General features: G+C 31.6%; 3 protein-coding genes across 3 annotated transcripts; 1 reads left to right on the top strand and 2 right to left on the bottom strand.

Annotated features, from left to right (window-relative positions):
• Positions 1-4,283: 4,283 nt before the first annotated feature.
• Positions 4,284-6,409, bottom strand: LOC118043843 (small ribosomal subunit protein uS7). The gene is made up of 5 exons (XM_035051935.2): positions 6,257-6,409; positions 6,049-6,160; positions 4,956-5,224; positions 4,597-4,800; positions 4,284-4,518 (listed from the first exon to the last, which is right to left on the bottom strand). The coding sequence occupies exons 2-5, from the start codon at positions 6,145-6,147 to the stop codon at positions 4,464-4,466; spliced, it is 627 nt and encodes a 208-aa protein (XP_034907826.1). The 5' UTR covers positions 6,148-6,160; positions 6,257-6,409; the 3' UTR covers positions 4,284-4,463.
• A 3,517-nt stretch (positions 6,410-9,926) lies between these two features.
• On the top strand, positions 9,927-16,548 carry LOC118043922 (homogentisate solanesyltransferase, chloroplastic). The gene is made up of 10 exons (XM_035052042.2): positions 9,927-10,219; positions 11,087-11,208; positions 11,316-11,462; positions 11,937-12,162; positions 12,695-12,768; positions 13,619-13,711; positions 14,016-14,133; positions 14,262-14,324; positions 15,379-15,411; positions 16,296-16,548. Exons 1-10 carry the CDS (start codon positions 9,995-9,997, stop codon positions 16,368-16,370), a joined length of 1,176 nt encoding a protein of 391 aa, XP_034907933.1. The 5' UTR covers positions 9,927-9,994; the 3' UTR covers positions 16,371-16,548.
• Positions 16,549-17,181: 633 nt separating this feature from the next.
• On the bottom strand, positions 17,182-21,653 carry LOC118043921 (IQ domain-containing protein IQM6). Its single transcript, XM_035052041.2, has 9 exons — positions 21,313-21,653; positions 19,974-20,505; positions 19,688-19,802; positions 19,535-19,600; positions 19,360-19,448; positions 19,173-19,260; positions 18,710-18,949; positions 18,500-18,601; positions 17,182-18,148 (listed from the first exon to the last, which is right to left on the bottom strand). Exons 2-9 carry the CDS (start codon positions 20,438-20,440, stop codon positions 17,381-17,383), a joined length of 1,935 nt encoding a protein of 644 aa, XP_034907932.1. The 5' UTR covers positions 20,441-20,505; positions 21,313-21,653; the 3' UTR covers positions 17,182-17,380.
• Positions 21,654-52,402: the final 30,749 nt, after the last annotated feature.

The following is a 52,402-nucleotide window of genomic DNA, read 5'->3' as shown; positions in this document are numbered from 1 at the left end:
CTCGTGTTTTGCACATTAGCCCATGTCTTTCAATTCTCCCCCAAAAAAAAAAATTCAATTGAGCTTTAATTTGATCTCAAAAGACTAAATTATGCTAAAAAAATCAACAACTAAATTAAAAATTTTCAAAAATAACAATATTGCAATTCACTTAGGGTGAATAGTAAATTGATGCATGATGAAAACGCCACACCATTTATCTTTATACTTAATTAATAATAATAAAAACTTTAAAACTAAATCATATATTCTAATTAACATGACAGTTTGTGGGATTATGTATAAATTAAGAGTATAAATATAATAAAGCCTCAAATGATTTTATTTATTTATTTTAGTGGCAACCATTATTTAAATCCAATATGCATAGGGATTGCAGCTAACCCACTCGGATTTGTTTTCATCCTTAGATACAAATTTAGAGAAACCATTTGTCAGGAGTCCCTTTTTAGGACAGAAACTAGAGACACTGTTCGAAATTAATTGACCAAACAACACGGAATGTCTTTTTCAAGTTCACAGGGAGAGAATGTTTCAAGGAGGGTGGTACTGTAAGGAGATTAAACCATGATATTGACTGGGATTACAGTCTCGCCCTCCATTTTACTTTTATGGGCATCTGATGCATTTCACTTGACATGTTGCAAACCCTTTTCACAGAATCTAGCCATCCATTTGCTTGTGAGTTACAAAGCTATTTGCAGCTTCGCTTGGCCTACACAGTAAATAGCCATCCATCTGCAGTTTTCACTTCAGAAAGTTCCCCGGGATTGTATCTGATGTGTTCCTCCCTGAAGCTCTACTTGGTCTGCCATGGCCGCAATAATCCTCTGGCTTTAGTTTCGCTTCAGTAGCACTGAAGAATCACAATTTGAATTTCAAACCACATTGTGCAAGTGTGTAATAACTCAATTGTCATGGCTGCAATAATCCTCTGGCTTTACTTTTCCATGTATTTGATACTTATCTAGTTCATAAGGATTTCAAACTTCTCTTAAAGACAAAAAGGAAAAAAATCATTTCGGCGGGGTGACGGAAGTTAAGGTGACTCGGCAGTTTCCTAGCAAATCTGCAAGGAGAAGTTGCTTGATCATGGACCAAAGCACTGCTAAACAGAGGAGTACCAGAAGAAACCCAACCCCCCCCCCCCCGATTCTTAAAGAAATACTATCATCATGCCTTGATAGCTCCATGAAATCCTTCCAAATCTTCCTCCTCTTTCAAGTACTCCAGACAGGTAGCTAAACTTTCATTGCTCGGCTTCCACCTTCGTCCAGAAACCACTTCTTCTTTCTTCATTGCTCCCTCAGCTTTCAGAGTTTGACCATTCCGAAGATAACCTGTTTCAAAATGGTACCAAGTTTTTGCGTTAGGATCCCCTCCTATTGATTATTACCCTATCAATTAACGTTTCCACCTTCTCCACGAGACCTTTCTTGAATAGGAATCAATAAGGAAGTTTGGAATAACGTTTCCATAACAATTGGAACAGTGGTTGACAGAATGGCACGAAGTACTTTCAATTGTCATGAGCATTGTTGAAGTGCTTCTGTGCTTGTTCTAGAACTTTTGAGATCAAGTCCAGTCGAATGGCGACGTCGTGTGATGCAAGTTCAAAGTACCCATTGTCAATTTGTCAGGTTAAAATATGGGGAAATTTAATCAGACACACTTATCAGAAATGACATTTCTGAAATAATGAAATTAATCTATTGAGAAATGAAAGAAGGAATCAGCTAACTCAAACTGTGCCATCTGTCTGCTTTTTGTAGTCACACCATCAGTGGCATAATTTATCATACAATATCAAGCCACATTGGTCAGGATTGCAAGAAGTTATGGGACGCTGACCGTTTCATAGACCCTAAGCTGCAACTCAGTAGCAAGAAGATACTCATAATTCATGCTATAAATCAAGCATGCTAAACCAGTCTAACAGGACAGCATCAGACCAAAAACGAGGCGTTCATAGCAAGCTCATACTGTCACATTCTAAACTCCATCTCCGCTTAGATAATAATATAAATTATATTTTGAAATTTCATTTAATAATTTAAATTTTTAAATTAAAATAGTTTTTTGACATGATATCAAAGCTTTAATAATCAAGCATTATAAGTTTAAATCTCATCATCCTTATTTATTTGATAAAAATTAAATACAATGTAATACAAATTTCAAGTTCAAAAGACTTTTACTTGATAGAGTGTGTTAAAGAACAATATAAATCATATTTTAATATCTCATCTAATAGCTTAAACTTTTAAATTAAAATGGTTCTTTTGCACGGTCTAAAATTATTATTCACCGCCAAAAATTATCGGAAAGCAGTTATTGCTCGAACCCGTCCCGCTAGTATGATGAACATAATTTAAGTTGATTGGACGCAGATATTACTTACAGATACTCAAAATCAACATAAGACGAGCCTAACTGATTCAAAAATGAGATTACAAGACTTGTGATGCAATTTCAATGTTAGCAGGCAACATAAACACCATTTATTAGACAAGTGCCATTGATTCTAGTTTAACCAAGTTAAAAAAACACTCAATAATGCAAGTTACCTTTTCCAAAGTTACCCGTTGAGTCAACACACAAAGATTATAGGTTGAAGTTTATCTTTTTTTTTTCCTTAAAAGTTAATTAACCATCATTGTCCTTATCTAATTTATTTTATTTAATTTGTTGTTTATCATTTCAAAAAACTATTATTTATGAGAATATATATATCCTTACGGAACCAAAAGTCCATCAAATACCTGTCAGAAACAACGGAAGTTCGATAACTTGTTTTTCAATAAATCAATTATTAGACATTTGGGCCAAATAAAAACTTTCAAGACAACAACACGAAATAGCATGTTTGATTTTGTCATACTTGTTCTAAGACTTTAAACTAGCTAGAACCAACCAGGCAACAGAAAATATTATTTTCCTCTTCTCGGTATCCCAACTACAAAACAGAAAACCATATCAAAATGTCATTTTAATAACAGCACACACTCAATAAGCAAACAAATTGTTTGTTCTCAGAAACCCATTTCAGTGCGCGCGCACAGAGATATATACATACAACTCGACCATGAGCATATCGTTTGTGAGAACGAAGCCCCACAATGAGTCACGGAACTGAATTTTGCTGATGGGTTGACCTTCACGGACCCATTGATTGAGAAACAGAGTGGTGATCCTTTAATCTGCAACTGACAATATTCTGCTATATAGCTTGTTCATTGCGTCTGCAAATGGCTATTTTATTCTTCCAGTTGGGGTTGTTGTCGAGGACGAAGGAAAGTGATATGAATGGTTGTCTTCGATTACAGTATTATTCATGATTCTGCATAGTGGTTGATAGAACAAATTTCTTCGTCTTTAAGATTAATATTGCTTTCATGAGTTAATTATTATTATTATTATTAAAGTGGTAATGTAATGTTACGCTTCGGTCGAAAAAGTGAAAGGGGCGTGACATTCATATTATAAATTAGTTCTTTTAATTTGCAAAAAAAAAAAAAGAATAGTTTCTTCTTAGTTTTAAAAACTAGTTAATTACTCCTAAAATCAATTTTATATTGGTTTGTAATTTAAAAAAAAATGGCAAAGGAAGAAAAAGTAAATAATATAGAAAGATTGACCAGAGAAATAAATTTTAAAAAATAATATTAAATTGAGCACAACCCAATAAACTAATTCGTTAGTTTTTAAAATTACAGATATTATTCATTTATTTAGCAAAATTAGTGGAATCGCTATGTTAATATTTTTAAAATTACAGAAAGTGAACATTTATTTTGCAAAATTGAAGGAATTGTTAATATTTTTAAAATTACAGAAAGTGAACATTTATTTTGCAAAATTGGAGGAATCTCAATGTTAATGTAAAAACAATAATGTTTGCGCAAGGTAAAAAGGAAGGAATACAGAATACTAATGTTTCAAATTAAAAAAGCTTATCAATTTTTTAATTTTAATGGCATCTTATACAGATTTTCGTGTGTTGAGATGCTCATAATATTCCTATTTCATGAGATATTATTCTGGGTATAATGTTTTTTGGGATTCTAGCTGGTTTAACAATTCTAGGTATAATGGGGTAGAGGCCTCCTAAGAGGAAAACAAAATTCCTACCATGACCTCCCAGAGGGAACGACAGATATCAATATTGTAAGCTAACCAGACTCCTACTCTAAGCCAAACTATAACTAAAACAAGATAAAATACGAGATGCTCGGCTAAACAAGCCGCCCAACCATCAAGAAAAACCAAAAACACAGCAAGAATTAAAGTTGGCTACTACATTCTTAACATTATAATGGAACTCCAAAAAAAAACAAGAAAGTCTCTGCCACGGACCAAACAAAACATAATTATCATGTCCAAATAATGAAGACCCTCAACAGTTAAAAAAAAAAATTGTCTAAGGAATAACAAAACTCCACCCACCATTCTAAATAGATTCTTCAACGGTTGGCCTTGGCAACTCTTTCAATCTCATCCTTCTTCTTGATGGCATAGCTGAAGAAAATGAAAACAATCACCAATAGCACAGAAAAACAATTATGAAAGGAACAGCCAAGGAGGAAAGAAAAAAACCTGTTTGAGGAACCCTTGGCTGCATTGATAAGTTCATCGGCCAAGCATTCAGCTATGGTCTTGATGTTCCTAAAAGCAGCCTCACGAGCACCAGTGGTGAGGAGATACAAGGCTTGGTTTACACGTCTAAGAGGTGAAATATCAACAGCCTGACGCCTGACAACACCAGCTGAGCCAATACGAGTAGCATCTTCACGAGGCCCACTGTTATAGATAAAAAAATTGTCAAGCAGGTAGCCAACAGTAACAGTAAAAGATCATGAAAAAAAACAGCACAGACCATATTCAAATAATCTGCTGATAATCCCAGCAGTGAGCAATCTACGAGAAGAAAAAAAAGGATGTAATTAATGACAAACCTGTTGACAACAGCATCAACAATAACTTGGACTGGGTTCTGGTCAGTCAAAAGGTGAATGATCTCCATAGCATGTTTGATAATGGTCACAGCCTTCAGTTTCTTTCCGTTGTTTCTGCCGTGCATCTGCAGTGAGTTTGTAAGCCTTTCAACAATTGGGCATTGGGCCTTCCTGAAACGCTTGACAGAGTATCTCCCAGCTGTGTGCGGGACATATGTAGCATGCTTAGCTTGGACTCCAATATAGTCAGCAAGAGAAATGTCATTTACCTGATCCACAACAAACAAATTAATTCCCAGGTTCAATAACATTATACAGCTCAGCAATTTTTTAGGCAATTGTTAAGATGTGTGCTTAATCAGTTTCAGAAATCCCTAAACCACCCATTAGTGTCCCAGGTATCATGTACGAATTAGATCAACTCAAACTAAAAACAAAACACAGCTACTAGTAAAAATGACCAGAACCAAATCCATGAAATAACCTGCTAAGCTTTCAACACTATGCAATTCAGTAAAATTCAAATCCAATTACCTACAAAAACAAATAACAAACAGTAACCATAATCACTCATAAGAAGTCAAACCACCTATTACTACTTCCCAGTTGACACATTGTTAAAACACAAATAATACACGATTTTCCAACCACGAAGTTTTTTAGTACAATTCTCGACCTCATCTGCTTATCTAAAATATCAAAAACTACGTCTATGTATAAGAGAAAATCCCACATGAATAATAAAAGAATCAAAACCACCGGTCATCCAATAAATCTATTAAATCTATCCATGCACCAAAACACGAAACAAATTAATTGCAGACCCATTTAAAAGCAAATCATGTAAACTAAAACCCTAACTAATGATTCTATAAATTATTCAATACCAAAAACAGCAAAAGCAAACAATAACAAATCTCTTAGAAATTAAATACTTATCGTATCACATTCCCGATAAAGTAAAAGAAACACAACAAAAAATACAAATCCTAGAAAAGGCAGATCACTTATAATTACATAATTAGCCAAACACGATTCAATAATACAGATCGATTAATGCAGAACCACTGAGAGATAGGAAAAAAAAACCTACGGTAATATCCTCGAAAGTCCAGCGATTGAAGAGCTTGACATCGTGGTGTGGCTCATTAACTTCCGGGTTTGGTGGAGCCACCACAGCTGCTGCTGCCATCTTTACCGCTTACCTACACACACCACAAGCAAATACGTTCAGAGAGGAAAGGCAGTTAATTGTATTTTGAGAGAGACATCGCGACGGATATAGAATGTGAATTGCAGACCTGGAAATCGGAAAGGTAGAGAGCTAGAGAGGCAGGCGGAACTGAGTTCTCGTTGCTAGGGATTGCAGCAGTGTTAGAATGTCCCAAGCTTTTAGCAATATATAGCGGCTGCAAAATGATATTAGGGTTTCAGGGTTTTAGTCAGACGTGAAAACGGGAGTGGGTTAAGGTAGTTGGGCTTTGGCTTGTTGGGCCTACTCTTCTCTTATTTAGTTATTTAAGATTTAGTAATGTGTGCCCTTCTTCTTAGGTAACGTCTCGTTAGTTTTTTTAAGGATAAAACTTAAATATATATATATAAATTTAAGATTTATATAGTTGAGCCTAGTTTGTGTGTTTGCATTACATTATGCGGGGACCAAAATTTCTTTAAATATATATATATATATATATATATATATAAAATTTGGTCTCAAGAAATTGTTTTGGCACTGTTATATTGTCATTTTTTATTCTATTAAAATAATTTTTTATTATTGTATCTGCTGTTTATTTTAGTGAATATAATTTGTTTTTTAACTAGAATTATTGTTTTTCTTGAAACAAAAACATTTTATGGCTGTTAAAGTAAGTTAACAAAAAAAATATTAAAATAGTATGCTCATATTTTATGAGTGGTTGAAAGTTAAAAAAAATCATAAATGTAATAAAATTATGTTCAAAATCTATTTAAAAATTATAAGAATAAAAAAAAATTTTATGAATATAATTTTTATGAACAATTTATGATTAATATTATTATTTCATATTATATACATAATAATAGAAAAAATATATTAAAATTCAAATAAAAACTTATACTGGTACTTAAAAATCATTTCAAAACTGGAAAATAAGTGAATCTGATAAAAAAAATTAAAAATGCTAGAAAAAAAAAAAGACAAAAAAATAAAGCCTAACGAGCGGTCCATTAGCATGCTAGATAACCTTTCTTTTCTATTATGTTATCGACCTTTTATTTTAAAAAAAAATACACAAATGATAGGTAATCTATTTAAAAATAATGTTGTTAGTGTCACTAAAAACATGTGACCTTGTTGCTCTAACTTGCATGCTAACTAACTAAGCTATGAAATATAATTGTTATAAAATAATTAAAAAACTATATTAAGGTGTTTTTATTATTCATATAAATATAAACAGTAACACATTATAAAAAATTCTAGTTTTTTAAAGTATTTGGATAATTAATCTTGTTTTAAAGTTCTATTTTATTTGAATTTAATATATTGTTGTTGATTTTATTATCATAAATTAAGAAGTAATTCTTTTTAAAATGAAAATCTATCTAAGATATATTTGCATTGTTGTAAGTATAATTATGAAATTAGCTTGATCCGGCGGATTAACTCGAGACCTGATATTTTAGTGACTCGGGGCCTCAACTTGGTTTTACATAATAAAAATCTAGGTTTGGTTGAAGCATTGGAGATAGGCATTGAGTCATCAAATACGAATATGAGGATCATGTTGTTAGTGCTAAAGTTGATATTATTGTAGAACTAAAATAATAAACCTGACATATCTCTAATGGAGGTTCGGATTAAGTTTATAGATAATCCAAAAGATATACATTTGTTTTGGGTATTTGAGGAAGAACAAAAAACATTGTTTGTTATAAGACCGATTCAATAGCTAATGGTTTCCTTGCTTGTTTCTAATTTATCCAATTTGCTTTGTATTGAGTTACAGGTTTTTAATGTTCCAGTATATGAACTATATAGGTGATGCATTGTTAGTTTTATTTCCCAATGTTAATTCCCAAACCATATTAAATAGTTTATTTCAAACCTAAATGAAGATGTACATGGAATAATTTATGAGACATTTGTCTATCTATGTTGTTGTTACCAAAATTGTAGATGTGCGTGGAATAATTTATGAGACATTTGATTATATGTCATTACAGACATAAATGAGTAATGACTTGATATTGAAAAGAAAATTGAATCAAAGAACTAAAATTTTTAACATTAATTTGTTTTTAAAAAACCAAACCTAAGTTAATTTGAAGCAATTATAGGTGTTTGAAAGCTAGTTAATTACCAAGATAATATGCTAATTAACCTAAAAAATGTGGATTTTGTTCAAAATAAAATAGTATTTAAATAAAGAGTAATAATGATTTTCTAAAAAAAAATATCCATTATATTAAAAACAAAGTAAATTAGATTTTTGGGTTAAAATATATGCTATAATCTTTACTTCAAATATTAGATAAGATATTAATTTTTCACTTGAAAATATATCAAAATAATATTTTTATTATTTTTTAAAATTTATTTTTACATCAACATATCAAAATAATTCAAAAATATAAATAAATAATAATTTAAAGCAAATTATTTTTAAATTTTTTTAATGAAAAATAGGTTATATCGTAACCCTAAATGGGCCGAGGAGTCCATTCTTTTATCAACCTTTCTAAGGGTATTTCATATATACTTTTCTTTGACATGGTGGGTATTTTTTAAAATTTTTGTTGGTTACCTTATGAGCTCTATATTTCTTATTAGATTAGGCATGAACTCTTTTAGATCATTTAATCATATTATGTTGTGGGTCATATTAATTTTTTGCAAATATAAAAAATATTATTCAAGCATTACTAATATTTTTTTTAATAATAAGAATTAAGAGGGGGTTGATTTAATATGACCTGATCAATTTGACAGGTTTAAAGATAACCTAAACGATTTGTAAACATATAGTTTAACTAAAAAAATTTAAGATAAGTTTTTTTTAAAAACTGAGACAATAGTATATTGGATCGTTTTATGTTTAACTTGTCAAATTTGCAATCCTGATTTTGAGACTATAATAACCCCTACATAAAATAAATTAAAACAAGGTGTAAAACATAATTCTCAATCAACCCAATATTAAAGAATAAAAAAAATAAAGGAAGAAAATTACATGAGTCAACCCAGATTAAGCTATTAAACTCACAATATGGGATATAAGACCAAGATAACCCCATAAAAAACAAATCAAAATAAATTGTAAAACTCAATTCCTAATCAACTTAATAATGAATGATAAAATTGAGAAAAAAATCAAATAAAAAGGATAAAAAACTACCAAAGTCAACTCGGGTTAACCACCAAACCTATGACCCGAATTGTGTGATTAAAATAATTTCATATAAAATAAACTGAAATAATTATGAAATATGATTCTCAATTAATCTAATATTGAATGATGAAATTTTAGAATAATCAATTTTAAAAAAAAAACTAAGAAAATTATTTGGGTTAACCTGCCAAACCCATGAATTGATTCATAAGATCGAAATAACCTTATAAAAAGAAAAATAAAATAAATCATGATTTCCAATCAATAAAAATATTGAATAATGAAATTAAAAAAAAACATGAGTCGATCAGTCTATCTCGTCAAATTCATGATCGAAATCATAAAAATTAAAATAATTTCACAAAAAATTAAAAAAAATCATGAAAATATAAATATTAAAAAATAAAATAATTTTTTTTTAAAAACCACAACTAAAATATTAATAGTGCTTCTTGTTTTGTTAAATAATTAATTAGTTCAAAAAAAAAAACACCCTGCATTATATGATGATAAGATTGTGTACGTGTTTGCAAAGAAGAGAAATATAGGGGCAAAAGGGCAACACTCTCGAGATATAAAAACAAAAAAATCGAAAATCAAATCACTCCCTACTGCTGTTGTCTGTTATTTACCACCCACCACTCTCCCTCTCTCTGCTCCTCAATGGAGCTGTCATTTTCTCCTCCATCTTCTCTTGGAATTTCTGCTTTAAACACTCACCGCAACACCTCTTCTCATCAACCAAAGATACCCATTAAGCCCACAAGCAAATCATTTGATTTATTCTTCAAAAGCTCTAAACCTTTTCCTTCAAGCACTGAAATTTACAGTCTCAAAAGAAGCTCAAAACTAGCACCGAACAGACATTACAGGCGGAATCCCATCAGGGTATGCTTTATTTCTCCATAGTTTTCACTTAAGCAAAGAATGAAAATGTTTCTATGATTGATGTTTATAGGATTAGCGGTGTGAATAAATTGGAAAAAAAGTCAGTATCTTTACTGATTTTACTTGCTTGCTGTTATTAGTTATAGTTATGTGTCTTGTGTCGAGTCGAGTCCTCTCATATTTGACAAACACAAGTGACACGGTTACTTGTTCCGACCTTTTTTGGTCACAGAACAACCAGGCAGCTGGAGTTATGGCACCCTGAAATAGTGGATGTCTAAATTTCTTCGATGAAAAAGATAGACAGAAATAAAAACTATACGAAATTCTTTTTATTAGCCACTAGGTTTTTAGTCCTTTTAAATTTGCTTCATAAGGTAAGCAACTGTTAGTTATGTGGTTATGGCTGCGGTGGATTGGTTTCCATATATTGTAGTTGTAGTTGAAATTTTGATCTGGACATCTATATTGGAAAGGCTTACTTAACCGCCAGTTAGTCTTGGAATGGCTCATGTACACATATATACAAATGAATGTGCAAATTGAACTCATTCAGTTTAATTGAAAAGGCCGAAATGAATCCGAAACTTTTAGAAGAAATGAAAGGGTTTAGGCTGAGTAAAGTTTGAGCCAAGACATCAATTTGCTTATCAAATTGCTTTATGGAGGATAGTGGTCTTATTGTTTTCCATGGGTGTCGTTGATTACTTTCTTCAAGTCACTGGCTGGAGTTCACTACTTTCTCATCAAATGTCCTGGGAGTTAATTTGGTTATATCAACATGGTCGTATACAAGTTTTGTTAACTTCATCCAAGAGACACGTGATTCTACCTATAAAGCATTAATGTGAATCCGGCTTCTACCAGGCCTGCAGTCAAGCTGGAGCAGCTGGATCTGATCCAATATTAAACAAAATCTCAGATTTCAAAGATGCATGTTGGAGATTTTTAAGGCCTCACACCATACGCGGAACAGCTCTAGGTTCGACGTAAGTTTATTTTGTGTATATGCTTTTCCACCTTAATAAATTTATACTTGTCCACACTCATGTCAGTACCGTAACTGATCCATTGTCATCATTTTATTTGTTGATAGCGCTTTGGTGGCAAGAGCATTGATCGAGAACACAAATCTGATTAAGTGGTCTCTGGTGTTAAAGGCATTCTCTGGTCTTTTTGCTCTAATATGTGGGAATGGTTATATAGTCGGCATCAATCAAATCTATGATATTGGAATAGACAAGTATGCATCACTTTTGACTACTTATTTCTTTTAGAGCTATTATATCTTGGTTGTGGAAATAGTCTGAAACCTTAATGTTGATCACCAGCTCTAGAATAGATTTCAATACACATTTTTGTGGCTTGAGACCTGGAACAAGTAGGGCCCTGTTAGAGCTTGCCAAGCAAAGAAATATTAGTTTCAGCCATGTAATTTAATGATTATTGAATATCTTGAAAGGCATTTCATTGCCCTAGAAAACAAAGAGAATAGTGCTAGATGGACTTGACTAAAACATTTGTCCATGTTTTTTTTTCTAGGCCATTTCAACAGTCTTATATGGTATATGCAAGGATTTTTCCTTCAATTTTAAACAATTTTCTTATAAAATTCTCCGTACTTGGATCCAAAATTCTTTGTATGAAATCTGTAACAACTTCTAGAAATGTATGAATGTGATTTTTTTTAATTGACGCGTCTCTCTTTATTTTGCAGGGTTAATAAACCTTATTTACCTATAGCTGCAGGAGATCTTTCAGTTAATTCTGCATGGTTGTTGGTGATATTTTTTGCAGTAGCTGGGGTCCTGATTGTAGGACTAAACTTTGGTCCATTCATCACTTCTCTTTACTGTCTTGGCCTTTTCTTAGGCACCATCTATTCAGTTCCTCCACTTCGATTCAAGAGATTTCCAGTCATAGCATTTCTTATAATTGCAACGGTATGACTTCCTATTTTTCCTCCTTTTCTTTTTCAACAATTAAACTTGTGCTGTGTTTGTCAGCTTCTCCAGGGTATTTCGAATTTGGTGAGAACAGAAGATTGAATGACGTTTGGAAAAACAAAAAACCATCTAAATCTGATCATAACTTATGCCACAAAATTGATAACAAAGGAAAAGATGGTGATTTTTGCTCTATGCTCTTATATGAACATGAATGTGGGTTAAGCCCTGAGAAAATGAAATAATTCCTCCAGTTGATAAAAAAGAAGTAACTCATTAAATAAGTCAGGGTAGCAAATGATCATTGTATTGGTTAACTTATAGTTGACATTAGCATGGTGTCAGAAACGTTTATAAGATAGAAAGGATGTGTTCAGATGCTACTCCAACACCACCCTCTTAAATACTGTGCAATTATTAGCATATCGATGCATATTATTTATTTGTAAATTAGATAAACATAATGACATGAGTGCCTCTCAAAAATTGTAGCAGTTGGATGAAACCTTGATAGAATACAATATCACAGGTACGAGGTTTTCTTCTCAATTTTGGTGTGTATCATGCAACCAGAGCTGCCCTCGGACTTCCTTTTGAATGGAGGTAGTTTACCTTAATCATAGATTGCTTCATATTTTGGTTGAGATAAAATGCTAAAAAATTATGCATTCCTACCAAATATGAATTCTTCAATAGTATCTGTATGTCTTGTTAGACTCCAACAATCAAACAATTGGAGCAATGATGGTATCGGTATGTCCTGTTAGACTCCAACACTCAAACAATTGGAGTAATGATGGTATCGGTATGTCTTGTTAGACTCCAACACTCAAACAATTGGAGTTACAGTGATGATTCAGGCTTCCTGAGGACATGCAGTCAATACACAGTTGGGTAGATCGTTGACAGAATAAATAAAATAGGTTATTCTGTTGGTTTTAGTGTTTTCAATACATGTTTGTGTGAGTTATTTCTTTAATGCATTGATCAACTGACATGGGCACCATTGCTCAGTGCAGTGGTAAATGTCTTTGGCTTGCAACCACAAGGGTGCGGATTCAAGCCCTTAGACCAGCCCTTCATGCAAACATGTTGAAGGGTGAAACCATTTCAAATTTCTCCATTACTAGTTAATGGATTAATAATTGATCAATTGGCATACCTGAAGTTAGCAAGGCAGTTCTTCTGTCATAAACCCTTAAGCTGCAACTTCTCCCTGGCTTGAGGTGCACTAAAGCATCTGAGTCTGTAGAAGTTGCAACTTTTAACCTCTCCTGAAAGTCAGGTATTGGCTGCACTGTTAAAAAAGAGCAATTATATTCAGACTGAGTGTGTAAACATAACCATTTGCTTTAACACTTCAGAAAATCTATCAAATTTGGTAATTCGCGTGTGCCCATTCTCTAATATTTGATGAGTTTTCTCATGTTCTCACTTCTATTTGTACCTGCAGCTCACCCGTGGCATTCATTACAACCTTTGTCACATTGTTTGCACTGGTGATTGCCATAACAAAAGATCTTCCAGATGTGGAGGGGGATCGCAAGTAAGTTCTAGAAATTTACTCACTCAAGGCAATTAATAGTGCATTTTCCTCGTGTTTGTGGTATGCCTACTTCCTGTGTAGTAAAACATTTATGACCTTGATAAGCAACATTCCAGTTAATAGTTATCTCAAAGTTCCTCCTAAACCTTATTTTATTTTGTGTTCCTCCCTCAATGGTTTTTTTCCTTCATTTTCGCTCACACCCAAAATAACCCTGCTATTTTTGTTAGAGGCCAAACACCTGCGTGTTTTAATTTAAACATGTACATGTGATCTCATATCTCATTGAATATTGTTACTGCAGATATAACATATCAACTTTAGCAACTAAACTTGGAGTCAGAAACATTGCATTTCTTGGATCTGGGCTATTACTGGTGAATTATGTTGGAGCTGTACTAGCAGCTATTTACATGCCTCAGGTATAAGTTTCCCTTGAAGCTGCTCCTGTGCTTATACGGAACTCATAGTATTAGTTGAAGGTCCACCTAGCTCCTTGAGTTTTCTTCCATGAAGGCAAACTTAACCCCTCCACTTGCATCTTTTACAGGATTTCAGTCGTAGCCTAATGATACCCGCACATACAATCCTTGCACTGAGCTTGGTTTTCCAGGTGTGTTTCATGGTATTAGTAACCATGTTGATTAGCACTGTGACTAGGATGTGATTTTTAGTATGTGTTCTTAGCTGGTATGGTTCATTTGATTTATTCTGCTAGTTTATTTATTTATTTATTCAGCAAGATAAATATCAATTCCTTCTTGCAGCTCTCATTAATTTGCTTATTCTTATGAGGACATTGATTTGTGCTTCTGCTCTTTCCATGGGATCTCATTGTTAAATTTTGGTATTTTTAATGGGTTCTTTAAAAAAAATTGACTTTGGCATCAACATGTGCTTTTCCATTGAGAGGTTACTGGTTCCATCTAGGAAGGCCTTCTCATCCAGCTTTCTATGCTCTTGAAGTAGTGATTAGATGGGCCTGTGAGATGGATGTGGAATTGGAATAAGCCAAACTTGCCTTCAAAACTTTTTCACTATTAGCTTGCTGATCTTGGAGCATGAGCAAGTTCCTCATAGTTAATGGTAGTCTTTGATGGTATTACTGACCTTCAGACTTTTGCCACTGACCATAATCCCTACTGGGTTTCCATGTGCACAATAGATCAGGGAATCAAACACAGAAATCAGCATATAAGTGTCCTTGGTTTTGCTAAAGTTTCACTATTTGCAAAACTGGCGTATTGATTTTTTCCTCAATATGGGGTAGAGATCGGCTTGATCCTTATCTTGGACCAGGTTGATCTGGATGGAAACCCCTTACTAAAACTAAAACAACAACAAACATATGATTTCTTAAACATCAAGAACAATGTTTAAATATGATAAGCAATGAGGAATTCTGATTGTTGATCCAAACATTTTCTGTACAAGTGATGAATTTCAATCATAATTGTGAATGTTACCTGTATATATTTTGAATCAATATTGTCAATATACCATCATACAGACCTGAAGAGTTGCATGGATATCACAGTTCATTTAATTTCAAGTGCTTTGTTCTTTACAATAGATCCTTTCTGCTGGTTGCTGGTTTTTTTGGGATCGTGTAAAATGTTTACTCATGTTTTTTCCTCTTGCATGCATCCTCTTTGTACCTGTCTCAGACGTGGGTGTTGGAACAAGCAAATTACACAAAGGTAATGCCTAGTTTCATGTTGTATATAACAAGGTCTTGAAACTTCTGCTATAGTCTCAATTTGGATGGAGGATTTCATATATATAGGAGATTATTCAACAATTATTTTGACTCAAAATCAAAGAGGGGTGAGGTTTTGCCTTTAGGCAATGAATTTAATTCAACTTAGAACTACAATTTCACTGATATAAATATGTGCCTTTTCTATTTTCTCAATTCGAGGGGCACTGAAATATGTACATTGAAAATATCCTTCTAGATTCACGAATCATATTTCCAGAAAAGTAAAGGAGTTCTCTTGTTGCTCTGAGGGCACTTCATATGATTCATTTTTATAACAGAAAGTCTTCTTCTGTTTTTTAATCTAATATGCCAGTTTTAAACTTTCACGTTTAATGGGAAATGTATCAAAGGGAAGCACGCTTCCTGTTGGACAAAACAAAAAGGAACATAGATTCTTACAATCATCACAGACGCTGATATTAAAATTTTTACTTCTATTCACTGTTCTGTTTGCCTCTGTTGTCTTGCTTTAATTACTTGTTACTTACAGAACATGGTGAATTGATCATGTCTGCATACAATGTCCAGAGACTGCTGCATTGGCAGACATTTTGAGAAAATAAGTCGAGCTTGATTGAGGAAATTTTTGCAATTTTAGCCGTTTGCCGCTTGTTTTTAATTATGATAAGCCAGCCCAATCATGCTTATACAGTGAATTCAGTGCAGCTTCTAGAAAATTTGCAACTGGTTCGAAATTCGACGTGATTCTCAATTAGGCTATAACAGCGAAACACACTCCATCAGTTGGATATGATTTCACCAAATACAAATACTGAGAACTTTTTTCAGATGTCCTGATTATATTCTTGTTTCCATTTGCAGGAGGCAATCTCAGGGTTCTATCGGTTTATATGGAATCTCTTTTATGCTGAATATATCATATTTCCTTTTATCTAGCCGAATTTTGATTTTTTTCCCCGGAGTTCAGAGAGAGATTGTACATCACATATCTGTTATTTTGCAACGTAACGTAATAGTTATTGTTGCAATCTATAACAGGCAATTAGCATCACTTTGTATCATATCATTGTATCAGTCTCTTCCTCGAAAGCAAAAAGTAGTGAGATTTTATTCATCTTCTGAATCGTGTGAAAATTCTTTGCTCTCACGGACTTTGACTTGGATCTTCTGCGCATGAGAAAACCAACTTAAAAATGTAAAGTGAGATAGAATAAAAAATAAAAATAAAAAGTAAATGAGACTTGCACCAAGAAACGCAGGGAATGCTGTAAGTGATGCACTCTACTTGAACTACTAGGTGCGAGCGGGTTTTCATGGTAGCGATACACCTATATAGCGGAACCTGGTGACAGAAGAAATTCTTTGCAGTGCTTTTGCTTGAAATGTCTGTTCTCAGGACTCCCAGGTTCAGGCTTTAGGTTGGCAGCCGCGAGGTACTTGTTTGTGTTCTGAAAGAAGCTATTTTGCCTAATAAAGGTGGAAGGCTAGGACTGACTTCACATTTTCTCTCGTAAGATCTCACCTGTCCTCACTTCAAATATTTCACCATAACTAGTTAAAGGTATTTTAGATGCTGCAGATGATGCCAAGAAACGTGGTGAAGTGTAGTTCAACTGGTTTTGGAGGACTATATTATGGACCAGAAATCATGCAGGTTGCCAAAAACATTCTGCCATCCAAATTCCTGGCATGTTCAAAGTTCTCAAAGCACACAAACTGATTGCAAGAAATCGAAGGAACTTAAGAATGAAAGAAACCCTTTGTCATGAATATAAGGACAGCAAAGAACCTTGCACGGCCCTTTTCTTTTTCATTCCATTTTTGAATCTCCACAAAAGAGAGGTATAGAGAACTTTGCGTGTAAAAAAAATACAAAGAATGCCCTGTATCATTTCTATCCCACTATTAATAAATCAGCAAAAGAAAAATTATTGATCTAACTGAGTCTAAGGGTTTGCTGTTTGTGAAAACAACACTTGGTCTGGGGCAAGGGGACTTCTGGATGATGTTTCTTTACACAATGAGGCTTGCGACAAAACCATTGGTGATGAAACCTTCGGGCTAAACCGAGATGAGGTCCGTGGTGATGGATTATCACTTCTTGTTCTTGGTGACAGGTTTGCTTGCTCTAAAACCCGGAATTGAAGCTCCGATGGATAATCCCTCATGCATCCTATCCGTGGCCCTGCACCAGTGGTCCATTTAGATGACAAGTGCTCCGCCAATTGATACGATTTCATTCCTTTATGAGAATCTATCCTCTTCAGGATTTTTTCTTTGAGGACAGGCTCCTCGTCTTCTTCTTCTTCATCATCTTCGTCAAACAAATTAAGTTTAGTAATCATGAAGTCTTCCTCTGTCAAAGATGAATCTTCTGCCGTTTCATAACCATCTTCTCGAGGAGAATCAGGATCTTCTGCCTGGCAGCTTGGTCCAAGTTCTTCTGTTTTGAAAGTGTCAATCACATCTCCTCTTGTTGGTATTTCAAGTTTAGTGATTTTTAATTGTAATCCACGTAACAATTTTGATGCGTGCAGATTAGCATTTTCTGCCACATTAGAATCTCGTTTCCTTGAATCTGTGTCCTCTGGAGCCAAGATCTCAACATTTGTTGCTCCGGTGACTTGGAGTAAATCTGCATCTGGTTGGTCTCGGAGACTACCATGAATGTCCTTTTTGATAATGGATTCGTCTTCTTCATCAGTTGGGCTTTCCTGAATATATAAGAGAATAAGAAAAGTGCATCAATGATTCACGTCTATATCTCTGAAAATGCATAAATGACACCTCGAAAACAAATAACTGATCTGTGCTATGAACCCTGGTGCACAAAGTCCCCATATAAAAGAACGGCATGGGCCTTTTGGCTCCCTACAAAGATGAATTTGTTACCAACATCAATTGATGGAGACCTCCATGTTCATAACGACCCTAATTCATGGAAAATGTTACTAATTTGGATGCTGCCAGCTGATAGTATGCTGTTGAGGAACCTTTTTCTCTTGGGTTTCTAGCAGATGCTAACTTCATTGAAGTTACTGAAAGCAAACTTAATAGTTTCGTACCTTTACATCAGTTAGATCCACGTTGTGTTCCCTGAGGAAAGACATGAATGCCTGGAAGTTTTCTTCGGTTGGGAGATAGTGGCCACTGTGAGGCCAAACTGCCTGTCAAAATGAAAGAACCTTGTAAATATATAAACAAAGTAACATTGACAGAGAAAAAAAAGGGAGTTTGTGAAGCTATCTTAAAAACACCAGACAGTTCCTATCTACCTTTAGAACACCATCTTCCACAACCAATCTTCCAGCAGATAGAGTGGCTCCACCGGCCAAGAAACTTGAATGTTGAAATGTGCCCTTGATCTTGAGAGCAACATAGAAGGTCTTCGATGTGCTGAGAACAAAAATCCATTTGGCATCCTTGGGTCCTTCAGTTGTACAGAGAAGTTTCCCACTTTGTTTATATAAAAATTTCCCGTTCTCCACAGTTACCTCAAAAGCCTCTCTTTCATTCTGAAAGATGGATGGACAATACTTGTAAGTAGATTTTAACAGCTGGGTAAGCGAAAGAAGAAGGAAAAAAGATGATAGACTTTAGCAGAATTTATAAAACATGGACGTTCCATTTCAAGTTCCAGGCTTTGGACTGTATTCAAATTGAAGCAGAAAACTGCAGTAACTATACTAAACACCAGATTTTGCAAGTCTTCTCATGACTATAAAAGTTAATACTTACAGGACCAAGATATTTTATGCATTGTTGTTGAAGCTTTGATCTAGGACATCTATCAAGGTTCACTTCTTTCCCATCTCCAATATCGAGCCTGCAGGTTTAAGAGGATTGGTATCAACTGTGAATAATGTTCATCCTGAAGCAAAGATGACTTTGTCACATGCAAGTCTTCAATTTCAAAAAAACTTACCAATAGAAGAAAGGCTGTTTACTCTGACAGTGAAGCCAATTGACATAATAAAATTGAAGATTATGTCCATAACGATGCCGTGGATCAATCTATTAGAAAGAAAGAATAAGATCAATACGAGGCAAAGTAAACTAGTAACTTCGTTTCAAGTTTCTATTTCAAGACTTGATCTTACTGCCTCAAGCCAATGCTGTAAAGCAAGTTTGCGAGCCTTTGCATCCTTTGACAATCCTTTTCCTACCTGCAAAGGATAAAAAATCCTGGCACTCAGAAATGCAGTAGAACAAAATGTTGTCTGTATATATACATCAATTTCTTTAGAACTTACCTTGGCAGCTCTCATTCTTGCTCTTGACCAACGTGAAATCGCACTCTCAGGTTTCTCAATATCAAAAAAAGATATGGAGCTTCTCTTGAGCTCTGCAAAATCCAACAACTTCCACCTACAAAACACATTGCAAGAACATTAAGTTCGGCGAAAAAGGAGAGATACCACAACAAAAAAATACAAAGAGAAACCTTTTGAGAGAAAAAATGTAAACAGAGGAAAGTGAGACAGATTTCACTCCATGAAATATATAGAGAAGAAATTGCAAACGTAGACTGATACCAACCATCTCTGCTCGACAACAACAGCACAATCAGCCAACTGCCTCCTGGTTCTGAAGCTTTTATAGACTTTCTGCAACGTCACTGCAGCCTGGTGTCTTTGTTTCCCCGGCCCAGGCAATGATAAGTGGAGTTCTTTGTCAAGCAAGCTATCTGATCTTGTCAACTGATTACCCCTTTCTCCAACTCTAGGACTTATGATTGATCTAGCCGGCACGTCCATGTCTGAGGTAGTACTTTTGAAGGACAATGTTGTACTCAGCTCCCTCTCCTTAAAGCCACGGCATTCTTCAAATATCACCTTTCCTGAACCATATGATCTCATCGAATCAGGGTCTGAGTCACAGCCATTAAAACCAACAGATTGTAATGCATTCCCCGCGTCTTCACTCCCAAAACTAACTGATCTCACAAGAACAGTGTCAAAAGGACCATCCAATTCAGCAAGGGGACATGAAAAGCTTATTCCCATTTTAGGAAAGGAACAGAGATATCTTTCTTAGACTCCAAATAAACAAGAGCTATAGGTCTCAATAACTGTTAAAAATAAGTAGAACAAAGAGAATTAATTCAAACTAAAAGTGCAAGTAGATTTATATCTGTATGAAAGGCATAATATGGCAGATACATCAAGGCCAATTTTTTGTGCTGTCGAATGTTCATAAACACCTTTTATAATTATAATAGTAATAGTAATAAGGTCAAGCACCATTATTTTTTTTTCCATCTTATCTGCGAGAAAACCATTGATTGGAGGCAACAATGAGCAAAATATAACACATTCAAAGGGATTCAAAGGTTGGAGGAAAAAAAATTGAGGCTTTCAGATTAAACAGACAAGGAACATAGCTTTATCCAAAACATCAAAATGAGTATCCAAACATTTGAATATAATCACATCAGGAATTGGTCAAGTATACCAAATAATAAATGTTAATGTTATGAGGCCCCTGTATATAATAATGAATTCAAAACCCTTCAAGCCCATGTAACCAAAATAAATTTTCAAACCAAGAAAATAAGTTCAATAAAAACAAAAACAAAAAAAAAAAAAAACAAACATTGAGGTACCTTCAATGGCTACCCATTATTATAAAAACATCATAAACATGAGAAAATCAAAAAAAGAAAATCAGGGGAATTTTCATTTGACCTCTCTATTTTTCTATCACAATCTTTTCATAACACAAACAACACAATGGCATCATTGTCCAGAATGCGCCGTTATCCTGTTTCTAATGCCTAACCTTAAAAAACAAAAACAACAATCTTAAAGAAAACAAAGAATGAAAGTATAAGAACCAACAACATGGGAATGAAATGAAGGGAATATAGCAGGCTTACCTCAATCTGATACAGGAGAAACACAGAATCGTCGGAATACAAAATGCGAGACGGAGAACCAAAGAAACAATGCGAGAGAGGAAGGTGGGATGATATAAGAAAGAGAGAGAAATGGCCAAATGCTTAGGATTGGATTTGGTAAGAAATGCGAGAGGGAGCGAGCAATGTGGGGTTGGTTGATGATTTTGCAGGTTCCAAGGATTGTTTACAGATTGGCTTCGATCGTTTTAATGCTCTGTTTCTCTTCCCCCCTCTCTCTCTCCCCCCCTCAAATGAATGTACTGTGTTGCTTTTAATGTTAACAAAATAGTTTGGCTTCCTTTGCTATTCTTGCAAATTTGTGAGATTAATATAGAGAGGGAAAAGGAAAGAAGCAGCAAGCGAAGATGGAAAAGGATGGGTGTAACAGGTAGACAGGTTCCAACCACGACCACGTGTGCTGACTTCTCAAACAACTTTTTTTTCACGTTCTTTTTTCAGCAAATTAAATTAAAAAGAATTTGTGTTCATACAAGATAATACTAGTATAATATGCTACTTCTTTTTTCAAATATAAATATATTTTATTATGTTTAATCCATTCCTTCACTTAATATTATATTTGTTTTTCCTTTCAAAAAATAATTCTGAAAATTTTTCAATTCTATTTATTTTAAATAATTTTTTTATAATTTTAAATTATTTTGAGATATTGATGTCAAAAATAACTTTTTAAAAAATATTATTTTAATATACTTTTAAATAAAAATTATTTTAAAAAATAAAATAGCCTCTATCACATTTCGGCATCTTATCTCTAATTTTGCATCAATGGAATTCTTTTAAAATTTTAGGTTTGGTATTTTTATCTTAATTATAGGAGGGGATAAAATCGGTCTAAAGACGATTTCACTGGATAATTTAATTTACAATCCAAATTCAATTACCTACTTTTATTAAGCAGCAATATAATTACACTCCAAAGTCTAAGCCAGGTCATTGCTTGTAGTAAATTGCAAACACCAAGTCGTAGAGCTAAGTAGGAGACGTCAAAGGTTGTCGTGCCTCATGTGGGTCTAAGCGGGCCCGCACAGACCTGATCATCAGTCCCTTCTGTGTCTTTTCCTGAGAATCACACAGTAGTTCAGGGTTTTTGTTGCCGATGTGATAGTTATTTTTTTAATTTTTTTTATTTATATATATTAAAATAATATTTATAAATATATTAAAATAGTATTTTTTATTTTTTAAAAAAATATTTTTAAAATCAATATATCAAAATTATTTAAAAACACTAAAAAAATATTAATTTATAATAAAAAAATAAAAAAATTTAATTTTTTTTTTAAAAAGTTAATTTAATTTACAGATAATAATAATAATAATAATATAATCAATAAAAACTAGTCAAATATCATGGATGCCACTCTAACTGTTTATCATTAAATTAGAATGTTTTACGAATATTCAATGGTTTAATGGGATATTTTGTATAAATAAAAGGACTGAATAGGGCTTTTCAAAGGCCGGATATACTTTTTTTTTTTGTTTTTATCTAAAACATTGAGAATAAAGAAGAAGAACTAATCATATCAGTTCAATATAGCTGTAACTCATAAGACACTTGATATATATATATATATATATATATTAACTTATTATTAGTATTGACGACTTAAAAAGATAAGTAAGTTAGTAAAATCATAAATTATTTTATATTTAATTTAAAATGACATCGTCTTACATGATTGGCTCTGTAAAATCATAATTGACTTTTAATGGTTAACTCAAGTTTTATCTTTTTATAGCTAGAACTTGCATGGTATGATCTAGTATTTTTACATAGCTGATTTATCATTTAATTTTTAATGATTATTTTATTTATATAACAAGAATTAGATATGATTTTAATTGGTGAATGTTTGTATTTAAATGCTAAAATGTTGAATATAAATTTTAATTGAAAAGAAAATGTATTATTGGTGAAGGAAAATATTATGCTGTTATAACGTCTATGTAATTATTGTATCATATTATAATTATTGTGATATGTTATGGGTAAAAATATTATGCCGGAATTCCAGCTGCGCATCCTAAATTGTTAAAAAAAAAATAAAAAAATCTGGGTATTATCAATACGATTGTTAATGAGTTTATCCAAGCACGGGTGTAAAGAAAATTGAAATCAGAAGTTCAAATTATTTCATAAGTGCAGCAGGAAAAAATAAATAAGGGAAGGAGATGCTTGTGAGGTAAAGAAAGCAAATTATTATAAATGATTTACACACAAAAAAAAATACTAATAAAAAAAAAAAGCAAAAAAAAAAAAGAAAGGTGTCGGAAAGTTTAGCGGGCAGCCTCCACCGTCATAGCTCGCTGACTAATGTACCCTGAAGTACATTTTCTGTTAGGTAATTAAAACCTAGATTGGACGAGAGGCGCTAGCTATTGCCCTGTCGCATTGAGCTTGGGTAATTGCCACGCTCTACGAAATTGCAAGTGAATCACTGCGAGAGTGGATACACTCGCCAAAGGGTGACGTGGGAATCGTTTTCTTGAAAGTCAACAGCATAGAGATGACTGTCACAGCCAGCCAACTGTTCCTTCTTGGGACCCATGCATATACAGCTGTGATCCATTGTAATGTACGGACATGCTCCCATTGGAAATACGACGCAGCGTGATTTTTTAGTGGATTTTCAGTTTTTTCTTGTCTTTTGGACATGAAATTAGAAACTTCCTAGTGACGAGGAGGAAATTAAAAAATAAAAATCATGCAAAATCCAATTAATTGTAGTGCTAAATGGATAATTTAAAATTTCAGATCCGAAGTTTAAGATGATCCCTCAACATTTATGAGGTAAGATATATGAATTAAGTTTGTGTTTATAGTATGTTATATGTTTGTTTTTTTTTAAGTATTTTTTAATTTAAAATAATATATATTTTAAAGTTTTTATTTCATTTTTATATCAACACATCAAAATTATAAAAAAAAAATTAAAAAAACATTAATTAAATACTTTTTTAAGATAAAAATAATTTAAAAAATACCCAAAAGCTACTACAATATTAAACAAATATTTAATGTTAATGCATGTGCATGGACACTTAGAATATCACATAGGTATCAAAATAAAACCAAATTACAAATATGGTTTGTTAAATTTACTAATACACTTTTTTTTACAAAAAAAAAAAAGAAGAAGATATTTTTATGTCAATATATGTATTAATCAAAATTAAATATTTTAAAAATATATATTTTAAAATCATGTTTTCATATAATTTGACGAGTTTAGAGCAATTTAATGATTTCTCATTGTTGTTGACCCCAAAACTTAAACCAAAATACTTTTTTTTTTTTTTAAAGTAACTTAATTTCTTAACTTAAACAACACGGTAATAAAAGAAAAAAAGAGAAATCCACTTCCACATTATCTCAAGAAATATGATTATTTTGTGAACCTTAAACTTCCAAATAAATGCACAATCCCAAAGAAAAATGATGTCCATAGTACGGGGACCTGGCGAAAAATCGACATGGCCCCAAATTATATCCATTCCTTCATCGGCTAGTTAATGATGGAAGGTTGATTATTGTTCCCTGAATATATAAATTATTTTTATGTTTTAAAAATATTTTTAAAATTAGTATTTTTAAAATATTTTTAAATAATTTTGATGCGCTAATATAAAAAATAATATATCTATTTGAAAATATAGTTGCAATTACTTTTTAAAGTGTTTTTTTATGTCATAATAAATTAAAATATTAGTTTTTAGATCATTGTGCAAAAACGATCCAAAACATATAAAAATTTTAATTTTTAATAAAAAAATTATTTTTTTAAAAATATAACCTCACGAGCACAATTATTGAGGGCACTTGAAGGTTTATTCTTGCTCCCTGTATGCACAAAGTCTCATTAAAAACGAAACTTTTAGAAAGTTTTTTTTTTTCATATAATGTAATATATAGACAACAATTAATTTTCCTTTTCTTTTGGCATGGTTAATGCTATTAGTGTGCATAAATGAAGGTTTAAATTAATTGATTTGAAATTGTCGAAGTTAGAGTGTGTTTGGTATTATGATAGCTGTTATGGTTGTGATTTGAAAAAAATTATTTTATAAAAAGTACTCATAGTTAAGGTTGGTTTGAAAAAATAGATATTTACTTAAAACTGTGATTAAAATTGAGATTGAAGAAAAAGTAGTTTAATGTGTTTGTTGATAATGTTTTTAAAATTAAGGTTATAGAATAATTTTAAAAAATATATATTAATATTGATGGTTTTTAATTTAAATATTGTGGATTTAATTATTGCTATTATATTATGAAATAAATCATACTTTATATATAAAAAATTACTTTAACCAAAAACTATCTATAATTTCATTACGTACAAAATTCATCCGACAAGAACTATAAAATTAGGTAAAATATTATTAGGAATAAAATTAAGATTACAGTAAGAGTAAATTTAATTTACTTGAAATTAATTTTTTTTAAAAAATTGTTATTCACATTCATGTGAACAGTGTGAGTGGAATTAATTAACTGCACTGGTTTTTTTTAAAAAATACCTGTTTAGTAAACAGTGGAAATATGCATCCACCGTGCTCCATTGTTCGATGTCCACTGTTCACTAAATAATAGAGCACGGTGCAACATTTTGCCGTGCAGGAAACAACTCCTAGTTACTTTTTTTTTTTCTTGTGTTTTAAATATAGTAGATTATGAGATCTATAAACAATAACAAGTGTTTATTAATTAACATAACAGCTTGCAAAATAAAATTATAGAAAACATGGACGCAGCCACGTAGCAAAATAGGTTCTTATTCAAACAAGGCATTAGAGCTACAAAACCTATATTCTCATGGCATGAAAATTAGGGATGCGCCGCTTTATTGGCTTTAACTTGTAAAATTCCAAGGAAGGTGAAACTTCAAGGGTTTATTTTTTTTTATCAGAAATTAATAAAATTATTTTTATTTTTAATATTATATATTAAAACAATTTTAAAAATATAAAAAATATTAATTTTAAATAAAAATAAATAAATTTTAACCACTCTATACATAAACCGCAATCCGGGGTAAACTGAAACATCAATCTCAGTGACGTATTTGCTCAGGTCAGTAGATCCTAATGACCCGAAGGAGGAGACCGGAGAACTGTTTACTGGCAAGAAAGAAAGAGGCAGAAGCAGTCCTGTCAGGCGTGTTTTTCAATCTTGAAAGTACAGCTGGAAAGCATGATGTTAGAAAGAGACAAGGACGCAGAAAGATGATCAAACGACATGATCAGGGTTGGGATTCTGTCTTTAGATTTTAGATAATATATAGACACTTAGCAGGCAGTTCGAGGCAATTAACATGCTTTAAGAAGTCCAACGCGCTTCCCTGAAAGAAAGCACCGTCATCACTGTCAGGCTTTCATTGGCGTAAAGGACAAGTGGTAGGTGGGGTAAAGGACTGATTTCCATTCAATTTTTATTGAACAAGTAAAATACATCTTTCAAGTCTCATGAGCCAAGTCTTCGAATCCTATCACCAATTTGTCGGGTAATTCATTTTGGTGGTTTTTAATTACTTTTAATTTACTGTTTGTTTTTACTTTTAAAGATATATTTTTTTTTAAATCAAAATTTTTTTACCTTGAATTAATATTTTTTAAATTTTTTTATATACTAATATTAAAAAATAATTTTTAAAAATTAAAAAAATATTATTTTAATACATTTTCGAGTTAAAAAACACTTCAACAAATATCCTTAACCATTTTTTTAAACAAAATCGGTTGTGAATATGAAATCAAAAATGAAGTGAGGGCAAGTGGTGGGTAGCCGGGATAATTTTTTAGAGATGATAAAATTATGATAATTTTTTAAGAGGTGAATTTTTTTTTTTTTGCAAGGGTAACAAATAAAATGTGTATACAGTGCCAAAAAAGGCCAACTAGCCTCCCCTTGTCTTCACCCCCCCCCCCCGAGTGAGGGACAAAAGTTATAGGGACCGAGGCAAATTCAATTAATTTTCTTTTTCACAAATACCCCTTTATTTTTTTTTATATATAATTTTATCTTTTTTTTTTATTAATTTTAAAATGTACTTTAACATGGACACGCGTATATACACATGTGCAAGCACACTCTTGTCAATAGTTTATTTTTTTTAGTATTTTTTTTTTATAATGTACTTGTAGCCTAGTTTTTTCATAACATCAAGTTAATAAAGAAAAATAAATATTAAATTACTTTATACAATGTAATAACTTATAACAACTGAAAAATGAATGAATTAGAGTAAATAAATGTTTTTTTTTTATATAAATTGAACAAAGTTAATTAAAAAAAAAGTATTTCTTTATTAAAAAAATATAACAAGAAATATTTTTAATGAACAAGTGAGTTTTTTAAAATTATGAAAGAATTAATATTATTATTGAAAACTAATATGATAATAAAAACGTGCATGACATAGAGAAATGAGAATTAATCATGTTTTCATAAAAAAAATTAATTTGATTTAATTTAACAATGAAGATGTGAGGATTCAGTGATAACCAATAACATGTATTTGTAATGAAATTATTATCTTATATTTTCAACCATGTTGGGTTTTATCTTTATATTGATGCAAATGTTTTATTGACATGTAATTAGTTTAATTATTAAATATATTTAGATAAATGATTTAATAACTAATTTAATTATATTATCTTCTTAGAAATGAATTATATTTTTACAATAATTACAATTTTCTTGACATGATTTCAGTAGACGAAGAAATTGTCATTTTAAGTTAGTTAAAAAAAATCAGTATCATTACAAATTAAAAAAAAATAATCTCTATTTATTATTTCAAATAATACAAGTTTGATATATACAATAAATAAAACAAATTCTTTTTACAATTTGTTTTGTCTTGTACTTTCTTGTCCCTCGTCAACTAGACAAGATATATAGACATTTAATCATTTTTTTTTGTTTTGTTTATTATCACTGAACGCAAGATCATTTTTTTTGTCTAGTTTTTTCTATCACAACTATATATATATATATGATACCGTTTGGGAATGTGTTTTTTAAAATTTTTTTTTTTTTATTAAATATCAATTTACAAGTCTCAACAAGAAAACAAATAATTTAAATACATACAATTTTGAATCACTTATAAAGATTAAAAAAGCATTTGGAAACATAGTTATATTTGTATTTTCAAAAACTTTAAAGACTTATAAAGATTATAGTTTGTTTGAGAGTGTAATTGTGGTTGTTTTTTAAAGTGTTTTTCAATTAGAAATGTATCAAAATAATATTTTTTTATTTTTTAAAAATTATTTTTAAAATTAGTATATTAAAATGATAAAAAAACACCAAAAAATATTAATTTGAAGCAAAGAAAAAAAATAATTTTTTTAAAATTTTTTTCAAAAATACTTTTAAAATATAAAAATAAACAGAGTTAATGATGCTATAAATGAATACTAATTTTTTAAAAAAATTTTACTTTATGAAAAAACCAACTAGAGAGTAATTAGTATATTTTTAAATTTTTTAATATTTAACCTCTCTGAAAAATAATAACAAACATTCTTAAAATCATTTTCTTATTTGCTCTTGTTTGCTCTCCCATCATTTTTTTTTTTTTTACGTGGATGGATTATGGAATGAACGTACACGTAAAATCGCCAAACGCTAACCAGGCGGCAAGGAGATATGATCGAGGCCTCAATTTCCCTCTATCACAACAGTCAAAGTTGATTCGAGAGTAACTGCGTACGAAATCGAAAACCCACAAGTCATAATCACTCGTGACTTGGAAATGTCTATGTCATTCATAGTTCCTAGTTCTTACTCAGACAGGGATCAACGAGCTTCGGTCCTCAGTTTCTTTTCCGTGCACTTTCTCTCGTTGACGAAGAGGTTTAATAATATTTATGGTTATTTTTTAAATAATATTTTATGTTAAAATATATATTAATAAAGTTTTTTTAAAATTATTTTTGGTATTAACACATTAAAATAATTTAAAAATATTAAAAACATATTAATTTAAAATTAATAAAATTAAATTTTTTTAAAAATACTTTTAAAATACAAATATAAACATATTCCAGACTCTGCCAGCTACTAGGCGGACTCAAATTCACAGTCAAAGACGCTCATTGCCCCACTCGAACTTCTGGGCTTGGAAGGGTTTTCATTTGAAGTTTCTCAGCTGTGCCGAGGCAGGTAGCCCGGTTACTTTTCTAATTTCTAGTCGAGTCGATGAAGATCTAATTTTCCACAAGGACTTGGTCCCAAGAGTCTGGCTAGATACTTTTCCTTCGAGCAGACGAAGTTTATTTCCACGAAGACACTCTGTCGGCCCTTGAATCTTCAATTCAATGTACTCGGTTGGATAATCAAGCTTGATGTTAAAAACGTAAGAAGTAAAATAATGAAGGACTTAATCTGTTCAAGGGATGAGCTTGACTTTTGGTTTTTTCCTAGGCTGTCTAAAAGATTTTTTTCTTTACTTAAATAGTTAAATTATAAATAAAATATTTTAATTAATTATATATTAAAAGTAAAATAAAAAATAATCCAAATAACTTAATTTTTTTCACATTAATTTTTTTATTATTTGAATAAATTAACTCGCGTACTTAACCATTTACAAGAACCAAGTTCCTTTAAATTTTAATAAATTATTTAACATTAATTACTTCAAAAGTTAAGCATATTAATTTACAACTTTTATTTTATATATTTACTGGCTAAAACAAAGAAATATGTGAATTAATATATTAATAGTTTATATAATGAATAGTATAAATGAATAGATATTTTTATTTTACAGAAATGAAATCCATTGATAACTTATATCTTAAAAAAATATAATAATTATAGTCAAAATCAAGCTTCTAATTATCATATTACACAAGTTTTACCATATATAAATTTGAAATTGTAAAAATACCAAGATATAGATTATCAGCACAATTTTATACTTTTTTTAAACTCGTAAAATCAGTTTGAGTTTACTGGGTTTTACTGAATTTAATCGAGTTTAACTGATTTTATTGGTTTTTAAATTTTTAATTTGATTTTACATAAAAAAAATATATATTACCTTATAAGATTATAATTTTATAAATCAATTCGTGATTTCCATACTATTAATTTTGTCAAAATCTGTCTTGACGTTTAAAACGTAAGAAGTAAAAAACACGGGCCCTGTTTCTAGATTTTTTTTCTCTTTACATAGCTTGAAGTAATCCTTACTTCGATTATATTTATTTTGTTTTTTATAATATAATTACGTAAACAAAACATTTACTTAGGAATAACTGTAGCGGTCCCACTAGACTGGACATTACAGCGTGTTCAGATTTCTGGGGGCAAATCCCCATCTATATTTTATTACTGCGGCCATTTAACTTTATCCAGCAGCCGTCAAGGCCAAGGAAACGTTATGAGACTAGGCTTTCTGCCTTTCCATCAATGCCCTTTAGGCCCATTTGAACAGCATGCCTACATAAACCAGGATCTATCAATGTAAAACTAGCTATTTGACCATGTTCTTGTTCCGTTATGGGTTTTTTTTTTTCAATAATTTTTTTTGAATACATAAACATTGATAACATGTTTTATATATATAAAAAATATAAGTGTTAATTAAAAAAATTATACACATATTTAATTAAATAAATTAAGAATTATTTATGTCAATAAATAAAAAATCATTAACGATAACTATATATATGAAAAAGTCAAGAGCATGATGTGGGTAAAAATATTTGATTTTGCAACGCAGTTCATTCATCCGATTGTGTTCAATAACTCTATTTATTAAAATTATTATTTTTATTTAATCAAATGATAGTAGAAATAAATATACTCACAAAATTAATTGAATACAATAAAAAAAGAAGAAGAAATATCTCATAAGATTGTATTTATTATAAATACTATCCAAAAATAAATATTTTTCATCTTTAAAAATAAAATTCAATTATATAAAAAATATAAAAAATTATAATGAATTAGAATAATTTCTTCAAAAATTAAAAAGATAAAAAAATAATTAAAAAAAACTACTAAATAAAAAAAAACAGAGAAAGGGCATTAATTTCAATATAAATTAAAAATTATTTAAAAAACACATTTTAAAAATGCATGATTTAAAAAAAAAAGTTTATAAAGAAAGAGGTCAGGTTATGCCGCAGCCTAACCGTTTTAGGAAGAGCCTGTATACATGCTTAAAAAAAATCAATTTGGGGTGGATGAACCATTATTTTTTGAAAAATAAATTTAGTCGACATGTCCCCTAATATTTCTAGATTTCGACCATTGTGGTGATTAGAAAAATAAGTTTTATGTTTTTTTGACCAAAACAACTCATTTTCAACCCAATTTTGACCCTAAATATCTAAAAACTAGCTTAAACACTCTGAAAAATTCACAAATGACTTAAAAAAACAATATAAATATCCCTAATCAACTAGAAAAAACACTCTTCACGAGCCTAGATATAGTTTTTAAAGAAATTTCAAGTTGAAAAAGAAACCTAAGTTGAACTCCCATAATCAGAATCTAATTTCTTCATTTTGTTTTTTATAGGTTTCTTTTAAGGTACAAAAACATTCACACCCTCTCATCCTTTTTTTCTTTCTTTTTGTTTGGTTTCCCATAAAATAATAAGAATGAAGCGTAGAAAGGAGAAAATCATGATGGGAATATTAATATTTAGGAAACGTGATAGCTTTTATTAAGAGGATAAATAACGAGATTTTAAAAGCTTGACATTTATGCACTGTTAGGTGGTGGCTCACAATTGAGTCATTTAGTGTCGGTTGTCATCCCTCATTAGATGTCAACGACCACCTCATGAGTACAAGCCATAAATAATGAGATTTGACCATTAAATGCTTTGAACAAATGTATATATTTATATACTTGGTCCCTTAAAGTTTGTTTATTTACAAAGCCAAGTCCCTGAAGCTCTATTATAAATAGAGTGTTCATTTCTTGTTATAGGCATCTAGTTTTCATAGAAAAATAGAGAGAAAACATCAGCAAGAATGATTGACTATGCTCTTGGTATACAAGAGTTAGTGTATATTCTTGCTTGGATAAAGATAAAGATATTGAGTCATGAAATATTTTTGTTAGTGGATGTAAGTTAAGCTAAACAATATAAATATTTATGATGTTCTTTGTGCTTGTTTCTTTTCTTTCCATTATCCATTTATTTTTAGTTTGTTGCTTGATTTCTTGCTTATACTCTAGAAAATGGTATCAAAGCTCTTTGATTGAAATTATTTTGTTCATGCATAGTATTGTTCATCACGTGATACTATTCACATATATGGTAAGACATTATGGTGACTAAATATAATTTAAGAAGTTTTGTTTATAAAGACTGGATTTTTAACGAGACCAGTTATGACATTTGGTAGAGACACTCTTATCATGAAAGGTGTCGGGCAACCCTAAACTCGAGATAGTTGAACAAAAAGGTTATGTCGAAGAGTAGTGTACTCGGCTTAATTAAAGGATTGGTTATAAAAGGACTAATAAAAAAAGAAATGATCAAATATTAAAGGTAGTGCTAGATTAAAACCAAGTTCTGAAAAACTTAAATGTTTCCAATATCACAAGAAAGATGGCACTAATGACTTTGTTTTTAGGCTAGGTTAATCACAAAAAGACATGGATGTCTTTCTGAATTATATTCCGGTGAAAGGGTGAGGAAATTGCTTGCACAATGAGTTTTTTAAAATAAATATCATGGGATAACTCCAAAACAAGTGCTTTTCTTTTCTTTTGTATACTTTCTTTGTTATTCCAAGTTTCTTAGCCATGACACTTTAGTCTTTACTGAAGCGTAATGCATTTTGGGTTTGAAAAATAAAAGGTATTTTTCACTTCTTTATTATCAAAGTCATTTAAGAGGTTCAAATTCATTGGATATAGGCTAAATAGTTTGTTTGCAAAAGATGCTGCTTATTATTCAGTAGATAGGGTTCCAAATCTCTTTCCAAGCAAGGCTTATAATATCATGAGGTGAAGTTGATGTCAAACACTATACAAACTTGTCTTGAATTCATCTTAGGATGGCTGGTTAACTCATCTGCTATACTCATCACATACTCTCTGACTCTGTTTTGAATGCATTGGGTAGAATACAAAATTTTGCTTTTCTTTCAATTACACATGAGGTTATGTTTTCTTATCCAGGGGTGTTGTATAGTTCATGCTTAGTATAATATACCTGCAATATGTGCATGAAATGATCCACAAATGCCAAATATATGCTCTAGTTATCTGTATTTCATATGTCTTTAATTACTGTATAAAATGTTAAATGCCATGGATTGCATAAAGCATATTAATATGGTTATAGATCTCCATTTGTTCTTCATGTGATTAAATTAGATGAAATTTAAGATGGTGATGCCTTTATTTATATGTTTTTTTTAATCAAAGATTGTTTTTTTATATATATATATATATATATATAAAAATCCTATAATGCACCTTTATATGACATGGTTACATCTTTGCGTAAGAGTGAATGAGTTAACAGAAATGCAAAGGAGACGCTAGATCTTATATCATATACACATAAACCTTAAGCTATCGGTTGTTGCCCATCTAGTCTATGATAGGTGCTAAAGGTCCCTAATATGGAAACCAACATTCATGATGCCGTTTGAAAAGTCATTATCTAGATATTTTAACGATTGCTTGAAACAAGTGAGAGACAATTTCACTTGTCCTCTTGAAAACATTAAAGAACATGTAATGCCTGCCACCAAGGCCTTTAGCAAAGAAGACCACTAGAAGGCTTTTGATGTCAACAAGGAAGAACATGTAATGGCTAGATTTTTTATAGTATTTTTAGATTGTTTCGATGCGTTGAACTGAAAATAAAAATTATTTTAATACATATTTAAATAAAAATATTTTAAAAAACAACCACAACCGTTACCATACTAAACGTGAGTCTAACCTTCTTAAACTAATTTTATTTTTTATTGTTTAAAAATTTATTTGGTTCAAGTATATGAAGTTTTGGATGTTTGGTGGTAAGATACACTCGCATGTAATAATAAAAGGAACTTGGTTCGACAAAGATAATTGAGAGAAAAAAAGCATGGTTTTGACATTCTTTTCATAAGATTCTACAATAGAAAAAAACTATAAAAAATAAATTTAATGAAAAACAAGGGTATATGAAAAATAGATAAATAAATTAACTCTAGCTCTAAAGCCCAAAATTGTTGCCTAGGAAACAGAGTTGGGACATTTGAAAAGAACAAAGCTTGCAGATGTAGTATCCTTGGTAAAGTTTTTTCCTTTCTCACTCGTTGAATTTTTTAGCATGACAAAAGTTTATTAGGTGCGAACTTGCATCCCAACTTCCTTTGATGCATAAGCTTTTAAGCTTGAATACTAAAAAAATTCTTCACCAACCATGTTTATGGTCTTAGTGGATTTTTCACTGCCAATTTTATCTTCCACGATTGTTTTCCAAGTGGATTTCTCACCACCAATTTTTGCCACCTTAGTCGATTCTTCACCACCCTTGTTTCCAGCCTTAATGGATTCTTCACCACCATTCTCTCTAGCCTTGTTAGATTTTTAACTAACCTTTTCAGCAGCTTTAACTTCCAATGACCTAAGCTTTGCTTCAAGATCCTTGACTTTAAAGATTAGAGTGTCGAGTAATAAAAAGAGTTTATACTATACTTATTTCTAATACTATTAGTAGACCCTCTAACCTTGACAATTACTTTTATCTTTGCTTAATACTCACATCAATATCACATCTCAAAAGTTCTCTTCAACTCCTTTTCATTTGTTATTTATAATTTTATATAGTTCACCTTCCAATGGTTCGACCCTGGTTTTGTCGGGTTATTTATTAATTCGACACTCCTGCACTTAAAATAAGACATCAATCTTTTGATCATGTCAACTACCCTCTACAATGCCCTCTTTCAAAGCAAGATCACATAAATCATTAGATAAAAATTGATTGTGTTTTCAAATTTGTTAGATTATATTTAACTAGGCTGGTATTATCAGTGCCTGATTGTTTTCCTATTAAGATGCCTAATAAATTTAGGAGAAAGATTAACTTAGTGTTTGTATGCCAGGTCAAAGTTTGGCTACCGATTATATTTTAAGTTTACATTATTTCTAAGCCAATAATGAGTATTTTTAATCATGTTAGTGATATATGATTTTTAATCATATTGAAATATATGTCATTTATCCTTGCTGCTTTTTCTTCATTTCTTTGTCTAAAAGGAGAAAAGAGGCATAAAAACTTCTCAATGAGGCTCTTGAAACCTTAGATGGATAGTAGAGCAATGATTGTAGGGTTGGTGTGCTGTTAGTTGTTAATGCTTATGTTGGCATGTGCTTGTGCTTTTTTTCAAAACTTGTAGATTGCCTCAAGAGGGCCTTTTTATATGTTGTCAGTTTAATTTTTAAAATCTAAAAATGAACAAGTTTAATTACTTCCTTTTCTTTTTTTCATTTTCCATTTCGTAAACAAATTAGTATTTTTGTGCAAAGTATTCTGGTTAATATTTCTATGCTTACTAAATAACAATAAAAAGATTGCCTGACTAACTCAAGAACCTTTTTTTTTTCTGCAATAAGTTTTAAACATTAACATCAAGAATCATATATTTCATCAAAGCTTAGATGCTCTTAATCCTTTTATAAAGAGTTAATAGTTATTAGCTAATGATGCCTATCAAACCCCTTTTAGTTGGTCTCAAATTGGATTCAATTGAAGCATGAAAAGTTATAATGCTAGAAGTTTATAAGTAAATGATTAAACATAGTTTAAAGCTAACTATCAGGTTATTTCCATGATAAACCACCAACTTTCTTTGTTAACTAGCGGAATATAAAGACTTTTTATTACTTCCTACCTTCAAATCTCCTGATTTATTATTATTATTATTATTATTATTATTATTATTATTATTATTATTATTATTATTATTATTTAATCTTTAGGTTAGGTTTTCATATTGACTTTTATAAAACTAGCACATGTTGATAATGTTTTTTTAAAAATAGCATCGAAGAGAAAAGTATTTGAGAAGTAACATACTTTCAACTCAAATGTTATTGAAAAACACGATTTTATTAACAACTGTTAATGATAATAACAGTTGTAAACACTCGCTATTGTCATTAATTGTTGTATTTGTGTTAAGTAACATAATCAACTCTAAGATTTTACATAAAACAAAGTCTAAATCACAACATCCATAGGCCAAACAAAACCACAAAGTCTAAACCACCACAACCAAAGACCAAACAAAATCATAAATTAACAATTCTCAAACCCATAATTGAAACATAAGTTATTTTAACATCATTTTTATTTGTTAATTATAATCCCAAATTAATATGTGTGTTTTTTAAACACTATTTTTATTTATATGTATTTTTTATGTTGTTAATGGATGATTTGAAATTTTAAACAACATGTTCACATGTTCATTTGTTAATTAACGATATTAAATAATGCTTATATATAAACCAAATATACAAATGTATAATATGTAAGACAACTTTAAAATCAACATAACAATTAGCAAAAACATATTCCAAAAGTAATGATAATAAAATAACTCTTAACTATAAAAATAACACTATATAATTATACATAACATAATAATACATTTGAGCTTATGTATGTCTTCTATGATGACGAGTGGCTTGACTAGCTTCATTAATAACACGACTTCTACCTGTTTGTGTGGTCTCGTCCTTCAAGACAACATCATATAAGCTCAATGTCTCTCATAACATGTCAAGTGTAGCACGACATGTCTCGAACCTAAAAGATACATAATAACAAACAAATCCATCATCATTGTTAGGATCACAAAGATCAGTTGCAACATGTCAACCATCATATAACAACTGTCCAACCTAATATGAAGCAAATAGAAATGATTAATCCATAAATAAAATACGTTGTATTTTTTTTTATCAAAGCCTATAAAAGTAACAAATACTTGCAACATTTTGAATCCGACGTGTGACATGATCAAAAGATTGATGTCTTCTCCCAAGTGCAGGAGTGTCGAAGTAATAAATAACCCGGCAAGACCGGGGTCGAACCACAAAGAGGTTAATTGTATAAATTATATATAACAATACAATAACAACAACAACAACAATAACAATAACAATAACAATAACAATAACATTAATACTCAGTACGTGACGTTGTTATACTTGAGAATGATCTAAAAGATCAGGTCACAAGTTTCCAGCCTATATACTGATTTTATGAAAAGATCAAAAAGATATATTATATAATATAAATATAATCATATTAATTATCTTATCTACATAACACCAAACTTTTAAATATTGTCAGGAATTCATGATGTTAACTGATATTAACAACAAATCAAGTTCCTTTCATAGCCCATGTGTAGGTAATACCATACGGTTAAGCTATGAGAGTGCCAAGCATTTGTTGTACCAAGTGTTATACAACACAAATCTAGATTAACCATTTAACAAGCAAGGTATTAAGAATTAGTAAGATAAAAAGATAAGACATGTTAGAGGGTGTTTGGGAGTGTGGTAGCTGTTGCTTTTCAAATAGCTTTTCGTGCCGAAAAGCATGCCAATAATGTTTTTTTATTTTTTAAAAATTATTTTTGATATCAGCACATCAAAACGATCCAGAAAGTACAAACCGAACTCAATTTTAGCAAAAAAAAAAAAAAAAGTTTGAATTTTTTCGAAAAGCAGGTCACACCTCAATCCCAAACGGCCTCTTAATATTAAACATTAAGGTCCATGTTGAGTTTACACCATACTTATTCTTACACCATTAGTGTAACCTTTTCACCTTGACATAATAAACTTAGCTAAACATAATGAAGAAGAGAAACATAAATAAACAAAACAAGAACATAAATAAAATACAAGTTAACTAAGTAAAGGAAAGGAAATGAAAAGCATAAACAAGATATTAATGAAAGCAAAACTTAAAAATTACAAAAAAAAAAAATATAAAGAGAGAAAATAAAGAGCATGAACTTGATCTGAACAACCAAGCCTCCAAATACATGGCAAATGCCTCATTTTATAGGCCAAAATTTGGAATTATTGATTTGATGATTAATTATTGAGTGGGTGGCCACCTTTTGACTCGGTGAAAATCCTTATCTTCTTGTTTGAATAAAACAAAAATGCTACCATCCGAAATGGGTCCACTGGAAAACATGAAAGTTGTAGGAAATTAACTCATCTTTCCAGGAAAAACAATGGTGGTCATTTGGACTTCTAGAACTCTAGATATGGGCCAAACACTGAACAGTGTTCGGGTTGCAGGACAGATTCAGACTTCTCCGTTGTTGCTATAATTTGGACTTGAAAACGGCCTTCTTAGATCTTGATGAAAACATGAAAGTTGTAAGCCTATGTCTTACTGAATCTGTGTAAAACGTTGAGGTCATTTGGACATCTAGAACTCGAGATATGACTCAATTACCAAATAGTGTTTCAGTTTGGATTGCACCAACATCTCTTTTTTAAGTTTCACCATCTCTTTATCCTCACAAATTTCAGTAGTTGAATTCATCAATCAATCCTTTGATTTATGTGATAGGCCTGCATTTAAGATAAACATTTACAATATATTAGGGTATTTTATAGTATTAGACTTGTTATTATAAAACATGCTTTAGTTAAGGAGTTATTGATATTTTTAGTGCAAAATGATGATATAAAACCTTGATAAATATGCACTTTTAAGTACTAATCACCCCCCAACCAACTTATTACTAATCCCTAGTAATCAAAGCGTTAAAATAGAAAAACAATTTACAAGTTCCACAAAGCAAGGCATTCATCATTCAACTTACTTTAATCTATCCAGGTAAACAAACTCTCATTAAATTCATATATCTGCTCAATACCTCTTAAACAAGATATTACTAAACCTTTCTTTTGTGCTCAAAATATCAACATATAGTTATGGGGCTTTACTCAGAAGAAAAACAAATTTTTGCTCTAATGTTTAAGGTTAGCTTTCTTGGGTTGGGATTATTATTTTTTTTCTTTTTCTTTTTATTTATTTATTTATATACACATACAACTTGAAACACAATGTATCTTTAACCCATGTAACGAGTTTTAGGCTAATGACTCACAGACCAGTTGGTCTTAGGGCATTAGGTGTTGAGACACCCCTACGAGCTTAGCAACTCGGGTTGCAGATACTGATACGTAGATAGTGCAATGTTTGATTCCCTTAAGCTTTTCTCCTCAACCCATGTAACAAGCGTTAGGTCAATAGCTCCCAAGTCAGTTGACTTTAAGGTATTAAGTGTTAAAACATCCATTCAGGCTTAATTGCTTAGGTTAGGGAGGCTACGAAACCAAACTTATCTATATTTTTATTATCATTATTTTTTTTTGTTTTGTTTTTTTGCAAATTATATACTATCCCTTTTCCTTAGTTGTTACCTTTAACAAAAGAACATAAATAATGTAATAATCCAATGTGCAACCCACAATCATATGTTAAAGTGTGTGCGTGTAAATGAAGATTTAAGAATACTTGTTAAATGAGCATATGAGCAGAATCAAGTGCTGATAATACGAGAGTTTGTAAACCTGAATATTTCAAGAAGTATTTTGATAGACCTTGTTAAGAATGTTTACTAAGATGCGTCTTAAAAGTCACTTTAACAAAAGAACTCCTTTTACTCTGCAATCCTTGTAACAACAGTTTTACAAATAGTTTATGAAATAGAAAACACAATTTTTTTTTAAATATCAATTACTACCCTTTCCCCCCCAACCAAAATGAGACATTGTCCTCAATGTCTTAAGGTAGAAAGATAGAGTATAGAAGACATCACCTGAAATAGCGAACACTGACAAACCTGAAACACACTTAAACAAATATAAGTAACAACAAAACACAATAATAAAACCAAAAGACACAAATATTTACAAACACAGGCTCAAATCCAATCTAAACTTTTTATGGCTTTTCTTAGTTGACCAATTTATGCGACTCATGGAGGGATTAATTACAGGGATGAAAGATTGTAGTTGGTCAATCAATTGTTCAGCAGTAGCAGCAGAGATTATGATTGGTTGTGCTGAAAATATTAAAAATTCCTGTTCCACAACATGATCAAGAAAAGACAACAACTTATCATAAAAACCATTAACATTTAACAAACCTATGGGTTTATGGTGAATGTGCAGTTGGACCCAAAAGAAAATATGAAAGATCTCTTCCAATGTGCCCAGACCACCTGATAATTGGACCTTTGCTTTAATTAGCCAACGAATATCTTCAGGAATTCCATGGTTCATTAACAACCTCAATCTTTCACACCTAGCATGGTAAATTTTTGTAATCGCATTCTGAGGCAGAGCGGGAAAATACTTTTTTAATTTTTCAAGAGTGATATCCATTTTCAACTGAGAATTGGGGGAGAGATTTAAAAAAAGCAGAAAGAGCAAAGAATTGCACAAATATATACACAAATATCAGTTATCATGGGAAACTAAAAGAACCGACTTAAGAGTCACAGAGTACTGTTATCCGCCATTTAATTGGGGTGAGAGATTAGCAAAACAAAAGTCACACAATAACAATGTGAGAAAAAGAATCAATCTTTATATACAGGATTACCAAATTCAATAGAGTCATTTTTAACTGAAAAATTATCAAAATAAACTTTTAAATGATGACCATTTACCTTGAAAACATTACCATTCTTTGGATTTTCGATATCGCCCCATATGGATACACATGTTTCACAATAAAAGGACCACTCCATCTTGATCTTAGTTTTCCAGGATATAAATGGAGTCGAGAATTATAAAGCAAGACTTTTTGACCAACATTGAATGTTTTTCTCAGTATATTCTTGTTATAAAACTCTTTGAGTCTTGCTTTATTAATTCTTGAATTGTCATATGCATCATTTGTTATTTCCTCAAGCTCATTTATTTGCAATTTTCACAGCTGACTAGCATCATCAATGTTTGAATTGAAAGCTTTAATAGCCCAATAAGCTTTATGTTCAATTTCCACAGGCAAGTGACAAGGTTTTTCATATACTAGTCTATAAGGTGACATACCTAATGATGTTTTATACGCAGTTCGATAAGCCCAAAGTGCATCATAAAGTCTTCCATAGGGTTCACCGTTTTTTCTAAGATCTATTTGATCTCCTTATTAGCAAGTTCTACCTGTCCACTCGTCTGAGGGTGATAAGGGGTGGCAACTTTGTATGTGATTCCATATTTCTTCATTAAAGACTCAAATGGCTTGTTACAGAAATGTGTTCCACCATCACTTATCATGGATCGAGGGATTCCAAATCGATTTAAAATGTTTTCTTTCAAAAACTTTATCACTGTTTTGTGATCATTGGTTCTACTTGGAATTGCCTCTATCCATTTTGAAACATAATCTACTTCGACCAATATATACAAGAAACCAAATGATGGAGGAAATGGACCTATAAAATCTATACCCCAACAATCAAAGATCTCAATGACAAGAATAGGATTTAAAGGCATCATGTGACATTTTGAAATAGATCCCAACTTTTGACAATTTTCACAAGTCTTGCAGAATACATGTGAGTCTTTGAACATGGTGGACCAGTAAAATCCACTTTGTAAGATTTTTGCAGTTGTCTTTCTTGATGAGAAATGACCCCACATGGCTCAAAATGACAAAATTTAATGACACTACTTACCTCATTGTCAGGAATGCATCTTCGAAATATTTGATCAGGACAATATTTGAATAAATAAGGTTCATCCCAATAAAAGTTCTTTACTTCGTTCAAGAACTTTCTTCTGTCTTGGGTACTCCAATGAGCTGGCAATTGTCCTGAAACAAGAAAATTAACAATATTAGCAAACCAAGGCATTGTAGAGATAAAAAATAAAGATTCATCAGGAAAGTAGTCATCGATTGGTGTGATGTCAGATCACGAATCGGTTGTCAATCTTGACAAATGATTTGCGACAACATTTTCGGTGCCTTTCTTGTATTTGATTGTGATATCAAATTCTTGAAGTAACAAAATCCTTCGCACCAATCTAGCTTTAGAATTTTTCTTAGAGAGAAGATATTTCAATGCTGCATGATCACTAAAAACAACAACAGGTGAGCCAACAAGATAGGATCTGAACTTGTTACATGCAAATATTATTGCAAGTAATTCTTTTTCAGTGGTAGTGTAATTCTTTTGAACACTATTTAAAGTTTTACTTGCATAGTAAATCACATAAGGTTTCTTATCTTTTCTTTGTCCCAAGACATCACCCATGGCATAATCACTAGCATCACACATTATTTCAAAAAGGTAGTGACCAATCAGGAGGTTGAATGACAGGAGCAGAAGTAAGCAAGCTTTTAAGTTTAACAAAGACTTTTTCACATTGTTCAGTCCATTCAAAAACATTTTCCTTTGTTAGAAGGTTACAAAATGGTTTAGATATTATACTAAAATCTTTAATGAACCTTCTGTAAAAACCAGGATGTCCTAAGAATGATCTAACATCTTTAACAGATTTTGGTGTTGGTAAGTTGGCAATTAACTCGATTTTAGATTTGTCAACCTCAATTTCTTTCGATGAAACAATGTGACCAAGTACAATGCCATTTGTTACCATAAATTGACATTTTTCCCAATTCAGTACAAGATTCTTCTCTTCACACCTGTTCAAAATCTTTTTCAAGTTAGTGAAACAATGATCAAATGAATCACCAAAAATAGAAAAATCATCCATAAAAATCTCAAGAAAACATTCAACCATATCACTGAATATGCTAAGCATGCATCTTTAAAACGTGGCTGGTGCATTACATAACCCAAAAGGCATTCTTTGATATGCAAAAGTACCAAATAGATTTGTTAAAGTAGTCTTCTTTTGATCTTCCAATGCAATTTCAATTTGATTGTAACTTGAATAACCATATAGGAAACAATAAAATTCATGACCTGCAACTCTTTCTAGGATTTGTTCCATGAAAGGTAAAGGAAAATGATCTTTTCTAGTCATTGATTTAAGTTTCCTATAGTCAATGCACATACGCCAACAAGTAATAGTCCGAGTTGGAATTAACTCATTTTTCTCATTTGTTATCACAGTGACTCCAGACTTTTTGGATACAACTTGGGTAAGACTTTCCCATTTGCTGTCAGAAATAGGATAAATGATTCCATTATCTAGAAGCTTAATGAATTCATTTTTCACTACTTCTTTCATATTAGGATTAAGTCTTCGTTGCATTTCTCTAGATGGTTTAGCATTTTCCTCCAAATAAATCCTGTGTGTGTAAATCAAAGGACTAATTCTTTTTATATCAGTTATGGTCCATCCTAATGCATTTTTGTGCATTTTCAGAGTTTGTAATAACTTACCTTCTTGATGTGCATTAAGTTTGGAAGAGATTATTACCGGAAAAGTTTCATTTTCTCCCAAAAATGAGTATTTGAGATTGACTCGTAATGGCTTCAAATCAAGTTTTGGTGGTTGAACACTTGAAGGTATAGACTCAATTGATCGTGGTGGCAATTCTTCAATTTATGGTCTCCAATTACATGCCTTTGCTTCTTCCTGAAAATAAACCATTTGCAACTCGTCAGGTTCATCAATCTCAGTTTCACTAGAAGTGGTATGAAATTGATCATGAACTAATTTTTCAATAAAGTCCACTTCCTGTAAATCATTATCATCTCTAGGTTGCTTGCAAATGTTGAAAATATTCATCTCCAATGTCATGTTTCCAAATGATAGCTTCATCAGTCCATTCCTACAATTAATCAATGTATTAGAAGTTGTAAGAAATGGACGTCCTAAAATAACAGGAATTGAATTACATGCTTCAACAAGTTGTGTATCCAAGACAATAAAATCTACAGGGTAAATGAATTTATCAACTTGAATTAACACATCCTCAACTATTCCTCTAGGCACTTTTACAGATCTATCAACAACTAAAAGAGTTACAGAAATTGGTTTTAACTCACCTAGATTGAGAATTTGAAAAACCGAACATGGAAGTAAATTCACACTAGCTCCAAGATCAAGTAAAGCTCTTTCAATTTTATGCTCTCCAATAAAGCAAGAAATTGTAGGACAACCAGGGTCTTTATATTTCAAAGCATTATTGTTCTGAAGAATAACACTTACTTGTTCGGCTAAAAATGCTTTCTTTTTCACATTTAGTTTTCTCTTTACAATGCATAGATCTTTCAAAAATTTAGCATAGGAAGGTACCTGTTTAATAACATCCAACAAAGGTATTTTGATCCTTACCTGTTTGAAAGTTTCAAGGATTTCAGAATTGTGACTGACTTTCCTTTGTTTGGTCATGGCATGAGGAAATGGAAGTGCTGGCGGAGAATCAATCTTTTGTTTACAATGTTCAGATTCAACCCCTTCCTTACCCGCTGAGATTGACTCATCATCTTTCTCACAAGGTTCAAGAGTGGGTTTTTCAATAACCTTACCACTGCGAAGAGTGATGACTGATTTGACTTGATCCATGTGTTGGCTTCCAGAACTACTTGCATTTGCATTGTATTGCCCCTTTGGATTTTGCTGTGGTTGAGATGGAAACTTACCTTTCTCTTGAAAACTGAGAGCATATGTGAATTTTGCAAGAGCATCTTTAAAATTTGTCATGCTTTGAGTACGTTGAGTGTTGATTATCTCTTACTTTTCAATGAATGCATGCAATGTTTCCTCAAGATTTCTTCTAGGAGGTGGAGCATAAGGAGGTGCATATCCATGAGATTTTTGGAATTTATGGTGTGCTTGAAATGGTGGTTGTGAAGTTTGTGCATTGTTGTTATCACTCTTCCAACTGAAATTCGGGTGATTTCTCCAACCAGGGTTGTATATTTGCGAGTATGGGCTATGATTAGGCCTTTGGAAACTGTTTAAAGCATAGGTTTGTTCATGTAGGCATTCCTTGAAAGAAGGCAAAGTTAGACAATCATTGGTTGTATGTTCATTTATTTCACAAATTTGACACACAATGTCTTGAATAGATTTTAATTGACCACTCTTTTTCAATTCTAGTGCCTCGACTTTTCTAGCTAAAGATGTAAACTTGGCTTGGAGGTCATGATCTTCCCTAAGGTTATACATACCTCCACTAGATGTATGAGGTTGGGTTTTACTTGGTGCTACATAAGTGCCTGTAGTGTCCTAATTTTACGGATTTTCAGCTAGCAAGTCTAGGTACTCCATTGCTTCATTAGGGTCTTTATCTTCAAAAGTTTTATTGCACATCAATTTAACCATTTGCCTATCTTTAGGTGCTAATCCTTCATAAAATTATGAAACCAATCTCCATGTTTCAAAACCATGATGAGGGCAAGTATTAAGCAAGTCTCAATACCTATTCCAACATTGGTAAAATGTTTCACCTTGTTTTTGAGTGCAAGTGGTGATTTGTCTATTGAAAGAGTTGGTTCTGTGAGAAGGAAAAAACTTCTTTAAAAATTGTTGTTGCATTTCATCCCAAGCACGAATGGATCCTGACCTAAGATTTTGTAGCCATGTTTTAGCTTTATCTTTTAATGAAAAAGGAAAAAGCTTTAATCTATGGTATTCATGCTACAATTTAAGTCATTATAGGTGTTACAAACTTCTTCAAATTCTCTCAAATGCAAGTATGGATTTTCTAGATCTAAGCCATGAAAAGAAGGTAAAAGTTGAATAATGCATGGCTTAAAATTAATATGGGATGCATCAGGAGGGAAAACTATGCATGAGGGTGCACTTGTTCTTGTGGGATTTATATGGTCTCTAAGTGTCCTAACACGGTTATTCTCATTATAAAGTGACTGATTATCTTCTTCGGGCATATTTTCTGAAAATGATGAGGATACCCTACAAAGTCTACCACTTAATGTACGTGACCAAACACTCATGCACGTGTAGAAAGAGAATAAAAGGAAGAAGAAAACAAAAGAAAAGGAAACCAAACAAAACAAATGAAATAAAGTTTGATACAAGAAAAGTGAAAAGAGAAAACAAAATAAATACTATAATTTGTACAAGAATTTAACTCCCGGCAACGGCGCCAAAAACTTGACACGACCAAAAGATTGATGTCTTCTCCCAAGTGCAGGAGTATCGAAGTAATAAATAACCCCGCAAGACCGGGGTCGAACTACAGAGAGGTTAATTGTATAAATTATAAATAACAATAACAATAACAATAACAATAACAATAATATTCAGTACGTGACGTTATTATACCTGAGAATGATCTAAAAGATCGGGTCACAAGTTTCCAGCCTATATACTGATTTTATGAAAAGATCAAAAAGATATATTATATAATATAAACATAATCATATTAATTATCTTATTTACATAACACCAAACTTTTAAATATTGTTAGAAATTCATGATGTTAACAACAAATCAAGTTCCTTTCATAGTCCATGTGTAGGTAATACCATACGGTTGAGCTATGAGAGTGCCAAGCATTTATTGTACCAAGTGTTATACAACACAAATCTAGATTAACCATTTAACAAGCAAGGTATTAAGAATTAGTAATATAAAAAGATAAGACATGTTAATATTAAACATTAAGGTCCATGTTGAGTTTACACCATACTTATTCTTACACCATTAGTGTAACCTTTTCACCTTGACATAATAAACTTAGCTAAACATAATGAAAAAGAGAAACATAAATAAACAAAACAAGAACATAAATAAAATACAAGTTAACTAAGTAAAGGAAAGGAAATGAAAAGCATAAACAAGATATTAATGAAAGCAAAACTTAAAAATTACAAAAAAAAAAATATAAAGAGAGAAAATAAAGAGCATGAACTTGATCTGAACAACCAAGCCTCCAAATACATGGCAAATGCCTCCTTTTATAGGCCAAAATTCAGAATTATTGATTTGATGACTAATTATTGAGTGGGTGGCCACCTTTTGACTCTGTGAAAATCCTTATCTTCTTGTTTGAATAAAACAAAAATGCTACCATCCGAAATGGGTCCACTGGAAAACATGAAAGTTGTAGGAAATTGACTCATATTTCCAGGTAAAAAAATGGTGGTCATTTGGACTTCTAGAACTCTAGATATGGGCCAAACACTGAACAGTGTTCGGGTTGCAGGACAGATTCGGACTTCTCCGTTGTTGCTATAATTTGGACTTGAAAACGGCCTTCTTAGATCTTGATGAAAACATGAAAGTTGTAGGCCTATGTCTTACTGAAGCTGTGTAAAATGTTGAGGTCATTGGACATCTAGAACTCGAGATATGACCCAATTACCGAACAGTGTTTCAGTTTGGACTGCACCAACATCTCTTTTCTAAGTTTCACCCTCTCTTTATCTTCATAAATTTCAGTAGTTGAATTTATCAATCAATCCTTTGATTTATATGATAGGCCTACATTTAAGATAAACATTTACCATATATTAGGGCATTTTATAGTATTGGACTTGTTATTATAAAACATGCTTTAGTTAAGGAGTTATTGATACTTTAAGTGCAAAATGATGATATAAAACCTTGATAAATATGCACTTTTAAGTACTAATCAACGTGCATGCGGCTCATACTCTGTCTCCTTGCATGGAGAAACTTGTGCTGGGTTAGGTGTAATGATTTAATGTGTTATACTAATGTACCAACTAATGTATTCATCCTTAGAAATTACAGGATACATCTCTCTAAAAATAAAATTTCTACATATACCCCATATAGATACATGTTAGAGATGATGGATCATCCAATTATAATTAGCGTGCTTACCTAAACGACTAATGGAATACAATTGATTACTCATATCTATGTCAGACAAGATGTGTTGCTTAAAGATAAATTATTGCATTACATGGTCTGATCAATATATCTCAACAAGCTCAAAAAATATGAGAGAGATAACTGATATCCATAAATCTATGACCGATGTGCATATAACATGAGTAGTTGTCATTTCATCTTTTGAATAAGGATTCCATACAACCTATTGAAATATCAACAATGCAATTATTTCTCACTGTTTACCAACATCAACCTATGAATAAAGTTTGTTGTAATATTGCCATATTAGTGACCCTCGTCATAAAAAAATATCCATATTTTTTTCGGTTCCCACTCAAGTTATTTTTTCCATTATAAATGACTATTACCCATATCATCAAACATATATCAAATTTACACTTTGAAGATTCATAACACATCCTAAAAAACTTCTTTTTGGCTGACAAATCTTTGAATTTGTGATTGAAGTTGCTTGCCAGGTGTCTAGCACAATTTCGATGATATCTAATCAGTTCAAGCCAGATTTTTATCATTTAATGTTTAATACCAATATGCTTATCCGATATTATGCATATACTACTACGATCACCTATAATGTGATATTGAATAATAAGTGGAAACCATTTCTAGTTGACATTATTTTCTTCTTTAACTGGTGTATAAGTCAAAGGAAAAATCTCATTTTTTGCATTAAAAGCAATTGTAATCAACAACTTTCCATTGAACTTTCTATATAGATGAGTGCCATTCATATTGATAATTGGCCTACAAGTCTTGAACCATTCAATTGTAGGACTAAATGCCTATAAAACACTACCAAAACATAATTGTTTCACTATCAAGCTGTCAATTATGTTTCCATTCAACAACTGTTCCATAATTTGATTTTTTGTAAAGCCACAAACAATTTAGGTAACATTTCAAATGTGTCCTCATGTGTTTCAAAAAGTCCCTTAGCAATTTAGGTAAGAAACTTTGAACTTATGGTGTGATTTAAGTTCTTCTTGTATGCTGGAAACAATATAGGCAAGGTTATCTTGAATAAGAGTTGTAAGCACCAATGCAATAAAATTAGTATCAAGCTTATGATGATTTTTTTTTATTATGTATTAGTACATGTGTGTTTACTTTCAACTTTGCTATCTCAAAGGAATTTGACCTATTAAGAATAACAATTGCATTAAAACTACGATTCCGAATCATAATTTTTATTTAAACCGTTATGTCGCACCTGACATTGAGGCGACCTTAAAAATATTTCATTGAAAAGAACATATTTCTAGCATCTTGTTCTTTGATGAGGAAATGTCTTGTTTAAGGAGTCGCAACCTAGTATTATGGTCATTAGGAACCTTAATTAGTTATCAAAGATTCTAGAGTACGGGACTGGTAACACAAAAGGGAAGATATTATCACCCCTTAAGCGTCTTACCTAAGGTAGACTGCATTGCTGGTTTTGTCTTCAATTGCTAAGGGTTTGCTGTATTATCTGCCGATGGTAAGCTTGTAGTAATCCTGATTCTAACGTTAGTGAATATTCACTTATGTAAATATTACATAACCCAAACAGTATGGTATTCCTGACTCTAGGGCCAATGAATAAATCCAAAAAATTTGGATTTTAAAAAATAAAACTATTTAAAAATTTTTCTAGGGCTAGATTTAGCTCAACTTGTACGGATTAGGCTGGACCCGGCTGGGTAGCAGGCACGCATGGATTAACTCACGTGCACACACTTGCCTACAAGTGAATTATAATTGCTGAAATAATAAAAATGAATTAAAATTACATATGAACAGTAACCATGCAATTATAATTGGGAGAGGGAAATGAAGAACTTACCTGGTTGTTGCAAGTTAACGACAATGGCAATAAATGCGTGCGGTTGTTGGCTAAAAAGAAACTCTCTCTTCTGCTCCTTCTCGTCTTTCACTTTCTTGGGCCGCTTGTTCTTTCTCTGTATTTGTCTATTTGTGTCTGTGTTTATGTACTTCATTCGTGTTCTCCTATGTTTTTTGTCCTCCGGTTCTCTCGGTTTGCTCTTAGTTCCCCCTGATTCATGGCCTTTCTCTGGGTTCTTTTTTGTTCCTCTCTCCTCTGTCTCTCCCTCTCTAGTATTTTTCCTTCTTTCCCCTCTCATTTGTGACATTCTCTGGTTTTTTATAAAGCCATAGGATGCCCTCTGTTCATGTGTTCGTGCCCACGATCGTGAGGCGCGAATGCCTCTGTTTCTTTGAGAAGAAAAAAGGGAATGACAGTCTTACTAACGTGGCTTTTGGAAGATAATGGGAAGTTAAGGAGACGTTCATGGGAGATGGGGCCCAAAACGATTTTGGTTTCCTGTTGAATTGGTCCCTGGTCTGGAGATGAAGAAGGCGATGAACAGTGGTTCAAAACGACGATGTTTTTATTTGGAAAGACCACTTTCAACTTGGCCCTTGAACGCCTGACATTTAACAATAGGATCCCTAATTAATGAACATTAATTTTTAATTTTGCCCTTGGATCAATTGCAATTGGACCGCTGAATTATAACGTCATTTACAAAGCAGTCTTTGGTTTCTGAATTATTCAATTTGGTCCTTAATTAACTCTTCAACTTTTAATGCTTTCAAAATTATCCCCGGAAACATCAATTAAACTCCCTAAAGTAACCTCACCATTTCACTTTGGTCCTTGGACTTTAATTTCTTGCAATTGTGCCTCGAATCAGCCCCAAACTTTGGTATTTCTTTAATTAGGCCCCCTGATTTCATTAATTAATTAAATCAAAGTTTCATTAAGTCCTCAAACTTATCAATTCTTCTAATTTGTGACCAAATTGACTCCTAGATTTAACAATTTCATCCTTAAACTTTTAATTTGTGTTGTCTTAATCTCATTCTCAAATATATTTTTTTATTCTTTTATTTTTATCTTTTTTGAAAAATTCAAAAATTGAGTTATTGCACGCTATTCTAAATAGCGGTTCTTTAACAGCCATGATTTCCAACAACAGTTCCTTACAAACTGTGTCATTTTCCCAAAACTTTTCAAAACTATATCATTTTCTATTAATTTTCCTGAAACCGTGTTAGTTTTAAGAAAATCGTTTCCATCTGTGATTTGTGAAAGATATCGGGATGAGACATTGATAACCGTGTTATTTATTTTTTATATTAAAATATTAAAACGATACAAAAATATAAAAAATTTAATTTTAAACAAATATTTTTTTGAATGTTTGCAAAATTCTCCTAGTCCTAGATGTCGCGGGGCGCGGGCGACGCGACGTTGTCTGGCGACGACGGAGGCTACTGTCGTGCCTCCTGTGTGAGGTGTTGTGTTTGGAAAGGGTTTTCATCATAAAATTATGATTAAGGTTCAGGAGTCGCCACTTAGTATTATGATCACTAGGAACCTTTGGTCTGCGAGAGTCTGAGCAAGGGACTGATTATGCAAGGGGAAGACACATCACCCACAGTGCACCCTACCTAAGGTAAGCTGCATTGTTGTTTGATTGTTTTTTTTCTAAGTCGGGTTTCTGTTGGTCTTTTCTAAGGTTCAAGGCAGATCTCTCTTCATGAGAAAGTCTCTACCTTATTTGGTTAAATCATAACCGTTTTAAAGTCTAATTTTAGCATCGTATTTATTTACACCTTGTATCTTTAATACTTGAGGGTGTACTTTATCGTGTAATTTTACAACCCACAAATATTAAAGTCTACATTTGCATCCTAAAAAAAAATTGGAAAAAGATTTTTGACATGTTGGCCAAATCCTAATGGATAATCATAAACTGGTTACGATATCCTTTTTTTTTTAAATATGAAAACGATGCAATTTTTTTTATGAAAAAAATATGCTTGGAAAAATTTTAGGATTTGGCCGTATGCAACAAAATATTTTTTTTGTTTTTTTTTAAAATGTTTTGTAATTTTTTTTTTTTTTTTTGAGAAATATTTTGGAGAAAACCAGTATTTTAATATCGGATTTGTAATTTAAAGTGTAAATATACAACCCGATATTATGCAATATTAGTAGAAAAATAGGCGAGAAAATCACATTTTTGAAATGATTTTGGGCTTTTTTTTATTTTTTTTATTTTTTAAAATATTATAATACACACACACACACATATATATAATTCACGTCCTACATGAACAGTAGGACGTGAATTATATTTCACGCCTACTGTTCATGCAGTAGGAAAGGAAGAAGAAAAAGAAGAAAAAGAAGAAGAAGAAGGAAAGGAAGGGAGGCTCACCTGG

The sequence above is a fragment of the Populus alba genome, chromosome 6, assembly GCF_005239225.2.
Source record: "Populus alba chromosome 6, ASM523922v2, whole genome shotgun sequence".
NCBI classification, from domain to species: domain Eukaryota; kingdom Viridiplantae; phylum Streptophyta; class Magnoliopsida; order Malpighiales; family Salicaceae; genus Populus; species Populus alba.
The sequence above is the reverse complement of the archived record's forward strand: the minus strand, read 5'-3'. Positions and strand labels throughout refer to the sequence as shown.

What these genes read in the sequence shown, in the direction of transcription:
- LOC118043843 (XM_035051935.2), bottom strand. Translation starts at nt 6,147, where the DNA reads ATGGCAGCAGCAGCTGTGGTGGCTCCACCAAACCCGGAAGTTAATGAG. An exon ending in GTTGATGCTGTTGTCAACAG is followed by an intron (nt 4,801 to 4,955) that starts GTTTGTCATTAA and finishes TATCTATAACAG; the next exon opens with TGGGCCTCGTGAAGATGCTA. An exon ending in GCCAAGGGTTCCTCAAACAG is followed by an intron (nt 4,519 to 4,596) that starts GTTTTTTTCTTT and finishes CATTTTCTTCAG; the next exon opens with CTATGCCATCAAGAAGAAGG.
- LOC118043922 (XM_035052042.2), top strand. Translation starts at nt 9,995, where the DNA reads ATGGAGCTGTCATTTTCTCCTCCATCTTCTCTTGGAATTTCTGCTTTA. An exon ending in GGACTTCCTTTTGAATGGAG is followed by an intron (nt 12,769 to 13,618) that starts GTAGTTTACCTT and finishes TTGTACCTGCAG; the next exon opens with CTCACCCGTGGCATTCATTA. An exon ending in CAGCTATTTACATGCCTCAG is followed by an intron (nt 14,134 to 14,261) that starts GTATAAGTTTCC and finishes CATCTTTTACAG; the next exon opens with GATTTCAGTCGTAGCCTAAT.
- LOC118043921 (XM_035052041.2), bottom strand. Translation starts at nt 20,440, where the DNA reads ATGGGAATAAGCTTTTCATGTCCCCTTGCTGAATTGGATGGTCCTTTT. An exon ending in GTTGTTGTCGAGCAGAGATG is followed by an intron (nt 19,803 to 19,973) that starts GTTGGTATCAGT and finishes TGTGTTTTGTAG; the next exon opens with GTGGAAGTTGTTGGATTTTG. An exon ending in AAACAGCCTTTCTTCTATTG is followed by an intron (nt 19,261 to 19,359) that starts GTAAGTTTTTTT and finishes TTAAACCTGCAG; the next exon opens with GCTCGATATTGGAGATGGGA.